The following is a 72,089-nucleotide window of genomic DNA, read 5'->3' as shown; positions in this document are numbered from 1 at the left end:
ATCATCATCTGACAATTCGGGACTCGGATATTCTAAAGATGGCATTCAGGACCTGTTATGGTCACTATGAATTTCCCATGATGTCTTTTGGGTTGACTAACTCCCCAGCAGCATTTATGCACTTGATGAATAGTGTATTCCAGTCGTATCTTGATTTGTTTGTCGTAGTATTTATTGATGATATCTTGGTGTACTCACTTAGCCAGGAGGAACATACACAGCACTTGAGTATTGTGTTACAGAGACTGAGGGAGGAGAAACTTTATGCCAAATTCTCTAAGTGTGGGTTCTGCCTTAGTTCATTGGCGTTCTTGGGACACATAGTCTGGTGAGGGAATTAAGGTGGATCCGAAGAAGATGAGGCAGTTTAGAGTTGGCCCAAGCCATCTTCAACTACTAAGATTTGGAGTTTTCTCGGTTTGGCTAGTTATTATGGTCGCTTTGTGGAGGGCTTCTCGTCTATTAGCGTGCCTATAACTAAATTGACCCAGAAAGGTGCTCCATTCAGGTGGTCGGATGAGTGTGAAGAGAGCTTTCAGATGCTTAAGACTGCCTTGACCACAACTCCAGTTCTAGTTTTACCTTCAGCTTCTGGTTATTATACAGTGTATTGTGATGCTTTTCGGATTGGTATTGGGTGTTTCTTAATGCAGGAGGTTAGAGTTATTGCTTATGCTTCACGCCAGCTGAAGCCACATGAAAAGAACTACCTTGTTCATGATTTAGAATTGGCAGTCATTGTTCATGCATTGAAGATTTAGAGGCACTATCTCTATGGTATGTCTTGTGAGGTATTTACAGATCATCGAAGTCTTCAGCACTTATTCAAACAGAAGGCTCTAAATTTGAGGCAGCAGAGATGGTTGGTGCTGCTAAAGAATTATGATATTACTATTCTGTATCATCCCGGGAAGGCCAATGTGGTGGCCGATGCCTTGAGTAGAAAGGCGGTGAGTATGGGTAGCCTTGCATTCATTCCTGTTGGCGAAAGGCCTCTTGCAGTCGATGTTAAGACCTTGGCCAATCAGCTTGTGAGATAAGATATTTCGAAGCCCGGTCGGGTTCTAGCTTGTGTGGTTTCTCGGTCTTCCTTATATGACTGCATCAGAGAGCGCCATATGATAATCCCTATTTGTTTGTCCTGAAGGACACAGTTCAGCATGGTGATGCCAAAGATGTCACTATCGGAGATGATGGTATGTTGAGGATGCAGGGTCGTATTTGTGTGCCAAATGTAGATGGGCTGCGTGAATTGATTCTTGAAGAAGCCCACAGTTCGCAGTATTCCATTCATCCAGGTACCGCAAAGATGTATCAAGACTTGAGACATTACTATTGGTGGAGAAAAATGAAGAAAGATATAGTGGGGTTTGTAGCTCGGTGTTTAAATTGTCAGCAGGTGAAATACGAGCATCAGAGATCGGGCGAATTGCTTCAGAGACTTGAAATTCCAGAATGGAAGTGGGAGCGTATTACCATGGACTTCATAGTTAGACTCCCACGCACTTTGAGGAAGTTTGATGATGTTTGGGTGATTGTAGATCGGTTGACCAAGTCCGCATATTTTATTCCAATCGGTACTACTTATTCTTCAGAGCGGTTGGCTGAGATTTATATCCGTGAGATTGTTCGCCTTCACGGTGTGCCAGTGCCCATCACTTCAGATCGGAGCATGCAGTTTACATCACAGTTTTGGAGGACAGTACAGCGAGAGTTAGGCACACAAGTACAGTTGAGTACAACATTTCACCCTCCGACGGGAAAACAATCCGAGCGCACTATTTAGATATTAGAAGATATGCTAAATGCATGTGTTAAGGATTTTGGGGGTTCTTGGGACCAGTTTCTGCCATTGGTAGAGTTTTCCTATAATAACAGCTACCAATCGAGCATTCAGATGGCTCCGTATGAGGGTTTATATGGGAGACGATGTCTCCGGTGGGTTGGTTTGAGCTAGGTGAGGCTAGGCTATTGGGTACTGATTTAGTTCAGAATGCTTTGGAAAAGGTTAAATTGATTCAGGAATGACTTCACATGGCGCAGTCTAGACAGAATAGTTATCCCGACCGGAAGGTTCGCGATGTTGCTTACATGGTAGGAGAGAAGGTACTACTCCGAGTTTTGCCTATGAAGGGTGTTATGAGATTTGGGAAGAAGGGCAGGTTGAGTCCTAGGTATATTGGACCTTTTGAAATACTTAAGATGATTGGAGAGGTGGCTTATGAACTTGCATTGCCGCCTAATCTATCGGGTGTTCATCCAGTGTTTCATGTATCTATGCTCCGGAAGTATTTTGGAGATCCGTCTCATGTTTTAGATTTCTGTACAGTGCAGTTAGATGGTAATTTGACTTATGATGTGGAGCCAGTGGCTATTTTGGACCGGCAGGTTTGGAAGTTAAGATCAAAGAACTTAGCTTCAGTAAAAGTACAGTGGAGAGGTCAGCCGGTCGGAGAAGCTACTTGGCAGACTGAGCGGGAGATGCGGATAAAATATCCACGCCTATTTGAGACTCCAGGTATAATTCTAAACTCGTTCGAGGACGAACGTTTGTTTAAGAGGGGGAGAATGAAATGACACGACCGGTCGTTTTGAGTATTACAACCCTGTTTCCCCATTTACTGCTCAATTTATGCTTTATAGTTGTTATATGACTTGCCGGGGTAATTGGTTCGGGTCCGATGAGGTCTTGGAATGAATTAGAACACGTAGTTTCAAGGTTTAAAACTTAAGTTGAAAATATTGGCTGGATGTCGACCTATTTGTAAACGACCCCGGAATAAAGTTTTGATGATTCCAATAGCTCTGTGTGGTGATTTTGGACTTAGGAGTGTATCCGAAAAATTATTTGGAAGTCCGTAGTTAAATTAGACTTGAAATGGCGAAAATAGAAAGTTAAATTTGAAAGTTTAACCGGGGAGTTGACTTTTGATATCGGGATCGGAATCTAGTTCTGAAAATTTGAATAAGTCCGTTATGTCATTTATGACTTGTGTGCAACATTTGAGGTTAATCAGACTTGATTTCATAGGTTTCGACGTCGAATGTAGATGTTGGAACTTCATAGTTTTGTTAGGCTTGAATTGGGGTATGATTCGTATTTTTAGCGTTGCTTGATGTGATTTTAGGTTTCGACTAAGTTCGTATGATTTTTTGGGACTTATTGGTATATTTGGTAAAGGTCCCGGGGGCTTCGGGTGAGTTTCGGATGGTTAACGGATTAAATTTTGGACTTTGAACTTTGCTGGAGTTTTTCTGATGCACTGTCTGGTTTTCTTCTACGCGATCGCGTGAGAAGGTTCATGATCGCGTAGGCTTAGCTGGGCAGTGGAGAAATTTTCTCTTCGCGATCACGTGAAGAGGGTTGTGATCGCGTAGTTCTGGGATTTTGTGATTCGCAAACGCGTGGCTAAGGTCGCGTTCGCGTAGAGGAAATGGAGCAGAAGTGGAGGTCATGCGTTTATGCTTCGTGATCGCGCGGACGAGTCCGCGATCACGTAGGTCTGTGAAGTTGAGCTTCGCGATCATGTGGATAGGTCCGCGATTGCGTAAGGTTAAAACTGGTCAAGGGAAAACTGTGCTTTGCGATCGCGTGATATTTTCCGCGATTGCATGGAGCAAATGACTAGGCAGAGAGTTTAAGTTCTGAAAATGGGACTTGGTCCCATTTTCTATTTTTAACGATTTGGAGCTCGGAGAGAGGAGATGTTCGGGAGATTTTCAAGGAAAACAACGAGGTAAGTGTTCTTGACTCAATATTGGTCAAATTACCCGAATCCATGGTTGTTTTTAACATTTAATTGGTGATTTAAATTGGAAAATTGTGAAAACCCTTTTGGTTTAATTTGAAGATTTGAGGGTCGAGATGATGTCGGAATTTGGTAAAATTGGTATGGTTGGACTCGTGGTTGAATGAGCATTCATATTTTATAACTTTTGTCGGGTTCCGAGACGTGAGCCCCACAGGCAATTTTTGAGTTAAATTTTGAATTTTATTGGAATATTAGTATTTTCATATGGAATTAATTCCAATAATTTCTATTGAATGAAATGAATTAATTGTGACCAGATTCGAGGTGTTCGGAGGCCGATTCGCGAGGCAAGGGTATAGCGGAGTAAAGAATTACACAGTTTGAGATAAGTAACATTTTTAAACTTGGTTCTCTCGAATTTTGTATTCTATCAATTGTTGGAGGTGACGCACATGCTAGGTGATGAGCGTATGGGCGTACACCATATAAATAGTGACTTAAATAAATTCTGTGGAGTTGTAAAATTAAAAAATCATGTCATTATTTGCATGTCCTCCACGTGCTAGAGAAATTGAGCTGAGACTCGTATTAAAGATCATGTTTAGTCTACGTGCTGATACTTTGGGGCCCATAAGGTCATGTTGCTGTTGAATTATTCATTTGAATTGTAATTTTGTACTCAGTCACATCTATCATTTGTATATCATATCTCAGTCTCTGTTGTCATTCATTGATACATCATATCATCATGTCGGGTTGATTTTCATGTCATTGAGAGCCCGAGAAGCTGGAGATTTTAAGTGATATTTATGGGATCGGGCTGCACGCCACAGCATGACTTATTTATTTATGCATGGATCTGGCTATTATAGCGCTTGGGCTGAAAGAGCCCCTACGGAGTCTGCACCCCCCACAGTGAGCGCAGTTGATTTACATTGAGAGACTGATCTTCCCTGGGCATGGATCTTTCCCGAAGCATTTATATTGAAAGATGGATCTTCCCTGGGCATGGATCTTGTCCGAATCATTTATATTTGGGGATGGATCTTCCCCTGGGCTGGATTGGCCTTATAAAGTACTGAGTGACTGACTGTCGGTTGATATATTGTCAGTTGATGGATATATATATATAGGATGGATCTTCCCTGGGCTGGATTGGCCATATACAGTACTGAGTGATTGAGTATTCTGAGAGTGTGAATACACGAGGTTTTCATTGTGGTACATCACATACAACATATACTTTGGCATGTAGATATAGAGATGTCATATTTCTCATATCATGCAGATTTTATCTATTTTTCCTGTACGGAGTTTAACTGTTGAACTGGAAAGCATGCCTATATTTCTGTACTGTTATTTCTGCACTAGAATGTACATGTTAATCTTATCACTACTTTCATCTTAGAGGTTAGTCTTGTTACTTATTGAGTTGGTTGTACTCATACTATACTCTGCACCTCGTGTGCAGATCTAAGCACTTTCCGATACGGCGGTTGCCAGATTTGAGGATTTATCTGTTGGAGACTATCAAGGTAGCTGCTTGGGGTCTGCAGACCTTGGCTCTCTTTCCTTTCAGTTATTGTACTATTCTGTTCTTATCAGTCAGACTTTGTTATTATTTAGATGCTCATGTACTCAGTGATACCGGGTTTTGGGAGTTTTTTGTTTCTGAAATTGTGAGGTTTTATATTGAATTCAAATATTATATTTTCAAACTTAAGAGATTATTGTGATTTATTGAGGTTATTGGTGTCACGACCCGAAATTCCCACCTTCGGACCGTGATAGCGCCTAACATTTCACTTGCTAGGCAAGCTAACGTTAGAATAATATTATCTATTTTTAAAACAATTTTTATATTATTAATAATCAAGGAAACAAAGGCGGAAGCAAAGTTTGAAACATAGTGAAATAATCCATAAAAATAACGGTGTCAAAATACCATCCTAGAATTGGTGTCACAAGTGCACGAGCTTCTAGAATCAATACAAATAAAGGTCTCAATAAAATAAAGTTGTCTAAAAATAAACACACAGCTAAAATAAAATAGATGGGGATTTCAGAACTGCGGACGCCATGCAGTTATACCTCAAGTCTCCTCTGGTAACTGAAATCCGAGCAAGTCTATGGTACGCCGCTGGGACCAACTCCAAAATCTGCACAAGAAGTGCAGAATGTAGTATCAGTACAACCGACCCCATGTACTGGTAAGTGTTGAGCCTAACCTCGACGAAGTAGTGACGAGGCTAAGGCGGTTCACTTATATTAACCTGTACGCAATATTAATGACAACAACAAATAATAGAAATAAAACAGGTAACTCATTTATAATAATTGAAGCCAACTCAGCAGTCATAATCCATTATCATTTCAATCAATTCTGTTGCAGCGTGCAACCCGCTCTCACAATATATTCACATTCATTTCTGTTGCAGCGTGCAACCAGCTCTCACAATATATTCCTTTTAACCAAGTCTGTCATATATTTATTTCAATCAAGTATATATATATAGACTTTTAAATAAGTATGTTGCGGCGTGTAATCCGATCCCCTAATATTGACTTTAGATAAGTCTATTGTGGCGTGCAATCTGATCCCCCAATATTGACTTTTAAATAAGTCTATTGCGGCGTGTAATCCGATCCCCCAATATATATATATATATATATATATATATATATATATATATATATATATATATATATATATATACTTTTATTTCCGTTGCGGCGTGCAACCCGTTCCCCCAATATAATTTTAAATAACTCATAAATGTAATAAAATTTACTCCAATAAACACCACGTCCAATGAGAAATTATTAAGCAGCAAGGCACACAATAATTATAATTTATTTATGAACCAAACAATGACAAATAACAATTTATTATGAAAATCATAGAGAAAATAGACAGTTTAATATTTAATATGCTAAATGTCAAGTAGCAATTAATGCACATAATTCAAATAAGCATGTAGCAATTATTACAGAAATTTAAGAATTAATATTTGGCAAAGAATAGGAGAGAAACAATTATTATAATAATTAAGTTATGATTTTAAACAATTTATGATTTTTCAAGTAAGCAGGCAAACAATTAATTTGACGACGTATAGACATTCGTCACCTCGCCTATACGTCGTTCACATGCAATTCATATAACAAATCATTTAAGGGATCTATTCCCTCAAGTCAAGGTTAACCACGACACTTACCTCGCTTTGCAAATTCCAACCGATTACTCAACTACAACCTTTCCTTTTAAATTTGTCTCCAAAGGCTTCAAATCTATTCACAAACAATTTGATATATTCAATACTAATCATAGGAATTAATTCCATATGAATTTATAAATTTTTCGGATAAATAATACGAAATTTATTAAAATATTCGATAGTGGGACCCACGTCTCAAATCCCGGAAAAACTCATGAAATCCGAACACCCGTTCCGATACGAGTTCAACCAAACAAAAATTATCCAATTTCGATATCAAATGGACCTTCAAATCTAAATTTCTCGTTTTTGGAATATTTTAGAAAAATCTGATTTTTCTTCCATAAATTCACGGATTCATGATATAAACGAGTATGGAATCATGAAATATAATCAATATAGGATAAGGAACACTTACCCTAATGTTTTCCGTGAAAATCGCCCAAATATTCGCCTTAACCGAGCTCTAAACAACCAAAATGTGAAAATAATTTAGGACTCTTCGATATATACACTGCCCAGGCATTTCCGCTCCTGCGGTGCCTGGGCTCGCACATGCGAGCTCGCATCTGCGAAATGGGGCTGCCAGGCGAGGCCTTGCACTTGTGGAGGAAAAATGCGCACCTGTGCTGCCTTCGCTTCTGCGGACGCGCGGGTGCGTGCAGGTTTTCGCACCTGCGGACTTTTGCCCAGCTACACCTGGGTGCATCTGCGATCGAAGGCTCGCTTCTTCGAGCTCGCACCTATGGAAAAAAATCTGCAGGTGCGATTACAACAGAAGGCAAAAATTAAAATTTTGCTTAAGTCCAATTTTTTTATCCGATTTTAATCCGTATCACTCTCGGGGTACTTGGGACCCCGTACAAATATATCAACAAGTCCAATAACATAATACGGACTTACTCAGGGTCTCGTATCACGTCAAACAATGCTGGAATTATAATTCACACCCCGATTCGAACTTTGAGTTTTAACTTTTCAATTTGCAAATCTCGTGCCAAAACATATTAAATGAATCCGGAATGACTTCAAATTTGGCACACAAGTCATAAATAACATAACGGAGCTGTTCAAATTTCCAGAATCGGATTCTAGCTCCGATATCAAAAAGTCAACCCCGTGGTCAAACTTGAAAATCTTTAGCCTTTAAATTACTAGTTTCCGTTAAATGGTCATAACTTGAGCTAGGGACCTCAAAATTAAATTCCGAGCATACGCCCAAGTCCCAAATCACAATATAGAGCTACCGGAACTTCCAAAACACTGATCCGGGTCCGTTTGCTCAAAATATTAACCAAAGTCAACTCAGTTAAGTTTTAAAGCTCTATTTCACATTTTAATCCAATTTTCACATAAAAACTTTCCTAAAAATTTTACGGACTGCACACGCAAGTCGAGGAATGATAAATGGTGCTTTTCGAGGTCTTAGAACACAGAATTACTTATTAAATTTAAAGATGACATTTTGGGTCATCACATTCTCCACCTCTAAAAAAAATGTTCGTCCTCGAACGGAGTTAGAAAAAAGTACCTGAGCTAGTGAATAAGTGTGGATATTTACTCCGCATGTCCGACTCGGACTCCAAGGTAGATGCCCTTACTGGCTGCCCTCTCCATTGCACCTGAACTGAAGGATAACTCTTTGACCTCAACTATCGGACCTGCCGGGCTAGAATAGCCACCGGCTCCTCTTCGTAAGTCAAATCTTTGTCCAATTGAACTGAGCTGAAATCTAACACATTGGACGGATCACCATGATATTTCTGGAACATAGACACATGGAACACCAGATGAACCGCTGATAAACTAGGTGGTAATGCAAGCCTGTAGGCTATTTCACCCACCCTTTCAAGAATTTCAAAGGGTCCGATATACCTAGGGCTCAACTTGCCCTTCTTTCCGAACCTCATTACACCTTTCATAGGTGAAACCCGGATCAATATTCTTTCTCCAACCATGAATGTAATATCACAAACTTTACGGTCGGCATAACTCTTTTGCCTAGTCTGAGCTGTGCGAAGTCAATCCTGAATAATCTTAACCTTATCCAAGGCATCCTGTACCAAATCGGTACCCAACAACCGAGCCTCTCCCGGTTCAAACCAACCAACTGGCGATCGGCATTGCCTTCTGTATAATTCCTCATATGGAGCCATTTGAATGCTCGACTGGTAGCTATTATTATAAGCAAACTCCGCCAGTGGCAAGAAATGATCCCAAGAACCTCCAAAGTCTATAACACAAGCGTGGAGCATATCTTCCAATATCTGAATAGTGCGCTCTGACTGTCCGTCTGTCTGTGGATGAAATGTTGTACTCAACTCCACCCGCGTACCTAACTCACGCTGTACAGCCCTCCAAAAATGTGAGGTAAACTGTGTACCTCAATCTGAAATATTAGACACGGGCACACCGTAAAGGCGGACAATCTCACGAATGTAAATTTCAGCTAACCTCTCTAAAGAATAGGTAAATGCCACTGGGGTGATATGTGCTGACTTGGTCAACCTGTCCACAATGACCCAAACTGCGTCAAATTTTCTCTGAGTCCGTGGGAGCCCAACAACAAAATCCATAGTGATACGCTCCCACTTCCACTCAGGAATTTCTAACTTCTGAAGCAAATCACCAGGTCTCTGATGCTCGTACTTAACTTGCTGACAATTCAGACATCGAACTACATATGCAACTATATCCTTTTTCATTCTCCTCTACCAATAATGTTGCCGCAAATCTTGATACATTTTGGCGGTACCTGGATGAATAGAATACCTGGAACTGTATGCTTCTTCAAGAATTAATTCACGAAGCCCATCCACATTAGGCATACAAATACGACCCTACATTCGCAGAACCCCATCTTCCCCCACAGCAACCTGTTTGGCATCACCGTGTCGCACCATGTCCTTAAGGACAAGTAAATGAGGATCATCACACTGCCTCTCTCTAATTCGCTCATATAAAGAAGACCGAGCGACTGTACAAGCTAGAACCCGACTGGGTTCTGAAACATCTAACCTCACGAACTGATTAGCCAAAGTCTGAACATCTGCAGCTAATGGCCTCTCACCAACCGGAATATACGCAAGACTGCCCATACTCACATCCATTCTGCTCAAAGCATCGGCCACCACATTGGCCTTTCCGGGGTGATACAAAATGGTGATATCATAATCTTTCAACAACTCCAACCATCTTCTCTGCCTCAAATTAAGATCTTTTTATTTGAACAGATACTGAAAGCTACGATAATCAGTAAATACCTCACACGAGACACCGTAGAGGTAATGCCTCCAAATCTTTAGCGCATGAACAATGGCTGCCAATTCTAAGTCATGAACAGGATAATTCTTCTCGTGAACTTTCAATTGTCGCGACGCATAAGCAATTACCTTGCCATCTTGCATTAATACTACACCAAGCCAATGTGAGATGTGTCACAATATACCGTATACGATCCTGAACCTGTGGGTAATACCAACACTGGCTTCGTAGTCAAAACGGTCTTGAGCTTCTGAAAGCTCAACTCACACTCGTCTGACCATCTAAATGGGACACCTTTCTGGGTTAATCTGGTCAATGGGCTTGCTATAGATGAAAACACTTCCACGAACCGACGATAATAACCTGCTAAACCTAGGAAACTCCGGATCTCTGTAACTGAAGTAGGTCTAGGCCAATTCTGAACAGCCTCAATCTTCTTAGGATCCACCTTTATGCCTTCTACCGATACAACATGCCCCAAAATGGCAACTGAGTCTAACTAAAACTCACATTTTGAAAACTTGGCATATAACTGATTATTCTTCAAGGGGTGAAGCACACTTCGAAGATGCTGCTCATGTTCCTCTCGACTGCTGGAGTGAATCAAGGTATCATCAATGAATACAACCACAAAAGAATCCAAATAAGGCTTGAACACCCGATTCATCAAATCTATAAATGCTGCTGGGGCATTTGTTAACCCAAATGACATCACTAGGAATTCGTAATGCCCATACCGAGTTCGAAAAGCTATTTTAGGGACATCAGATGCCCTAATCTTCAACTGATGGTAACCAGACCTCAAATCGATCTTCGAAAATACCTTGGTACCCTGAAACTGATCAAATAAGTCATCAATTCTTGGCAGCGGATATTTGTTTTTGATAGTGGCTTTGTTCAACTGCCAATAATCTATACACATCTGCATAGAGCCATCTTTCTTCTTTACAAATAATACTGGTGCACCCCAAGGCGAGACACTGGGTCTAATGAATCCCTGATCAAGCAAGTCTTGTAACTGCTCTTTCAGTTCTTTCAACTCCGGCAGGGCCATACGATATGGTGGAATAGAAATGGGCTGAGTGCCCGGAGCCAAATCAATACAAAAGTCAATATCTCCGTCGGGTGGCATCCCCGGCAAATCAACAGGAAATACTTCTGAAAATTCACGAACAACTGGTACTGAGTCCATAGAAGGAGTATCCGCATTGAGATCACGAATATAAGCCAAATAGGCTAGACACCCTTTCTCTACCATACGCCGAGCTTTCATATAAGAAATAACCCTGCTGGCAGAATGACCAGGAGTTCCTTTCCACTCTAACCGAGGTAACCCCTGCATGGCTAGAGTCACTATCTTGGCATGACAATCCAATATAGCATGATAAGGTGACAGCCAATCCATACCCAAGATGACATCAAAATCTACTATATCAAGAAGTAGAAGATCCACACTAGTCTCAAGATTACCAATAGTAATCACACACGAATGATAGATATGATATACTATAACAGAGTCTCCCACCGGTGTAGATACACACACAAAATCACTCAGAGAATCACAAGGCACAACCAAATATGAAGCAAATTAGGAGGACACATAGAAATAAGTAGATCCTGGATCAAATAGAACTGAAGCATCTCTATGGAAAACTGGAATAATACCTGTGATCACAGCATCAGATGACTCGGCCTCAGGACTAGCTGCAAAAGCATAAAATTGGGGCTGGGCCCCACCACTCTGAACTGCGTCTCTGGGACGACCTCTAACTGGCTGGCCTCCACCTCTAACGGTCTGACCTCCACATCTAATGGCCTGACCTCCACCTCTAGCTGCCTGACCTCTACCTCTAGCTGGCTGAGCGGGCGGTGAAGCAACCGGTGCTGGTATGATGGCACGAGAATCTTGTCGAGATCTATTACTCGCCAATCTGGGGCAATACCTCCTGATGTGACCAATGTTTCCGCACTCATAACACCCATCCTGATGCTGTGGCTGCTGAAGCTGACCCAAATGGGCCGGATAACCGCTGTAATAACTTTGGAGTGGTGGCGCACTGATAGGAGCTGAATGTGTACTGAATACTGGCTGTCCAGAGTAAGGCATAATAGGACCGTGACTCCCTGAAGCACCGGGAGATACATGAAGTGCTGAATGAAACGATCTGGGAGGATGACCCCTACCAAAATTACCCCTGCCTCCAGACGAGGCACCACTGAAACCACCGAACTTCTGAGGCCTCTTATTAGACCTCTGCCCTCTCTCCTGTGCAAGAACTATCTCGATCCTCCTGGCAACATTAGCAGCCGCCTGAAAAGAAATCTCACTTTCGGTTTCCTTGGCCATATGAAGTCTGATAGGGCGAGTGAGTCCCTCAATAAACCTCCTCACTCTCTCTCCCTCCGTAGGTAGTAAAAGGAGAGCATGACGGGCCAAATTCACAAAACGGGACTCATACTGAGTAACAGTCATACTGCCCTGCTGTAGACGCTCAAATTGCTTGCGGAATTCCTCTCTCAGTGTGATAGGGAGGAACTTCTCAAGAAATAGCTGAGAGAACTTCTCCCATGTAAGTGCAGGTGATCCGACTGGTCGGGTCAATGTATAATCTCTCCACCACCTCTTGGCGGAACCCGTCATCTGAAATACAGCAAAATCGACCCTATTGGTCTCAACTATACCCATGTTCCGCAGCACCTCATGGCAGCGTTCAAGATAATTCTGTGGGTCTTCAGAAGGTGTACCACTGAAGTGAACTGGAAAGAGCTTGGTAAACTTATCCAGTCTCAATAAGGCCTCAAAAGACATGGCGGGCCTATGACCGATCTGTGCCGCAATAATTGGCTGAACTACCCCAACTGACGGGGCTGCTGGAGCCTGATTCTGGGGAGCCATCTGCTCCGGAGCGGGAGTAGTGGGAGTTTGTGCTCCTCCCCCAGCCTGTGAGACGGCTGGTGCCACTGGAAATGTATCATTCTGGACCACGCCCTCCATAAGACTTACCAAACGGACTAGAGCGTCCTGAAGTACTGGAGTGGCTATGAATCCTTCCGGGACCTGAACTGGTCCAACTGGTACATTCTGAACTGGAACCTCCTCCTGAAGGTCCACCTGAGGTTCTTCAACAGGTGCAGCTACTCGAGCTCTCGACTGAGCTCTACCTCGGCCTCTTCCTCGACCTCTAGCACGACCTCGGCCTCGACCTCTACCCCTGTCCATAGTTGCCACCGTGGGTTCTGGTCCCTGACCATCGGTAGAGGTATTACGTGTTCTCACCATTTGCAGGATCGGTACGAAGACGTTTGTACTTGTCTCTCAGAGGCTATGAAGTTTAGGAACAATATCACTTCTTTCTTATTCTGTCATGCGATTTTATTCTACTTTTGCACCTGCGGACTTTTGCCCAGCCACGCCCGGGCGCATCTGCGATCGAAGGCTCGCTTCTGTGAGCTCGCACCTGTGGTCAAAAATCCGCAGGTGCGATTACAACAGAAGGCAAAAATTAAGATTTTGCTTAATTCCAATTCTTGATCCGATTTCAATCCGTATCACTCTCGGGATACTCGGGACCCCGTACGAATATACCAACAAGTCTAATAACATAATACGGACTTACTCGGGGTTTCGTATCACGTCAAACAATGCTGGAATTACAATTCATACCCCGATTCGAACTTTGAGTTTTAAACTTTTTAATTTACAAATCTCGTGCCAACATATATTAAATGAATCCGGAATGACTTCAAATTTGGCACACAAGTCATAAATGACATAACAGAGCTGTTCAAATTTCCAGAATCGGATTCCGACTCCGATATCAAAAAGTCAACCCCCATGGTCAAACTTGGAAATTCTTAGCCTTTAAATTACTAGTTTCCGTTAAATGGTCATAACTTGAGCTAGAGACCTCCAAATTAAATTTCGGGCATACGCCCAAGTCCCAAATCACGATACAGAGCTACCGGAACTGCCAAAATACTTATCCGGATCCGTTTGCTCAAAATATTGACCAAAGTCAACTCAGTTGAGTTTTAAAGCTGTATTTGATATTTTAATCCATTTTTCACATAAAAACTTTTCGAAAAATTTTACGGACTGCGCACGCAAGTCGAGGAATGATAAATGGTGTTTTTCGAGGTGTTAGAACACAGAATTACGTATTAAATTTATAGATGACATTTTGGGTCATCACAATCGGCTTGCCTAGTATTGAGATAGGTGTCATTACGATATGTTAGGATTTTGGGTCGTGATAAACTGTTGCTTACTAGCTAAGATCTTAAGAGGAAAAGTCTGGTGATTTCGGACAAATATGTATGAAAATGGAGCACAAGTAGAGAAAAAAAGAAGGAAAAAAATATTATCTTTCGTTTGATCCTTACTAAGAGTTTTGCCGTTTCAACATACCATGGACCAATAAAAATATCATGTGACTTTTCAATTTCTTTCATCAATCTATCGATCTATATTTTTATAAAAGTGGAAAGGCCTAAACTAAAAAGTCAAAAGATTTTTTTACCCTTCTAACTAACCTAAACATCCTACTTAAATATATAAAAATAATAATTTGTATTAATTAAAAAAAACAGAAAACGGGAAAGAAGAAAAAACTGTGTTGTGCCTTTTCCTAAACGTTGTGTCCATTCTAAATTTGTACTTCTCCACTAATTAACTTCTTTTAATTTATGTTTCAATCATCGGAGCCACACCCATTAGAAGGGTCTCAGAAACAGCCAAATTAAAGAAGAAAACAAGCCATTTTTCTTATTGCCTCCTATTCTTCTATCACATGGGGATTCCACTGAATCGTCTATTTGAGGCGATATCTCCTCTTCATCTTATTAGTACCATTTTTTTGTACTTCTGAAACTAATGGATTTTTGGCCACTTTTACTAAATTGGTTGAAAATTTGTGTGTATTTTACTTAGTTTTATCATGTGCGTGTTAGTCTAAGAAAACTTACACTAACTTGAATATATTCTTTGGTCAATACAATAATTTGATCATATCTGTTCAGGCTAGTGGTTATGTCAATCCATCTTTGCCAACAAGCCAAGTGAAAGAAATGATCACAAGGTGTCACCTGAACATGAGTAAGCCAAAACTAACTATGCCTGTCATTTTATTTTGTAACTAAAATCACATTCTAATAGGAATCCTAAATTAAGCGAAACTTTCTTTGTGAATATATATAGTACCACACAATATTTTGTAATTGAGTAAATCAGTAATAGCAGTCATGCAAATAAAATAGTCATTTGCATGATTTGCATCCTGATCAAACCACATAATAATTTAGCTTACATTAGGTATGTAATGGTAAAATTCAATTATTTTTTCTACTTTCAGCAAATAATATTTTCCAGAGATTTAACTGACAAAGCAGTAGCAAACCAGACATGGAATAAACCACCGAAATCCAAGATAGTACTGCAAAAGAAGAATTGATGTCTACTATGTCATAAAAATACACAAGCATATGCACCAATATAATTTGTATCAGACTCTAAACGCATGAAATTGTAAGGGCAGTCAAACACATATAGTGGAATGGCTAGGCGAGTTATGCTCATCCCCAAGATGTTGAGTCACAATGATATTAATTACAATTCAGGTATTTGAAAAGGAGTGTAAAAGAAGAAGAAGAAGAAGAAGAAGAAGAAGAATAGGGCGCAGAAAGGAGAGGGAGATGAAAAGTACTAGATGCAAATGCTTCGACGTTGTTTTAGCACTCTATCTTCATTATTTTCCCGAATAAATCTTTATCTTCTACCGAGTCAAAGTTGTACAAATACAAAACCAACAACAACAATTACTGAAAAAGGAATTCCAAAGAAGTGGCCGAAATAGCAAAAACTACTACTAAAGAAACGTCTCTTTCTCCCTCGATCCAATCATCTTCACATCGATAGACAAGCCACAATATGTTTGTGTTGATTATTCACAAAAAATTGTACTTTATTCTTTCATATAAAATTATTTACTCAAAATTTTATTTTAGTATGTTATTATGTTACAAAATCATGTATTATCTGACTCGGCATAAATATGCAATGCACATGGTTAGATATATGTGTGTATATATATATATATATATATATATATATATATATATATATATATATATATATAGTGGACGGCAAGACAGTGAATGCATATACACTTTGATCAGGTTTTATTTTCTTCCCTTCGCTTAGAAAGTAATATCCTCTAATTCTTTCAGTTAATCTTTCTATTTATCTTTTATTTTCTTTGCTTTCTTCCTTTTTTTTTCCTCTTGAGGGGATGGCGATGGGCCACGGGGGCAGTGGTAGTGGTAATTGGATTGTGAAATAAATAAATCGTCTAAAGTGCCATGGGAAGTGATAAGAGATGCCAAATTCCATCTTAAGATTCCAATAAACTTGGACAATCAGCCAAAAACTTCAATCATTAGGCAATCAGTTAGTTAAAAAAATTATTAAGCAATCAGGTACCTGCAACATGTATCACTGAAGCACGTCAATAACTTGTTTTGGTAATAACTAAACAAAGGGTGAAAATTGTTCACACCTAACTTTGCATTAAAAATTAAACTCTCCTCTCAACTTGTAAATCTGAAGAACAAGTTTATTGAATCGTGTATTGGAATGTTAAAATTTGAAAAACAAGTTTATGTTTCAGAATTTATATTTCGAAATTTGAAGTTGAATTCAATAGACTGAACTACTTAAGATTCGAATTTCTGAAGTTACATTTGAAAGATAGAAGAAATTCAAATTTGATTTCTGAAGTTGTATTGAAGAGATTAAACTACTTCAGATTCGAATTTCTTAAGTTGCATTTGAAAGATAGAAGAACTTCAGATTTGATTTCTGAAGTTGCATCGAAAAGATTGAACCACTTCATATATGAAAGGGTACACTTTGCAAAATTTTATGCAATGTGGATATAGCTTCAATGGTGGTCCCAAAAGTGAGTATATATGAAAATGCCCCTCTCAACTTTGGACAATAGACATTTATTCCTCATTGACTTTCTAAAATACCTATTTTATCCTCAACATTTATCTATCTTTCTATTTTCATTTTTAAATTCTGTTGTTATCAATTTACCCATATAATAACTAAATTTTATTTTTAAAATGAAAAAAAAGATTATCAAGAATATAATTTATTGACGTGCACTCTTGTATTTTTTATTTTATTTTTTGGATTCCAGCCTTGGCACTTTCAAGGCAGTTCACCGCCTAGCTACTTTGGATAGCTCTTTCTCATGCGCCTTCCTTGCCCGACGCGCCATTCCCAGTGTGGTTTCTGAGAGTTGGCTGCTACATTTCATTCCATTTCTTGTTTACATTTACTTCCCTTCACTTTCGGTGACCATGGGTGGCTGGACCATAAGGCCATCGCTTGGACCCCCAACTTTTTGGGATCCCGTTTTTTTCTTAAATATGTATTATTAAAAAAATATGTGTAAAATTAAATTTAAAAAAAAAATTTAGAGCGAAAGTACAATAACTTTAATGTGAGAATCTTTATATTAATAGAGAATGGAATAATTTTTAATGAATTATCTCCATACATGAGTAGGGTAGCTATTGTTTTTTGGTCTCATTTATATCCTAACAACTAATACGGGCCCACATTATTATTTATATATTTACCTTTTTCATTCTCCCTTTTACTATTCTTATTCTCAAGTATTATATCAAGCATTACAACAAGCAAGATATCATATTTTCAAAATATCAAGCATTACAACAAGCAATCATTATATTGAAGCAATACAATACTTTTCGATATTATTATATCAACTTACCTTGATCTATAGTTTCTCACCCTTTGATTTTTGCTATTATCTATATTTTCTTGTACTTCGATTATCTTATTTATCTGTGAGAGTTACTGCTCCTTTTTAGACTGCTTTATCATGATTTATTCGCTTTCGTTACTTTCATTTTCTTACTGTATTTAATTGATTGTCTTTATCTAACCTTTTTTTTCCCATGCTTTCTCTTGAGCCGAGGGTCTTTCGGAAACAGGCTCTCTACCTCCCAAGGTAGAGGTAAGGTTTGCATAAAATCTACCTCTCCGGACCTCACTTTGTGAGTTTTCACTGGGTATGTTGTTGTATATCAACTTATCAAATTCTTGAACTGGTTTTATTATTCTACCTTTATTTTATACTTTTTCATTGAAAATTTATCGTTGATATTCTTACTTAGGGCATCTCTCTGGAATTTGGCCTTAGGCCCCCAATCTTGTTGAGACGGCCCAAAAGTCTTTTACTACTCCAAACACTTATCCAATTGTGTTAAAAATATTTTAAAGTGTTCCCATACTTTGTCATCCTTTTGTGGGCCAGCGCCTAGTTCACGGCAAGGTAGTTACACTCTTAATTGCTCATAATTAAGGGGAAAAACAGGAGTACCTATAAAAGTTAAAATATTTACCATGTTCTACCCATAAAAGAATTCTACCCATTAAATAATTAGAATCCCCTACCCATTTAATAAACAAATGAGTATCTCAAAATAACTATCCCACGCTAATGCCCTCAGCTATAAAACGCAAAAGCCGCTCAAAATTTCAGAAAATTAGCGCACAAAAATTGAGATTTCCACTAGCATCTGTTGAAGATTTGAAGATCGCCACCCTAATTTAAAGATTGGAAGTGTGAAAAAATAGAGTAAAGATGCTGATTTCTCTTTAAAATTCGAGTTTTTCTCCTTAAATTTTGTAGAAGTTGCTGATTTGACTTTGGAAGATGCTAAAACTTTTGATGCTCAAATTCACATCTTATTTTTCCGATTTTGATTTCGCAGATTACATAAGTTTAGCGCTCAAACTTCTGAATTTTTAGCTGAAAGCTTTGTTCTCAGTTTGGATATCTGGAGATCTGAAGGTTTGAATCATAGCAGCTGATTTGATTTCGAAAAATCTTCTGTTGAAATTCAGTATTTGTCGTTGAAAAGTGGTGACCTAGAAGTGGATTACCCTTCCTAGTTTTCAGGTGGTGCACTCATCTTGATCTTCTCCTAAGGTGTTAGCCTCTTCAAGGATAACCCACTCTAATACCAATTGATGTTTTTAACATCAATACCACATAGGGGGGGGGGAGTGATTAGGGGAGGGGGAGTGATTTGTGTGATACCCAATTTTTTGCCTAAACTGATTATAGAAGGACCAGGTTCTTCTATGTGTTCCTTAACCTACTATTGCTAAAATAGTAAATGCGAAAAGTGAAGAACACAAGTACTTTACGTGGAAAAAATGTGGCTCAAAAGGTGAAAAAATCACGACCTACATTTCAGTAGGATTTTTCCAAACTCTTCACTAAATCACTAAGCCAAAAACTGCATTTACAAAACACTTTTGTAAACCTAGGATTAACTCTAATCCCGTTGTGGCAACCAGCCTCTAACTGTTGCGACAACTTCAAGTTAACTCTAATTTGAATACTCTGAGTACCTATTACAATTGCCTCTAGATAAAGCTGAAAGGTACAGTATGAAAATACCTACTACAATTTAACTAGAATAAAAGACATACACTTGGAGCTGATTCTTCTATCTGGTTCATATAACTTCAGGTTTGCACACTTGAATCACACACGACTTGCTTGCAAAATGCCTTGCTATTTTTCTCTCAATTCACGTTTAACTTCTGCTTTTGTGCCTTCTTGTTGAATGAGAACATCCTACAATTTATAGAGTTAGTAGAGTAGAAAATAACTAGAGTTCTAATGCTACTCTTCCTTGGTGGAAGAGTTCTAATTGATCTCAACCTCTATCTCCTCCCTTATCTTAGATAGTGTTCTCTTTGATTAAGGAGTCCTTCTCCTTATCAATTATGCAACCTTTTTTGATCAGGAGATATTAATTAGACCAAGTAAAGCTTATCTCCTTCACGTATATCCCACATGCTCGAATCTGCCCGTGTCTATGCACACAAGGGATGGACCTAGTTCATGTCTGAGCTTCCTTTGTCAATCTTCAAAACTAACCTTCACTTAGACCAACACGTGGGTTTGATGTTAGATAATGCTAGCGATAACATATGTAAAAGTACATAGTATAACCCTACATCACTTGATTAAGGCTTGTGAAGTCTAAGTGTTCAAAATGCTTCCTTTCTTTACATAAGTGCTTGTTAACTTTTAAGTATTCTTTGATTCATCACTATGAAAGCTTTATATCCATGTCTAACTGTTAATTGTACCTCTATGTATGAAACAACCTTATTAGGATGAACTTCTGTGAACATCAGTGATCACTCTACATATGTTTTGTTATGATCAAGCTATCTCTCATGAATTAGATTGTAGTTATGTCTCCTATAGTTAAATGTTAACTATTTTACAAGTTGAATACAACTCCATCATGCTTAGATATTAATCTTAGTCTCTACATTTGAGTTAAACTTGTTTGATATGACATCTTCCCTGTCCTTGGCCCTTAATAACATTGTTAAACTAATCTTACAATGACTGAAATTTATCCTGTTTTTGTAAAACTATGACATTACTTGAAATATCTATATGTAGAGTTGAATGAAGGTTCTGTGTGTATCTATGCATATTTCTCATGATTTCATGCTTTTGTATACTGTCTTGAAACTACACTCAGTTCTTAATTTCCCTGTTAATCTGAATTGAATCTGGTCTTGGAGAAACCCTTTGTTGCTACTGCTTAAACACAAAAACTTGCCTATTTTATTATACTCCTATAAAGAAGTTAGTTTTACCTTCAGTTCCAAAATGAAGTGAGACTGATAGTTTGTGATCCTATTAAGCAGTCTTAGGGAATTCCATTTTTTTAATCTGCAAACTTGTAGTCATGTTATAAGTTCTGATTATCCTCTAGTATCTCTAATAATACCTATAGAGATTCCTGATTATGACTGTTTTGGCTGAATCTTTGCTGATGTTTTCAAAAGGTTTCAAATAGTATTGTTAACCTATATGTGCAAGACTTAAGTTAAACTAACCTATGATTAGTCCATTAGGGCAAAAGCATATGTACCCTAAGTTGTAGCTGCTCTAAACTATGTGCTATTTGTCTATCTTTGAGATGTTTGATTATAATTGTTTGGTTCTTTTGCAATAACAATATAATGTTGCTGCCTCTGTATGCATGTTTGGAAACTTGAGCTTCAGGTCTGTTTAATATGTTAATCATTCGCTTAGAACTGGAGGTATCGTTATAAGAAATAAAACTGTTTCAGTATTCCTTATACCATTCTGTCAAAAAAGGGTATGCTTCTATCGTAGGGAATGTTACAGTAGTTGTTTTACATTGAAAAAGCCTCATTGGCACTCAAACCTATAAGGAAGAATGAGTCGTTAGTTGTTAGAGGTATTTGGGAGTAGAGTTTGACTCTAGGTTGGGCTGCTCTCCCCGGCACAAGCATTTCCCTAGGCCTCGAGACCCTTGGGAACTTTGAAGTGCCGGGGGAATTCAAAGGGGGCATCGACCTTGAGTGGAGTTCTCTCCTTAGCCCTTAATTCATATACACTTGTTATTCTCTTTGGGTTTAGTGTTTAATGACACCGAAAGGCGTTCAATGTGGATCATTTGCTATACATAACCACCACATTAGTATAACCTTCTTGGTGTTTAAATCTGTTAGTTATCTTTCCCTTATTCTTTGCTTACAAATTTCATGTATGAGCATGTATATAGTGTTGTCTTTCTAATGAATTTCTCTCTTCTTTTTTTGAACATGTACAGTGGCTTGGGCCTGCTGAGTTCTTAAGGAACTCAGGCCCAAATCCAGCTTTGCTTTATCCTGGGAGTCCAGAGTCAGCTGTCATCCCTATTACTGTTGTGCCTGCCTCTTTGAGGTCCAAACACCAGAGTCCTTTCTTTCCCTTTACTCATTTATTTACTACTTTTGCTATTCTATAGCTCTACTATGTCGTTGTCCTTTATTGTGTTCCTGTTATTTTATTTCACATATATACAACAATTATATATTGGATTTAATGTTTTACTTTATGTCTTAAATCATGTAAAATAACTTAGGCAAGCTTTAAAGAGCCTAGGATTAAAAGAAGCATTAGTTAATAAGTAACCCTCCATCCTCTAATCATGAGCTGTTATTATTAATTCATTATGCGTTGCTAACTCTTTTTAAAGATTTTGAAACCCAAAGGCCTAACAAAAGGCGGTAATCCATCTTTCAACAAAAAAAATCAAAACTGAATCACGAGCTTAATTTTCTAAAAGGAAATCAACTCCTTTCTAAGATCAAGGTGTTGCCACCCAAAACAAGGATTTTTTAAACTATTCCTTCAAGCCCAATATTTAAAAAAACGAGGTATATCTTAGGCTTATTTTCATAACATCTTCACCTCATTAGAGTAGTATGAACTTCCATGCTTTAGGAAACAAAGTGCTTTTAACTTAGCTTCTCTTTTACATATTTTCATACAAACACCACATCTTTTAAAGCTCTTTTCAAGCATATATGTACTAACACTATTTTCTAAGGTTCTTCTATAAACCCATACCTCTTTAAACTAGACTCTTCCTTTATATGTATTATACCTTAATATATAGTAAGCTACACTCTTTAAACACTAGTTAAGCATTGTACAAATAATTAGTCCTAAATCTAGTCGAAGTCCTATGGAGCTACCTCAGGTAGATTTTAAGGGGTGCCTAACACCTTACCCTTAGAAGAACAAGAACCCTTACCCATAATCTCACCGGATAGCAGACTAATGAAGAATATGACCTATAGTAATTAAATAGGTACCCTAGTATACCTTTAAATATTAGATGGTGACTCTCTTTCATCAATGATGTTGGGCATATTTCGATATGTGTTGATGTTACTTTACCCATGTTTTAACCGCTTTTTGATGCTATTTGATCTTTAAAATGCCCAACATGGTTTAATTATTAGTTTTATGACTAATTGAGTTGTGTGTGATGAATTAGGGTGTTTGGAGTACAAAAATATAAAGAAAAGGTGCTCTAGGTAGAGGAAGAGGGGTTGGATTTCGTGCACCCTTAGCAGTGAAGTCGGCCCATAGCATCCGCCATAGCATCCGCACCTAGGCAAAGCTGAGAAGGAGGAACAAAGGGTGGATGCGACGCATCCACCCTAGCATGCGAAGCTGAGAAGTGGAGGACGAGGTGGATGCGACGCATCCACCCCAGCATCAATCCCTGTAGCCAAGTCGGATTAGGAATAGGAGAACTTTGGCCCACGACTTTTGTACGCAATATATAAGCTAAAAACGCCTCTTTTAGGGCATCTAACATATTGGGAAGAGGGAAAAAGCCACGACAAATCTGTGGAGGCCGGAATTCATCAAGTTTTATCTTTCTCCTACCAAACTTAGTAATCTTTATGTTTCTTTGTATGATTTGTTGTTTGGCTACCATGTCTATATGGAGCTAAACTTCACGTTCTAGGGTTGTGGTTCTTTCATGACTATTGTTATTCGGATATTGATTTTGACTTCTTGATTTATCATATTAGTTTATTTATTCAATCTTGCGCTTATTTATTTGATTGCTTCATCACCAATTGAATATTATCTACGAATCTAGAATTGAACTCGAAAGTGGGAATTCTATATTGCATACAGGATTGAGTAGGGCAAGTTCTTGAACTCGGGCATCGGGAAACAGATTCGTGGTTAGGATAGACATATACCTAATTGCCTTGCTTGGTTGATTTACAGGAATTATAAATGCGTTCTTGTTGATTCTAACTCCATAGACATATAGGCGTTAGGTTAGCTTGAATAGGCGAGTAAGAACTCGACAGATTTTTATGAGCAATATTAACCCTGTCAACCAATAAGCTAGATAAATTAGTCGGCCAATTCAATTTAAGAATACAATAGGATTGTTAGATAGCCCATAACCCTAGATCGTTTTCATTACATTGATATCATAAAAATTCTTGTTTAGATAATTATGATAGTCTAATTTAGTTAATAGTTAATCATAAGTCCTCGTGGGTTTGACATCCGACTTTTAGTCTCTTTATTACTTGACGACCGCGTATACTTGCGTGAGTGTGTTTGGTCGCAACAAGTTTTTGGCGCCGTTGCCGAGGACTTAGAAATTAGCTATTTTTCTAGATTAGACATTTTTTTTTATCCATTCATTTTTTTTAGTGTAGTTAGTATTTGTTATTTATTTTAACATGGCATCTTGGAATGAAAATTATTCGAATGATGGTTATTCTTATTTTGATGATCCTTGTCCATATTGTGGAAGACCCCACTGGTGAAAAAATTATCAGAATATTTCCGGGATCGATTTGTGCGCACAATCTCAATCCTTTGAGTGGAATATTTGTAATATGTGTGGTGGTCAAGATGGCCATTGGGATGGTTGTCCTAATCCTGTTCATCCTTCTCTGAGCCCTTATTATGATCTTTCTAATAATATTTCTGAGTTTGATAGGGGCAATGAAGTGCAGGATATGGAGCCTGATGCATATATTAGGGATATTCTGAGGCAAGTAGCAGAGCAACAGGATGAACTCAAAAAAGATATGAAAAGAATGAGGGCAGCAATCACAAGAATGAAGGCCAATATGGAAGAATTGAATGAAGAGAGCGAGTACCAGCAAACAGATAATTTTGAAAAAGTGGAGATTTTGAGCCATATGTCGCTGGTGGAACAATCCGAAAGATTAGAAATATATGAGGCTCAACGTGAGGAAATTACAAATGAGATGAGATACTTTATAGAAGGAAGAGCCAAATTGGGACAAGAGATCGATAAATTTGGTACTACTATTCACGACTTAGAGGCTCAATTGAATACAAAGGTTGATGCGTCTAACGCCCAACAAAACAGTAATGAGTTGTGTAAAGCTGAAAATGAGCTTATACGCCAAATTAAGGAGCTAAAAGTGGAGAGCCAATCACTCGAGAATATTTTTGTTGATGATGCCCATGTTGAGAAAAGTACACTAGAGCCATGTGAGGAAGTAGATAATGTTATATTTGAAGATTCTTGTGTATGTAAATATGAGGATGTAAAGAGTAATACAATTCTAGAGTTAGGACGTATTGGTCCTCATTCCAATCATTTTTCCACATTGTGTTTAGATAGTAAGATAGTAATCAAGACATCTGAGCCTATGGGGGAGTCAAAGAGTGAGGATGAGAGTGCTTGTATTCTTGAATTTGTCATGCCAAAAAGCAAAAAATACATTCCTCATCTAAAGGCCGAGAAGTGTAGAGTGAAAAATTTATTACTTGGCCTGGTTATCATTGTAGCCCCACCACTGGAGCATAGCCGCAAACTGGATGCCATGTTAGGGGCTCAATTCATAAGTTCGAGGTGGAGGCAAAAAGTGATTCACGTCGTGCCGCTACGTTAAATCAGGCGCTTGTTGGGAGGCAACCCAGCGTTACTGCTTTCTTTTATTTTTGTTTACTTTTTATTTTATTTTATTTTTATTATTTTGTAGTATTTATTTTTGTTTTGTAGGATTATGAGCATAGGAAGCAAAACCATTAGAAGAGTGCAAAAGCGAGCTAGATGGTGAGGACTAAGTGTGGGGTGCCCACACAAAGGACGATGTCTGGGAAAAGTCTGAGTACCTCGTGAGCCGCTATTGCTTCGGCCTTTAACTTATCAGGGAGTCTCGTTTACCCTCTTATTATTTATAGTGTGCATTGAGGACATTGTAAAATTTTAAGTGTGGGGTGAGGAGATCATTTGGATGAGTTTCTGTGCTATTTTAGCTTAGTTGTAGTACTCATTCTTAAGTGTAGTAGCTTTTGTGAAAAAAAAAAATGAAAAAAGTAGAAAAATTGGACTTTTCCCGATGATTGATCTCCTAGACAATTTTCTTGAGGGATTAAAGTCTAAACAAAAATCCAAAATGTGTCTTTTAGCTTTCTTTAGGTAGTAATAATCCCCTGTGATTTTTCTTTGTGCCTCGGTTCTTTTCCATGGGATGTAGTTTGAACCAGGTAGCTTTTTTCTTTCCGAGTAGATTAGGAATTTAGGGAATAAAAGGAGCAAGAATGATGAACCTAGGCGCCCTTGACTTGTTTGATAGTAACATATTTATGCTTTGGCATGTGTAGTATCTTCTGTATGATTTGAATTTATTGATGATGCCTTGTTAAATTGGATAACATGTTTTGTGGCGCCTATGTCTCGTTTACATGACTTATGTTCACCTTGTGTTTAATACTTAATATCTCGTGGCTCCGTGAATACTTGCATTGCTTGAGAGTCGGAATGTGATCGTCTTTAGTGAGTCATGTGCCATGTGTGGTGAGGTTTTTGTGTTGTCCATGTATTGTACTTGTGTCTAGAACTTGCCCGGTATGTGAGTTGAAGCGAAATTTTAGGTGATGCTCGGTTTGAAAAATAATTTTAGGCTTTCTTTGATCTCTTTGAGCTTATTTATTATCACAAATAAAATCTATCCCTAGTTAACCCTTTTGAGCCTGTAGACCTTTTATTTGGTACCCACATTACAAGCCTATACCCTTTTTATTTTTAATTGACATTGTTTTGATCCTTTTACCTCTTAAAGCACTTTAATTGTTAGATGAGCGCTAAAAGAAGTAAGAAGGGACTAAGTGTGGGGTAACTTTTGAGTGGAACCAATGAAAGAAAGAAGGGTGCACTTATTTTGTAAAATAATATACCACTAGCGGAAATTGAAAGAAAAAAAAAGAAGAGAAAAATCTGGAAAAAAAGAAAGAAAAATATAGATGAATAAATTGTTGTCTTGTTCTTGCTAGTGGGTATGAATTAAAGTAGTGCTTAAAGAAAGAGGAAATATTGTTGGGGTGATATTATTTGTGAAATTGAAGTGGTGTTGAAGAATTTGCGCTTAAGTTATTTGATGATGTGTTAAAGTGCTTAGGAGGTTGAGTCACTATTCCTAAAATATATCCTACCTTTCCCTTAGCCCACATTACAACCATGAAAAAGTCCTAATTAATTTTAGATCGAGCGAGCTTACATTAATAGAGATTTACATTAAGGGCAAGCATATGGTACCAATTGCATGCATGTGACTTCTCTGTGAGAGTGAGCGATTTTCTTTGATATATGTGAGTCATTAAAATATTTGATCATGAGATTCGAATGTGTGGATTGAACTCGCTTTCTTGTTCTTGTTGTGAGGGCACATGGTTTCACGAGGGATATGTAACGTTATTAGACTTCTCTATGATGTTGGGTGTTCAAGCCATGAGTGCATTGTGACATTGAGTCGGTTTTTGAGGCTAGGATTGTTGTGAGCATGTTGTCTTTGTTTGAATATTTTTAAAAGAATGACACAAGTAAAGGTAAGTGCATATGATGCATATTCTAGAGCCTAGTTGTGGCAAATGACCATGGTCATAGGTGTAGTATGCTTTGAATGATAAGAGCTTAATTTTGTTTCGTCTACTATAGTGATGGTTTGTTCGAGGACGAACAAAGGTTTAAGTGTGGGGTGGTGATGTTGGGCATATTTCGATATGTGTTGATGTTACTTTACCCATGTTTTAACCGCTTTTTGATGCTATTTGATCTTTAAAATGCCCAACATGGTTTAATTATTAGTTTTATGACTAATTGAGTTGTGTGTGATGAATTAGGGTGTTTGGAGTACAAAAATATAAAGAAAAGGTGCTCTAGGTAGAGGAAGAGGGGTTGGATTTCGTGCACCCTTAGCAGTGAAGTCGGCCCATAGCATCCGCCATAGCATCCGCACCTAGGCAAAGCTGAGAAGGAGGAACAAAGGGTGGATGCGACGCATCCACCCTAGCATGCGAAGCTGAGAAGTGGAGGACGAGGTGGATGCGACGCATCCACCCCAGCATCAATCCCTGTAGCCAAGTCGGATTAGGAATAGGAGAACTTTGGCCCACGACTTTTGTACGCAATATATAAGCTAAAAACGCCTCTTTTAGGGCATCTAACATATTGGGAAGAGGGAAAAAGCCACGACAAAGCTGTGGAGGCCGGAATTCATCAAGTTTCATCTTTCTCCTACCAAACTTAGTAATCTTTATGTTTCTTTGTATGATTTGTTGTTTGGCTACCATGTCTATATGGAGCTAAACTTCACGTTCTAGGGTTGTGGTTCTTTCATGACTTTGTTATTCGGATATTGATTTTGACTTCTTGATTTATCATATTAGTTTATTTATTCAATCTTGCGCTTATTTATTTGATTGCTTGATCACCAATTGAATATTATCTACGAATCTAGAATTGAACTCGAAAGTGGGAATTCTATATTGCATACAGGATTGAGTAGGGCAAGTTCTTGAACTCGGGCATCGGGAAACAGATTCGTGGTTAGGATAGACATATACCTAATTGCCTTGCTTGGTTGATTTACAGGAATTATAAATGCGTTCTTATTGATTCTAACTCCATAGACATATAGGCGTTAGGTTAGCTTGAATAGGCGAGTAAGAACTTGACAGATTTTTATGAGCAATATTAACCCTGTCAACCAATAAGCTAGATAAATTAGTCGGCCAATTCAATTTAAGAATACAATAGGATTGTTAGATAGCCCATAACCCTAGATCGTTTTCATTACATTGATATCATAAAAATTCTTGTTTAGATAATTATGATAGTCTAATTTAGTTAATAGTTAATCATAAGTCCTCGTGGGTTCGACATCTGACTTTTAGTCTCTTTATTACTTGACGACCGCGTATACTTGCGTGAGTGTGTTTGGTCGCAACAATCAACAAGGGGTGTAACCATAAGTTGAATCTTGTTTTGACTAGTACAAAATAGGATGCAACAACCCCAATTCTAACCGTTGTAACCTCTGCCTCCACCCCTATTCCGGCTGTTGCAACCTCTACTCCTCCCTTATTTTTTCTCGTTGACGAGGATGACGAACTCTCGCCCAATGACGGGGACCTTCGACCTCACAAAAGGAGATCTGTGGATGTGGGTGGCGGAGTTCCTTCGGACGTCGACGTAGTAGAAGAAAAATTCACATTGCGTGAGACTGAGATAATATATGTTGGTGATGATATTGTGTCGAGCCTTGAAGCCCCGTATACGGTAGAGTCAATGAGGGCATGCCCTTGCATTCCGAGGGAGGTAATGGTAGCATTTGACAACGGCTCCATGCCCATGGGACGGGGAGAGGCTTCGTCCTCCAGGATGGCAATAGATGTCTCATTGACCAGCGGGGACAAAGGAAAAGACATCACCGATGAGGGTGATGACTCAAGTTCCGACATGGACCGACGAGGGGCTCAGCCAGATTGAGGTGAGGATGGAGGGAGGCACGAGGACCATCATGATCCCAATGGATCGTGACTTGCGGAAAAACACCGAGGAGGTGGTCCCCTCTCTCGGTGCTCTCTATTTTGATGCCGAGGGTGTGACCCTCAGGGAGATAAATGACAGTACTCTATCGGAGAATATTGATGGCCTTACTCTCAGGGTAAGTATAATAATTGTTTGTTCTTTACTCTTTGCCTTAACTCGTTCCTAGGTTTTGACTCTTGTCTTTTCTTTGATTTACAGACGGTTATTTTGGAGATTGACAATGCCCGAAGGGAGAAGAGGCGAAAAGAAATTTATGTAAAGTTAAAAGGCAAGTACCACGAGTATCGTAGAAAGTACCGGGACCTTCAGAAGCAACTTCGTGAGGGGGTGGAGATGAGCTAAAGATAAAGGATGAAGAGCTAATGTCGCCCGTAGGGAGATTCAACATCCTCAAGGAGGCGTTGAAAAGAACAGAGGAGGAGCTTGAGCTAAACAAGGGCGTGGAGGCCCAGTGTAGTGACCTTCAGGCTCAACTGGTTGAACTGTGCGGCCAGTTAAATGGGTGTCACCTCGAGATTGATACTCTAAGGGGAGAGATCGCAAAGAAATAGCAGGTGCTCGAGAAGGCAGATTCTTCCCAATTGGATGCTCGGAGAAAGATCGACATTCTTGAGCTGGCGAATAAGACTCTCCGCTCTGAGTAGGAAAATGATCTATCGACGGAAAGCGCTAAGAAGGACCGTCTTGAGGAGAGGATCAGGGAGCTGGACAAGGAGAACTCTAAGCTTCATGATCGAGTTGTTGATCTCAAGGCCGAGAAGGTTCAACTACTCACGTGGCCTAATTCATCAAATGCTTTCGAGTATCCTAACATTTCTTGGGAGCTGTACGAGGAGTGGATCCATGCTAAAGCCCAGTTGGACGTGCTCCATGACTTATATACGGCGCTATTTTGGGAACGACTCTTGAGTATGCTTGAGTCAAGGCCTGTGAGGCTCGGGTTGCTTGTGATTATAATCATGCTACACCACATCCTGGTGAGTAGGATGAGGAGGAGGGCATAGATCGGCTCGAGGATGATGCCTGGTATGATTCTGCTTACCCTCAGGGAAAAGATGGAGAGGATGCTGGGGGCCGATATGGTTATGGTGTCGACGATCGGGGTGGTGACGTAGTTGAAGGCCGAGATGGCGAGGGTGTTGAAGGCCGTGATGGCGATGGCCAATAGTTTTCGTTTAACTTTTTGTGTATTTTTTGTTGGCGTCTTCGAGTGCCTATTATAAAAACCTCTTTATCTAAGTATGAATATCAAAGTTGATCCTTGTACCTTTTTTATTCCTGCAATTTGTTTCTGTACATGTATATTTTTGCTTATGTTTGCATTTTTGCTTTTTGTCCTTTTTATTGTTGTCGCCTTCTAGATGACCGTAGCCTTTGAGCTGAATAGTCGTGGGACATATCGGCCCTTTGTTTATATAGGTTAAGTATGTCTCTTAGTTAAGATGTGGCCAAGGGCCGATAGGTGTTGTTCGAACATGGTCGAACTTAGCCTTTCATTAAGTCGTGGCCGAGGGCCAATAGGTATTTATTCGAGCTTGGTCGAGCTTAACCTTATGTTAAGTCATGGCTGAGGGCTGATAGGTGTTTGTTCGAGCCTTGTCAAACTTAACCTTTCGTTAAGTCACGACCGAGAGCCAGTAGGTGTTGTTCGAGCTTGGTCGAACTTAAACTTTCATCAGGTCACGGTCGAGGGCTGGTAGGTGTTGTTCGAGCTTGGTCAAACTTAGCCTTTCATTAATTTGTGGTCGAGGACTGGTAGGTGTTGTTCGATCTTGGTCGAACTTATCATTTCGTTAAGTTGTAGCCAAGGGCCAGTAGGTATTGTTCGAGCTTAACCTTTCATTAGAGCAGTTTCAATAAGTGTGAATTTCTATTACTTTGATGTCGTTACTCTGATTACATTGTTTTTCCCTCGGACAATTTTTGGAGAAAGTTACAAATTTTGGGTGTTGGCTGGTGTTCCTGTCCTAGTCCCTTCATTGTTCGACTTGGAGAATCTTGAGGAGTCGGGCAATGAAAAAGAAATCAGTATGTTCTCGTACACTCCGACTCGAAGTGTTCCACCCGTCGGCTCGTTAAAACTCTCCTTGAGAAAACCCTATTGAGACAAAACTCAAGTGAGGGAAAAAAGAGTACGACTTGGGGGGGACTTCTTGTTTTCTAGAAGTTGAAGTATTTGAGGTGGCTGATATTCCAATTGTTTGGTAGTTATTTTCCTTCCATTGTCTCTAGTTGGATGAACTCTTATTTTCTTTGCCTATAATTTTGTATGGCCCGTCCCATTTGGTTCCCTATTTGCCTTCTCGTGGATTCCTATTTGCTTGGGTTTTGGCTTTGAGTACGTAGTCCCCGATCTTGAGCGGTCAGACCTTTGCCTTTTTGTTGTAGTAACGTTCTGGCTGTTGTTTTTGGACGACCATCCGTATGTATGCCATATCTCTTCGTTCATCGACTTCATCGAGCTCTTATCTCCTACTCTCATCGTTGCTAGTGCCGCTTTCATGGGAGTACCTCAGGTTGGGTTCTCCGACCTCGACTGGTATAACTGCTTATGTTCCGGCCACAGTCCCTTGGCTTCTTCAAGTTTCTTCTTCATGATGTTTAATATGGGCTTATTGGAGGATTCTACATGGTCATTTACTACTTGGTGATAAGGAGTTGAAAGTATCCTCTTAATGTGCCATTTCTCGAAGAATTCAGTAGTTTTCTTTCCCGTGAACTATGGCCCATTGTCGCAGCTTATCTCTTTGGGTAGACCAAATTGGCAGATGATGTTTTTCCATATGAAGGCGATTACCTCTTGTTCGCGCACTTGGGCGAATACTCTTTCTTTCACCCATTTAGAGAAATAGTCAATTAAAACTAAAATAAATCGTACATTACCTCGCCCTGGCGGGAGTGGATCCACGATGTCCATTCCCCACTTGATAAATAGCCATGGAGAGGTGACCGAATGAAGGTGTTCACGTGCTTGGTGGATTATTGGGGCGTATTTCTGACATTGCCTGCATTTATTCATGAATTCCGAGGCATCTTTCTTCATGGTGGGCCAGTAGTACTCGGCCCGTATGAGGCACCTGACGAGTGATCGATCACCGGAGTGAGCGTCAAAATGGCCTTCATAGACTTCCTCGAGAACGCATTGAGTTTGGTTTGGGCCTAAACAATTTGCCAAAAGACCGCCATACGTTCTCTTGTATAAGTCATTACGAAGGAGGTTGTATCTAGCCACTTGCATTCTTAGTTTTTTAGCTTCCTTTTTCGTCGTTTGGTAGGGTGCCATCTTGCAAGTACGTAATAATATGATTGCGCCATTCTTAAGTTAAACTTACAGATTTTACCTCGACTTAGTGTAGTGAGTAGTTGAGGAGATGGACTACGCTTTGGTCCCCGGCCGTGATGCTTTTGGTGGCAGTGGCCAATTTGGCGAGGCCATCTGCTTCGACATTCTAAGTTCGAGGGATCTCGTCGAGCTGGCATTCGTCAAAATTGGGCAGCAACTTACAAATCTTGGCTTGATATTTTTGCAACCTTTGTTCTTTGATTTGGAAAGTCCCTCTGACTTGGTTGACTGTGAACTGGGAATCACAGCGGAGTCTTAACCGCTTTGTCCCATATTTGAGTGCTAGCCTCAACCCTGCAATTATGCTCTCATTGTTAGTCATATCCGGGCATCTTATGGACTGGCGAATTACTTCGTCGGTGGGGTCCTCGAGTACGAGTCCCAGTCCGGATCCGGAGGCATTGGATTTTCCATCGGTGTACAGGACCCAAAGGTCTTGTGTTTTAAAAGAAGCTTGAACAGCTTTTTTCTCAGCCTCAGGAATTACTTTCACGCTAAAGTCTGCAATGAAGTCGGCGAGCACTTGCGACTTTATTATTGTTTGAGGCTGATATGTGATGTCGTGCTCACTTAGCTCGATGGTCCATTTGGATAGCCTCCCCGACAGCTCGGGTTGATGCAAAATGCTTCTTAGAGGGATAGTGGTAACGACTGAGATAGGGGCACTAGAAATAGGGTCTAAGCTTTCGTGAAGCTACGACCAATTGCATGGCCAATTTCTCGAGGTGTGGGTACCTCGTCTTGGCGTCGACAAGTGTTTTACTGATATAATAAATAGGAGATTGTGTACCTTTGTTTTATTGAATCAGGGCCTCACTTACTCCTACTTCGGAGACGGCGGGATAGACGAGGAGGTGTTCCCCGGGTACAAGCTTCGAGAGTAAAAGTGGCGATGACAAATATGCTTTCAGTTCTCGCAATGCTTGCATGCACTCGGGCATCCACTCGAGGTCGTTATTCTTTTTGAGTATGTCAAAAAATCTATGGCATATATCGGACGACCGCAAGATAAATCTCGATCGGGCGGCGATCTGACCAGTCCACCTTTTGACTTGCTTCTTAGTAGTAAATTGCTCAGGTGTCCCGTCGATAGCCTTGATTTGATCTGGGTTGACTTAATCTTTGGCGGCCACTTCACCTTCGTTCCAAGCTTCTCAAGGGTGTAGACCACCTCTGTAGGTGAAACACAAAAATTGTGAGCAGATAACAAAGGGGGCATACCTCTCTCGTTCATGTGAGTCTCCGTCCTCGGCCTAGACGGGCCATCATCATAGCAAAAGGAGGGAAGGGCGGGTGCCCTGACATAAGTCTGGTATTGTTCCCTGTTTGCCTACGAGATTGGATGATCCCTCCTCATGTTTTCTCTTCGTTCTTTCCTGGGCTCGGTTTGTACCAAGATGAGTCGTCGGGTTGGTCCATTGAGGTCGTCATCATCTGCTCGGACCTCTGCACAGTAGGCATTATGGATTTCATCCCAAGTGATTGTAGGATACTTCATCAATCGGCTCAATAGCTTTCTGGTCGCTCTTGAACCCTCCCTACTCAACCCATTCTGAAAAGGCTGGGACTGTCATCCCCTCAGACACATTTGGTAAGGTCATCCTTACCCTGTTGAATCGGGTGAGGAAATCCCTTTGTCTCTCTCATAGGGATTTCTTGATGGCAAAGATGTCGTTTACTCTTGTTTCGGCTTTGTTGGCCCCGACGTGATACGTTCTACCTTGTGGAGCTTTAATTATGTGAAAAAATCATTCTCGAATGATATAAGAAGGATTTGCATTTATGGTGGAAATTTTGTTTCCTATACTATTAAATATCTATTTTCGAATGCAAGAAGGTTTTAAAATCACATAATTTACGATTAATTAATTCAACATTTCCTTTTTTAGACTCACTTTTCCAATCAAAAAATATAACCAATATTTCCCTACATGAACTAAACTATGTACCAACACACAAAGACTATCAGCAAGAACATGTAAAATCTAAAGATATGCATAATCAAAATTCAAAGCAGCAAAAGGTCAAAACAAATAAAAACGGCCAGTACGTAGAAAATGTTTATCTCTTTAGAACAGAAGTATACAGATAATTATACATTGTCTCTCTGTCGCTTCAACTTTCTTCAGTTAATTAGCTGAAGAGGCTGCTGTTTCAAAGGATTGTTTCCTTACAAGAAGGCATGTGATTTTTGAGGGCTGAGCATGTGTATTATCAACTGTACACAACACGAAATCCGGTCGATGCAATGCTAAAGCGAACCTTTCTTTTCCTGCATCCAAACCAGAAGCATCTAACAGAACATGCCATGAATTTCTATGAGCTTCTGATATCCAATGCATCGAGTAACGTGTTTCTTCCACGTAAGCAGGATATGCAAATAGCCCTTTTGGACTATGCTTAGATTTTCTCCTAAAATATTGGCTAAGTTGTGATCCTTTAATCCTCAAATCCAGCCATGTTTCTGGTGCTGCAATCACTTTTGAATCTTTAAAACTAACAAATTCCCTTATACAATCATAATCTTCACCAAGAATTGTCATGTAGTAATTTCCCCTGAAGAAAGGGTAACATTCTCCAATCATCATCATTGCTTCTTTTAGTGTAACTTTAAAAATAACTAAGTACTCCTCTTCACTTACTCCACATTGTTGCAAAGCTCGATTTCGGACTTGAATTTCTGGGATTGAAATGAAATTCCCTTGGTAAGAAGTTTTCTTGGTGAGAATATCAAGCAATCTTGATGGTTCCAATAGGATTTTTCCCAACTCTGAATTACTACTTCCAAAAGAAGGCGACGACGACTCTCTCCTTAGGGATTTTCCTTTCCCATTAGCGGATGATTCATCGGTCAGACAAAGCGTATAAAGATCAACTTTGTCTCCTTCTGCCACAAGTCCATTGCAATATTCAGGGTACTTGGCCAAAACATACTGTTGAACATATTGCATTTCACTTGGTGTTATTGGCCCTGACCATCTTAAATCAAGGCCATGGAGTGTTGATATAGCTTCTGCCACCAAATGGGCTGGAATTACAGTATTTGCTTTCTGTTCTTTTGTCAACAAATCTTAATCAAAACATACTCTTTTAAGCTCATAACATGAAATAACTCATGACAGAAAATATTTTTCAAAAAAGAAAAGTTATTATTATGGTGTTGTTTTTTTCCAGAAAATACTTTTCAGGGAAAAGTCTTCCACCAAAAGGGGGAAAATGATGACCTCCCTCACATTTTGGCGGAAGTCATTTTCCTTCAAAATTATTTAAAATTTTAACTTTATATTATTGCTTTAACCAAACTCCTAGACATTATTATCAATCATCAATACTCAACAATTTTATCAAAACACCGTTCATTTTGCTAATATTATTATAAATTTTAATAAATGTTTTTTCGGTACTTATTTTCATAATCTCCAACCAACCATCAGAAAACACTTTGTGAGAACTAAATGTGAAAGAAGATAGGAAACCAGAGGAACAATAAGTTTTTAGCAATGTTTGCATTGAATTTTGCAACTAATTAGTTTCATGTCCTTTCAATTTCATCAACCATACCAACCCAATTATCATAAAAATAAGACTAAATTTTATGGATAATCATTCAACTTTGAGTTTATTACGCAAAAGTCACTTTTCTTCTTTTTGTTACGTAATAATCATTCAACTTTGTGTTCATTACCCAAAAGTCATTTTTCTTTCTTTTGTTTCACAAAAATTATTTTACTTTACTCTATTTATCACAAAAAATACCTTGGCCAGATTTTATAATACTTTTACTTGAAAAGTCTATTATGTCCTTGACATTAATCCTCTCATTTATGTAATACCTTCTAAATTATATACTATATAATATATTTTTACCTAGGTATTTTACTTATAATTAAAATAACTTTAAATTATTTTATTTATTATTTTTATAATATATTCATACATTTAATTATTTTTCATGGAACTCAATTTGTTTAATCATATTCAAACATGAACATATTTTAAATATAAAAATGATAAAAAAATATTTATTTTTTAATATTTATTTAAAATAATTAAAATATATTTGTTTAACAAATGATATTTTTATAGTCAATAAAAATTTTAAAAAAAGTTTCAAATATATTTGTATTTAATATTAAGTTATTTAATGCTTTATCTGTTAATATTATTTATTTAAAATTATTAATCTGATGTGTTATTTTGTTATATATGGGTATTTTATTTATTAAATTAATGGATATGGCTTGGCTGATAAATCAATGAGCTTTGGTTTTTTTATTTTTATTAAACATATTTCGTTAATCATGATTAAGAACGTGGACTTGAAATTTGTTCACGGTAATGTTAATGACAATTTTAATAATGCTACTTATATATCTTGAAAATTAATATTAAGAAAAAATTAAATGTACGAATATATTACATAAATGAGAGGATTTATAATGTCAAGGGCATAATAGAATTTTCAGGTGAAAGGTTTGTAAAATTTTATCAAAGTGATTATTGTGATAACTAGAGCATAGTAAAATAATTTTTGTGTAACAAAGGAGAAAAAATGACTTTTGGGTAATGAACACACAGTTGAATGACTTTTACATAATAAAAGAAAGAAAAGTACTTTTAGGTAATGAACAAAAAGTTGAATGACCGTCCATAAAATTTACTCTAAAAATAACATATAGATAGAGAGAAATTGAACTTGCCTTAACCACCATGCTATTTGGTCTGCTATTAATTGGTGATCTTGGTATAGGGGGTAACAAAGATTCTATAACCTCACCATCCTAAACAAGAAGAATTAAGAGGAAAAAAGCAAAATCAATCAATGAAGTTGAAGCTTTATTAATTGAAACTCATTAGACTGAAATCTTGGATTAATTAGTACAAGATCTTCATCACTCAGAAGATATAGAAGAGGTCATGCATACCTTGGAATCTTCGTTTAGGCTTAGCTGTTCTTCAACGTCTTTTCCCATATAGTGTCTGCACTTTGATTAAACTGAACAAGCAACTGTTTTAAGGCCAGGAACTGAAATCTGGAGATTTTGACAAAAATAAATGTGCAGAAGAATTGCTAATTGATTTGCACAATGATATGGCAAATAATTAAACGTTAAATATATATTTAACATTAAAAGGGGACACAAAGACGCCGACAATAATAAAAGTCAATTACTGATTCACTCTCTCTTTAGGTAACTAAGGTAATCTCATGCCCAAGGAGGCATCTTTAGAATAAAGTATAAACTAGAAAAGAAAAATATTTGAAGCTTGTGATTTTGCATATGATATTTCAATAAGAAGTTTATAATCAAATTATTTTAGTTATGTAAAAATATTCTATATTAATTTTTAGAATATATTAATAAAAAAATAATATCACATAAAATAAAACAAAATTACTATCTTTTTTTTTTCCTTTGTGCCCGATAGGACAATAAGTGATTAGTAGGTTACAATTGGAACCTTCAAGTTATGAGTCAGAATCTTAGTGATTTCTGATCCTGTTGACATTTTCTACTCTCTTTTAATCCATGGGAAAGTAAATGAGTATTTCCTTTTGTTTTCATTTTACCAAATTAAAGAATGCTCAGAGACAAACTTATCAAGATGTTGAAATGATCCTTTAGTAAGGTATTTAATTTGCATATAGTGACAACATAAAATTTTAATATGGTACGTAAATGTTTTTAAACATTTTATAAAAGGTTATCCTCACATATTTTGGATTATTAATTTTACTTAATATAGATAATTATATGTAATTATCTTTAGGTAATCTGATAGTGAATTTTTTTTCACTAGTAATATATAGAAGTTAAACTCAAAAACATATTTTCTAATAATTTTCAGTTTTCATAGCGTTTAAGAATGAGTGATACACTTACTAATAATGCTTCAAACACATAAACTACGATGAATCATTTGTTGGTATTCAATAATTAATCAAATTTGAAAACGGTCATAGAGCTTGATGTTTTTTGTTTCTTATAAGTATCAATCAAGCGGACACATAAACTAATCACAAGTTGATTAAAAGCAACACGGAATGCAACAACTCAATAAATTAATTTGTTACTAATAAAACATATATAGAGGTATCAATTGATCAAAAAAGTTATTGTTAGAGATAGCGACCGTTTAAGCATTTAAGATCGTCGGCTAGGTTTGAGGATTGTTTGGTCCTATTATGTGAGATCAGCTTGAATAGTTCATAACTAATTCACCAACAAATATTAAATAAACAATGGGAATATCATGTTGGTCTCATCTCCAACGTTACTTAATATTTGAAAGTAAAGAAAATTAATTTTTGGCAGCATACTATCTAGAATTTTCATATTTGACCCAAAATTCAACAGGACGAGGCATCTTTCATATGCTCCTATGGGTATTTTCATCGGAGAAAAAACCAATTGGCCAAGTATTCGACAAATAAAAAATCCACATGAGGATATTTTAAACTCTTTTCTTTTTTTCTTGTTCCTCCTTAAGTAAAAAGTTGGATTACCAAAATATCCTTCTTAAAATCGTAATTACCTTATTTATAGAAAATAAAAAATGTAAGAGTAATATTTTTTTTTAAAAAAAATAATAATTTATTTGAAATGTCATTTCTATAAAGTTGTGACTTTTTAATAAGTAACTAAATATCTTTTTTAAGTATATTCAACTGTGTAACGACTCGGCCGGTCGTTTTGAGTATTACAACCTTGTTTTCTCATTTACTGCTCAATTTATACTTTACAGTGTTATATGACTTGCCGGGGTAATTGGATCGGGTCCGGTGAAGTCTTGGAATGAATTGGAACATTTAGTTCCAAAGTTTAAATCTTAAGTTGAAAAGGTTGGCTGGATGTCGACATATGTGTAAACGACCCCGAAATAAAGTTTTGATGATTTCAATAGCTCCGTGTGGTGATTTTGGACTTAGGAGTGTGTCCGAAAAATTATTTGAAATCCCGTAGTTAAATTAGGCTTGAAATGGCGAAAATAGAAAGTTAAGTTTGGAAGTTTGACCAGGGAGTTGACTTTCGTCGGAATCCAGTTTTGAAAATTTGAATAGGTCTGTTATGTCATTTATGACTTGTGTGCAAAATTTGAGGTCAATCGGACTTGATTTTATAGGTTTCGGCATTGAATGTAGAAGTTGGAATTTCTTAGTTTCATTACGTTTGAATTGGAGTATGATTCGTGTTTTTAGCATTGTTTGATGTGATTTGAGGTTTCGACTAAGTTCGTATGATATTTTGGGACATATTGGTATATTTGGTTGAGGTCCCGGGGGCCTGGAGTGAGTTTCGGATGGTTAACGGATTGAATTTTGGACTTTGAACTTTGCTGGAATTTTTCCGATGCACTGTCTCGTTTCCTTCTACGCGATCGCGTGAGAAGGTTCGCGATCGCGTAAGCTTAGCTGGACGGTGGAGAAATTTGCTCTTCGCGATCGCATGAAGAGGGCTGCGATCGCGTAGTTCTGGGATTTCCTGATTCGCGAATGCGTGGCTAAGGTCGCGTTCGCATAGAGGAAATGGAGCAGAAGTGGAGGTCACGCGTTTGTGCTTCGCGATCGCGTGGACGAGTCCACGATCGCGTAGGTCTGTGAAGTTGAGCTTCGCGATCGCGTGGACATGTCCGCGATCGCGTAAGGTTAAAATTTGTCAAGGAAAACTGTGCTTCGCGATCACGTGAGATTTACCGCGATCGCGTAGAGCAAATGACTGGGCAGAGAGTTTAAGTTCTAAAAATGGGACATTTTTAACGATTTGGAGCTCGGGGAAAGGCGATTTTTGGGAGATTTTCAAGAAAACCCTCTTAGTTTAATTTGAAGATTTGAGGGTCAAGATTGTGTCAAAATTTGATAAAATTAGTATGGTTGGACTCGTGGTTGAATGTGCGTTCATATTTTGTACCTTTTGTCGAGTTCCGATACGTGGGCCCCACGGGCGATTTTTGAGTTAAATTTTGGATTTTATTGGAAAATTAGTATTTTCATATGGAATTAATTCCAATAATTTGTATTGACTTAAACGAATTACTTGTGACCAGATTCGAGGCGTTTGGAGGCCGATTTGTGAGGCAAGGGTATAGCGGAGTAAAGAATTACATGGTTTGAGGTAAGTAACATTTTTAAACATAGTTCTGAGGGTATGAATCCCCGAATTTTGTGTTCTATCAATTATTGGAGGTGACGCACTTGCTAGGTGACGAGTGTATGGGCGTACACCATAGAAATGGTGACTTAAATAAATTCTGTGGAGTTGTAAAATTAAAGAATCAAGTCATTATTCGCATATCCTCTACGTGCTAGAGAAATTGAGCTGAGACTCGTATTAAAGATCATGGTTAGGCTACGTGCCGATACTTTGGGACCCATAGGGTCATGTTGCTGTTGAATTATTCATTTAAATTGTAATTTTGTACTCAGTCACATCTATCATTTGCATATCATATCTCACTCTCTGTTATCATTCATTGATACATCATATCATCATGTCGGGTTGATTTTCATGTCATTGAGAGCCCGAGAGACTGGAAAGTTTAAGTGATATTTATGGGATCGGGCTACACGCCGCATCATGCCTTATTTATTTATGCCTGGATCTGGCTATTATAGCGCTTGGGCTGAAGGAGCCCCTCCGAAGTCTGCACCTCCCATAGTGAGCGCGGTTGATTTACATTGAGGGACTGATCTTCCATGGGCATGGATCTTGCCCGAAGCATTTATATTGAGGAATAGGTCTTCCCTCTACATGGATCTTTTCCGAATTATTTATATTTGGAGATAGATCTTCCCCTGGGCTGGATTGAACTTATACAGTACTGAGTGACTGACTGTTAGTTGATGTATATATATATATATATATGGGATGGATCTTCCCTTGGCTGGATTGACCATATACAGTACTGAGTGATTGAGTATTCTGAGAGTATAAGTATACGAGGTTTCCATTGTGAAACATCACATACAACGTATACTTTGGCATGTAGATATAGAGATGTCATATTTCTCATATCATGCAGATTTTATCTATTTTTCCTGTACGGAGTTTAATTGTTGAACTGGAAAACATGCCTACATTTCTGTACTGTTATTTATATACTAGACTGTACCTATTGATCTCGTCACTACTTTCAGCCCAGAGGTTAGTCTTGTTACTTATTGAGTTGGTTGTACTTATACTATACTCTACACCTCGTGTACAGATCCAGGTATTTTCGGATACGACGGTTTCCAGATTTAAGGATTTATCTGTTGGAGATTATCAAGGTAGCTGCTTGGCATCCGCAGACCTTGACTCTCTTTCCTTTTAGTTATTGTACTGTTCTATATTTTCAGACAGTGTTCTTATCAGTCAGACTTTGTTATTATTTAGGTGCTCATGTACTCAGTGACACCGGATTTTGAGAGTGTTTTGTTTCTGAAATTGTGAGGTTTTCTATTGAATTCAAATATTATATTTTCAAACTTAAGAGATTATTGTGATTTATTGAGGTTATCGGCTTGCCTAGTATTGAGATAGGCGCCATCACAACAGGTTAGTATTTTGGGTCGTGACAAGTTGGTATTAGAGCCTAGGTTACATAGGTCTCACGAGTCATGAGCAGGTTTAGTAGAATCTTGCGGATCGGTACGGAGACGTCTGTACTTATCTTCGAGAGGCTGCCGAACCCTTAGGAAAATATTTTACTTTCTTGTATTCTATCGTGCGAATTTGTTGATTCCGGAAAATAAATTTCTGTTATCCTATTCTCTCACAGATGGTGAGGACACGTACTACCGGATCAGACGGTCATCCACAGTGCCACCAGTTAGGGCCGCGAGAGGCCGGATCCGTGGTAGAGGTCGAGGTGTAGCTCATACAGCAGTTGGAGCAGCGCCTATAGCACCACCAATTACTCCAGCTCAGGAGCAGATTCCAGATATAGTTGAGCCGACAGGACCAGCTCAGGCACCAGCTGTGCCTATTGTGATTCCAGGCCTTTAGGAGGCTTTAGCACATATATTGACTGTTTGCACTAGCCTTGCTCAGGTGGTTTCGGCTCGGGCCGCACCTGCCACTTCTCAGGGCGGGGGAGGTACTCATACCCCTGTTGCCCGTAATCCAGAGCAGGTAGTACAGGGACTTCAGATACCGGGGCACTACCAGTCTAGCCGGTTGCAGCTGCTCAGGCTCCAGTAGATTTGGGAGGCTTCGACATCCATCATTTAGCGGTGCTGAGTCAGAGGATGCTCAGGATTTCTTGGAAAGATGCCATCGGATTCTTCGTACAGCGGGTATTCTGGAGACCAGTGAGGTCTCATTTACTACTTTTCAGTTGATCGGTGCAACCTTCAGATAGTTGGAGACTTATGAGAGGAGCAAACCAGTTAGTGCAGCACCACTATCATGGCATGAGTTCTCCGTATTATTTCTGGAGAATTGTGTGCCATAGACCCGCAGAGAGGAACTGCGCAGGAAGTTCGAATATTTACGTCATGAGGACTTATCCGTGACTCAGTGTGGGATACAGTTTTCAGAATTGGCTCGTCATGCAGTTTGGTTGGTTCCCACTGAGAGGGAAAAGGTCAAGAGGTTCATAAATGGCCTCAACTATCAGTTCCGTTTTGTTATGACTCTCGGGAATGTAGAAGGTGCTGAATTCGACGAGGTGGTTGATAGTGCTCGACAGCTAGAGATGGTCCATACTCAGGAGCGTGAGGAGAGGGAGGCTAAGAGGTCTCGTGGTCCGGATAATTCCAGCGGTGTTTCTTCTGGAGGACAGCCCTATCACAGCAGGGGTCGTCCCTATAGGCCCGCTCAGATGGTTCGTCCAGCTCATCGTGGCGCATCAGCTATCCATGGTTCATATAATTCTCGACAGAGTCAGTCTTCTCTTAGTGCACTTCCAGCTTAGAGTTTATCTCGTGCACCATCAGTTCAGGGTTCATCTGTACCAGGTCCTTCGGGTAGTTATTCTGGTTCTCGAGGTCCGCCTCAGAACTTGCCAACATTTTTAGAGAGAGGTTGCTTTGAGTGTGGAGATTTGGTTCACATAAAGAGATATTGCCCCCGCCTTACGGGAGGTTCAGCTCAGCAGAGGAGTCAGGCTATGACTTCAGCAATAGTTGCTTCACCACCCGCCCAGCCAGCTCGGGGTGGGGGCCAGTCAGCAAGAGGTCGCCCAAGAGGGGGAGGCCGATCAGGTGGCGGTCAAGCCCGATTCTATGCTTTTCCTGCCAGGCCTGATGTCGTTGCTTCTGGTGATCACAGGTATTGTCCCAGTGTGCAATAGGGAAGTTTATATATTATTTGACCCTGGTTCCACATATTCGTATGTTTCATCATATTTTGTACGTTATCTGGATATGCCCCCTGAGTCCTTAGTTTTACCAATTTGTGTATCTATGCCGGTGGGCGATACTATTATAGTTGATCGTGTGTATCGGTCATGTGTGGTAACTATTGTGGGACTAGAGACTAGAGTTGATCTCTTATTGCTTAGTATGGTTGATTTATATGTAATCTTGGATATGGATTGGTTGTCTTCATGTCATGTTATTCTGGACTGTCACACAAAAACGGTGACGTTGGCGATACCAGGATTGCCAAATCGAGTTGCGAGGTTCTCCAGATTATGTTCCCAGCAGGGTAATTTCTTACTTGAAGGCTCAACGTATGGTTGGGAAGGGATGTTTGTCATATTTGGCCTTTGTGAGAGATGTTGATGCATACACTCCTAGTATTGATTCTGTACCGGTAGTGCGGGATTTTCTAGATGTATTTCTTGTAGACCTGCCAGGTATGCCATCCGACAGGGATATTGATTTCGGTATTGACTTAGTGCCGAGCACTCAGCCCATTTCCATTTCTCTGTATCGTATAGCACCATCTGAATTGAAAGAATTGAAAGAGCAACTTCAGGAACTTCTTGGTAAAGGGTTTATTAGGACTAGTGTGTCGCCTTGGGGTGCACCGGTTCTGTTTGTGAAAATGAAAATTTGATACTATGCGGATGTGCATCAACTACAGACAGTTGAACAAAGTTACAATCAAGAACAAGTATCCTTTACCGCGTATTGATGACTTATTTGACCAGCTTTAGGGAGCAAGGGTGTTTCTCCAAAATTGATTTGAGGTCTGGGTATCATCATCTGACGATTCGGGACTCAGATATACTAAAGATGGCATTCAAGACCCGTTATGGTCACTATGAATTTCTCGTGATGTCTTTTGGGTTAACTAACTCCCCGGCAGCATTTATGCACTTGATGAATAGTGTATTCCAGTCGTATCTTGATTTGTTTGTCGTAGTATTTATTGATGATATCTTGGTGTACTCACTTAGCCAGGAGGAACATACACAGCACTTGAGTATTGTGTTACAGAGACTGAGGGAGGAGAAACTTTATGCCAAATTCTCTAAGTGTGGGTTCTGGCTTAGTTCGGTGGCGTACTTGGGACACATAGTCTGGTGAGGGAATTAAGGTGGATCCGAAGAAGATGAGGCAGTTTAGAGTTGGCCCAAGCCATCTTCAGCTACTGAGATTTGGAGTTTTCTCGGTTTGGCTAGTTATTATCATTGCTTTGTTGAGGGCTTCTCGTCTATTGGCGTGCCTATAACTAAATTGACCCAGAAAGGTACTCCATTCAGGTGGTCGGATGAGTGTGAAGAGAGCTTTCAGATGCTTAAGACTGCCTTGATCACAACTCTAGTTCTAGTTTTACCTTCAGCTTCTGGTTCTTATACAGTGTATTGTGATGCTTCTCGGATTGGTATTGGGTGTGTCTTAATGCAGGAGGTTAGAGTTATTGCTTACGCTTCACACCAGCTGAAGCCACATGAAAAGAACTACCTTGTTCATGATTTAGAATTGGCAGTCATTGTTCATGCATTGAAGATTTGGAGGCACTATCTCTATGGTATGTCTTGTGAGGTATTTACAGATCATCGAAATCTTCAGCACTTATTCAAACAGAAGGCTCTAAATTTGAGGCAGCGGAGATGGTTGGTGCTGCTAAAGAATTATGATATTACTATTCTGTATCATCCCGGGAAGGCCAATGTGGTGGCCGATGCCTTGAGTAGAAAGGCGGTGAGTATGGGTAGCCTTGCATTCATTCCTGTTGGCGAAAGGCCTCTTGTAGTCGATGTTCAGACCTTGGCCAATCATCTTGTGAAATAAGATATTTCGGAGCCCGGTCGGGTTCTAGCTTGTGTGGTTTCTCGGTCTTCCTTATATGACTGCATCAGAGAGCGCCATATGATAATCCCTATTTGTTTGTCCTGAAGGACACAGTTCAGCATGGTGATGCCAAAGATGTCACTATCGGAGATGATGGTATGTTGAGGATGCAGGGTCGTATTTGTGTGCCAAATATAGATGGGCTGCGTGAATTGATTCTTGAAGAAGCCCACAGTTCGCAGTATTCCATTCATCCGGGTACCGCAAAGATGTATCAAGACTTGAGACATCACTATTGGTGGAGAAAAATGAAGAAAGATATAGTGGGGTTTGTAGCTCGGTGTTTAAATTGTCAGCAGGTGAAGTACGAGCATCAGAGATCGGGCGGATTGCTTCAGAGACTTGAAATTCCAGAATGGAAGTGGGAGCGTATTACCATGGACTTCGTAGTTAGACTCCCACGCACTTTGAGGAAGTTTGATGATGTTTGGGTGATTATAGATCGGTTGACCAAGTCCGCACATTTTATTCCAATCGGTACTACTTATTCTTCAGAGCGGTTAGCTGAGATTTATATCCGTGAGATTGTTCGCCTTCACGTTGTGCCAGTGCCCATCATTTCAGATCGGAGCATGCAGTTTACATCACAGTTTTGGAGGACAGTACAACGAGAGTTAGGCACACAAGTACAGTTGAGTATAACATTTCACCCTCCGACGGAAAAACAATCCGAGCGCACTATTCAGATATTAGAAGATATGCTAGGTGCATGTGTTATGGATTTTGGGGGTTCTTGGGACCAGTTTCTGCCATTGGCAGAGTTTGCCTATAATAATAGCTACCAATCGAGCATTCAGATGGCTCCGTATGAGGGTTTATATGGGAGACGATGTCTCCGGTGGGTTGGTTTGAGCTAGGTGAGGCTAGGCTATTGGGTACTGATTTAGTTCAGAATGCTTTGGAAAAGGTTAAATTGATTCAGGAATGACTTCACATGGCGCAGTCTAGACAGAATAGTTATCCCGGCCTGAAGGTTCGCGATGTTGCTTACATGGTATGAGAGAAGGTACTACTCCGAGTTTTGCCTATGAAGGGTGTTACAAGATTTGGGAAGAAGGGAAGGTTGAGTCCTAGGTATATTGGACCTTTTGAAATACTTAAGATGATTGGAGAGGTGGCTTATGAACTTGCATTGCCGCCTAATCTATCGGGTGTTCATCCAGTGTTTCATGTATCTATGCTCCGGAAGTATTTTGGAGATCCGTCTCATGTTTTGGATTTCTGTACAGTGCAGTTAGATGGTAATTTGACTTATGATGTGGAGCCGATGGCTATTTTGGACCGGCAGGTTCGGAAGTTAAGATCAAAGAACATAGCTTCAGTAAAAGTACAGTGGAGAGGCCAGCCGATCGGAGAAGCTACTTGGCAGACTGAGCGGGAGATGCGAATAAAATATCCACACTTATTTGAGACTCTAGGTATAATTCTAAACTCGTTCGAGGATGAACGTTTGTTTAAGAGGGGGAGAATGTAACGACATGACCGGTCGTTTTGAGTATTACAACCCCGTTTTCCCATTTACTGCTCAATTTATACTTTATAGTTGTTATATGACTTGCCGGGGTAATTGGTTCGGGTACGATGAGGTCTTGGAATGAATTAGAACACGTAGTTTCAAGGTTTAAAACTTAAGTTTAAAATATTGGCTGGATGTCGACCTATTTGTAAATGACCCCGGAATAAAGTTTTGATGATTCCAATAGCTCTGTGTGGTGATTTTGGACTTAGGAGTGTGTCCGAAAAATTATTTGGAAGTCTGTAGTTAAATTAGGCTTGAAATGGCGAAAATAGAAAGTTAAATTTGGAAGTTTAACCGGGGAGTTGACTTTTGATATCGGGATTGGAATCTAGTTCTGAAAATTTCAATAATTCAGTTATGTCATTTATGACTTGTGTGCAAAATTTGAGGTTAATCAGACTTGATTTCATAGGTTTCGGCATCGAATGTAGATGTTGGAACTTTATAGTTTTGTTGGGCTTGAATTGGGGTATGATTCGTATTTTTAGCGTTGCTTGATGTGGTTTTAGGTTTCGACTAAGTTCGTATGATTTTTTGGGACTTATTGGTATATTTGGTAAAGGTCCCGGGGGCCTCGGGTGAGTTTCGGATGGTTAACGGATTGAATTTTGGACTTTGAACTTTGCTGGAGTTTTTCTGATGCACTGTCTGGTTTTCTTCTACGCGATCGCGTGAGAAGGTTCATGATCGCGTAGGCTTAGCTGGGCAGTGGAGAAATTTTCTCTTCGCGATCGCGTGAAGAGGGTTGTGATCGCGTAGTTCTGGGATTTTGTGATTCGCAAACGCGTGGCTAAGGTCGCGTTCGCGTAGAGGAAATGGAGCAGAAGTGGAGGTCAAGCATTTGTGCTTCGCAATCGCGCGGATGAGTCCGCGATCACATAGGTCTGTGAAGTTGAGCTTCGCGATCATGTGGACAGGCCCGCGATTGTGTAAGGTTAAAACTGGTCAAGGGAAAACTGTGCTTCGCGATCGCGTGATATTTTCCGCGATCGCATGGAGCAAATGACTAGGCAGAGAGTTTAAGTTCTGAAAATGGGACTTCGTCCCATTTTCTATTTTTAACGATTTGGAGCTCGGGGAGAGGAGATGTTCGGGAGATTTTCAAGGAAAACAACGGGGTAAGTGTTCTTGACTCAATATTGGTCAAATTACCCGAATCCATGGTTGTTTTTAACATTTAATTGGTGATTTAAATTGAAAAATTGTGAAAACCCTCTTGGTTTAATTTGAAGATTTGAGGGTCGAGATGATGTCGGAATTTGGTAAAATTGGTATGGTTGGACTCGTGGTTGAATGAGCGTTCATATTTTGTAACTTTTGTCAGGTTCCGAGACGTGAGCCCCACAGGCAATTTTTGAGTTAAATTTTGAATTTTATTGGAATATTAGTATTTTCATATGGAATTAATTCCAATAATTTCTATTGAATGAAATGAATTAATTGTGACCAGATTCGAGGCATTCGGAGGCCGATTCGCGAGGCAAGGGTATAGCGGAGTAAAGAATTACACGGTTTGAGATAAGTAACATTTTTAAACTTGGTTCTGAGGGTATGAATCCTCGAATTTTGTATTCTATCAATTGTTGGAGGTGACGCACATGCTAGGTGATGAGCGTATGAGCGTACACCATATAAATAGTGACTTAACTAAATTCTGAGGAGTTGTTAAATTAAAAAATCATGTCATTATTCGCATGTCCTCCACGTGCTAGAGAAATTGAGCTGAGACTCGTATTAAAGATCATGTTTAGTCTACATGCTGATACTTTGGGACCCATAAGGTCATGTTGCTGTTGAATTATTCATTTGAATTGTAATTTTGTACTCAGTCACATCTATCATTCGCATATCATATCTCAGTCTCTGTTATCATTCATTGATACATCATATCATCACGTCGGGTTGATTTTCATGTCATTGAGAGCCCGAGAAGCTGGAGATTTTAAGTGATATTTATGGGATCGGGCTGCACGCCGCAGCATGACTTATTTATTTATTTATGCCTGGATCTGGCTATTATAGCACTTGGGCTGAAGGAGCCCCTACGAAGTCTGCACCCCCCACAGTGAGCGCGGTTGATTTACATTGAGAGACTGATCTTCCCTGGGCATGGATCTTTCCCAAAGCATTTATATTGAAAGATGGATCTTCCCTGGGCATGGATCTTGTCCGAATCATTTATATTTGGGGATGGATCTTCCCCTGGGCTGGATTGGCCTTATAAAGTACTGAGTGACTGACTGTCGGTTCGATACATATATATTTGGGATGGATCTTCCCTGGGTTGGATTGGCCATATACAGTACTGAGTGATTGAGTATTCTGAGAGTGTGAGTACACGAGGTTTCCATTGTGGTATATCAGATACAACATATACTTTGGCATGTAGATATATAGATGTCATATTTCTCATATCATGCAGATTTTATCTATTTTTCCTGTACGGAGTTTAACTGTTGAACTAGAAAGCATGCCTACATTTCTGTACTGTTATTTCTGTACTAGAATGTACATGTTGATCTCATCACTACTTTCATCCTAGAGGTTAGTCTTGTTACTTATTGAGTTGGTTGTACTCATACTATACTATGCACCTCATGTGCAGATCTAAGTACTTTCGGATACGGCGGTTGCCAGATTTGAGGATTTATCTGTTGGAGACTATCAAGGTAGCTGCTTGGGGTCTGCAGACCTTGGCTCTCTTTCCTTTCAGTTATTGTACTATTCTGTTCTTATCAGTCAGACTTTGTTATTATTTAGATGCTCATGTACTCAGTGACACCGGGTTTTGGGAGATTTTTGTTTCTAAAATTGTGAGGTTTTATATTGAATTCAAATATTATATTTTCAAACTTAAGAGATTATTGTGATTTATTGAGGTTATCGGTGTCACGACCCGAAATTCCCACCTTCGGACCGTGATGGCGCCTAACATTTCACTTGCTAGGCAAGCCAACGTTAGAATAATATTATCTATTTTTAAAACAATTTTTATATTATTAATAATCAAGGAAACAAAGGCGGAAGCAAAGTTTGAAACATAGTGAAATAATTCATAAAAATAACGGTGTCTAAATACCATCCCAGAATTGGTGTCACAAGTGCACGAGCTTCTAGAATAAATACAAATAAAGGTCTGAATAATATAAAGTTGTCTGAAAATAAACACACAGCTAAAGTAAAATAGATGGGGACTTCAGAACTGCGGACGCCATGCAGTTATACCTCAAGTCTCCTCTGGTAGCTGAAATCCGAGCAAGTCTATGGTACGCCGCTGGGACCAACTCCAAAATCTGCACAAGAAGTGCAGAGTGTAGTATCAGTACAATCGACCCCATGTACTGGTAAGTGCTGAGCCTAACCTCGACGAAGTAGTGATGAGGCTAAGGCGGTTCACTTATATTAACTTGTACGCAATATTAGTAACAACAACAATAATAGAAATAAATCAGGTAACTCATTTATAATGATTGAAGCCAACTCAGCAGTCATAATCCATTATCATTTCAATCAATTCTGTTGCAGCGTGCAACCCGCTCTCACAATATATTCACATTCATTTCTGTTGCAGCGTGCAACCAGCTCTCACAATATATTCCTTTTAACCAAGTCTGTCATATATTTATTTCAATCAAGTATATATATAGACTTTTAAATAAGTCTATTGCGGTGTGCAATCCGATCCCCCAATATTGACTTTAGATAAGTCTATTGCGGCGTGCAATCTGATCCCCCAATATTGACTTTTAAATAAGTCTATTGCGGCGTGCAATCCGATCCCCCAATATATATATATATATATATATATATATATATATATATATATATATATATATATATATATATATATATATATATATATACTTTTATTTCCGTTGCGGCGTGCAACCCGTTCCCCCAATATAATTTTAAACAACTCATAAATGTAATAAAATTTACTCCAATAAATATCACGTCCAATGAGAAATTATTAAGCAGCAAGGCACACAATAATTATAATTTATTTATGAACCAAACAATGACAAATAACAATTTATTATGAAAATCATAGAGAAAATAGACAGTTTAATATTTAATATGCTAAATGTCAAGTAGCAATTAATGCACATAATTCAAATAAGCATGTAGCAATTATTACAAGAATTTAAGAATTAATATTTGGCAAAGAATAGGAGAGAAACAATTATTATAATAATTAAGTTATGATTTTAAACAATTTATGATTTTTCAAGTAAGCAGACAAACAATTAATTTGACGACGTATAGACATTCGTCACCTCGCCTATACGTCGTTCACATGCAATTCATATAACAAATCATTTAAGGGATCTATTCCCTCAAGTCAAGGTTAACCACGACACTTACCTCGCTTTGCAAATTCCAACCGATTACTCAACCACAACCTTTCCTTTTAAATTTATCTCTGAAGGCTTCAAATCTATTCACAAACAATTCGATATATTCAATACTAATCATAGGAATTAATTCCATATGAATTTACAAATTTTCCGGATAAATAATCCAAAATTTATTAAAATATTCGACAGTGGGACCCACGTCTCAAATCCCAGAAAAACTCACGAAATCCGAACACCCGTTCCGATACGAGTTCAACCAAACAAAAATTGTCCAATTTCGATATCAAATGGACCTTCAAATCTAAATTTCTCGTTTTTGGAATATTTTAGAAAAATCTGATTTTTCTTCCATAAATTCACAGATTCATGATATAAACGAGTATGGAATCATGAAATATAATCAATATAGGATAAGGAACACTTACCCCAATGTTTCCCGTGAAAATCGCCCAAATATTCGCCTTAACCGAGCTCAAAACAACCAAAATGTGAAAATAATTTAGGACTCTTCGATATATACACTACCCAGGCATTTCCGCACCTGCGGTGCCTGGGCTCGCACATGCGAGCTCGCATCTGCGAAATAGGGCTGCCAGGCGAGGCCTTGCACCTGCGGAGGAAAAATGCGCACATGTGCTGCCTTCGCTTCTGCGGACGCGCGGGTGCGTGCAGGTTTTCGCACCTGCGGACTTTTGCCCAGCTACGCCCGGATGCATCTGCGATGGAAGGCTCGCTTCTGCGAGCTCGCACCTACGGTCAAAAATCTGCCGGTGCGATTATAACAGAAGGCAAAAATTAAAATTTTGCTTAAGTATAATTTTTTATCCGATTTTAATCTGTATCACTATCGGGATACTCGGGACCCCGTACAAATATATCAACAAGTCCAATAACATAATACGGACTTACTCAGGGTCTCGTATTGCGTCAAACAATGCTGGAATTATAATTCACACCCCGATTCGAACTTTGAGTTTTAACTTTTCAATTTGCAAATCTCGTGCCAAAACATATTAAATGAATCCGGAATGACTTCAAATTTGGCACACAAGTCATAAATGACATAACGGAGCTGTTCAAATTTCCAAAATCGGATTCCAGCTCCGATATCAAAAAATCAACCCCGTGGTCAAACTTGGAAATCTTTAGCCTTTAAATTACTAGTTTCCGTTAAATGGTCATAACTTGAGCTATGGGCCTCCAAATTAAATTCCGAGCATACGCCCAAGTCCCAAATCACAATACGGAGCTACCGAAACTTCCAAAACACTGATCTGGGTCCGTTTGCTCAAAATATTGACCAAAGTCAACTCAGTTGAGTTTTAAAGCTCTATTTCACATTTTAATCCGATTTTCACATAAAAACTTTCCGGAAAATTTTACGGACTGCGCACGCAAGTCGAGGAATGATAAATGGTGCTTTTCGAGGTCTTAAAATACAGAATTACTTATTAAATTTAAAGATGACATTTTGGGTCATCATATTCTCCACCTCTAAAACAAACCTTCGTCCTCGAACGGAGTTAGAAAAACGTACCTGAGCTAGTGAATAAGTGTGGATATTTACTCCGCATGTCCGACTCAGACTCCCAGGTAGATGCCCCTACTGGCTGACCTCTCCATTGCACCCGAACTGAAGGATAACTCTTTGACCTCAACTTTCGGACCTGCCGGGCTAGAATAGCCACCAGCTCCTCTTCGTAAGTCAAATCTTTGTCCAATTGAACTGAGCTGAAATCTAACACATTGGACGGATCACCATGATATTTTCGGAGCATAGACACATGGAACACCAGATGAACCGCTGATAAACTAGGTGGTAATGCAAGCCTGTAGGCTATTTCACCCACCCTTTCAAAAATTTCAAAGGGTCCGATATACCTAAGGCTCAACTTGCCCTTCTTTCCAAACCTCATTACACCTTTCATAGGTGAAACCCGGATCAATATTCTTTCTCCAACCATGAATGTAATATCACAAACTTTACGGTCGACATAACTCTTTTGCCTAGACTGAGCTGTGCGAAGTCAATCCTGAATAATCTTAACCTTATCCAAGGCATCCTGTACCAAATCGGTACCCAACAACCGAGCCTCTCCCGGTTCAAACCAACCAACTGGCGATCGGCATTGCCTTCTGTATAATTCCTCATATGGAGCCATTTGAATGCTCGACTGGTAGCTATTATTATAAGCAAACTCCGCCAGTGGCAAGAAATGATCCCAAGAACCTCCAAAGTCTATAACACAAGCGTGGAGCATATCTTCCAATATCTGAATAGTGCGCTCTGACTGTCCGTCTGTCTGTGGATGAAATGTTGTAGTCAACTCCACCCGCGTGCCTAACTCACGCTGTACAGCCCTCCAGAAATGTAAGGTAAACTGCGTACCTCGATCTGAGATCTAAAATATTAGACACGGGCACACCGTGAAGGCGGACAATCTCACGAATGTAAATTTTAGCTAACCTTTCTAAAGAATAGGTAAATGCCACTGGAGTGAAATGTGCTGAATTGGTCAACCTGTCCACAATGACCCAAACTGCATCAAATTTTCTCTGAGTCCGTGGGAGCCAAACAACAAAATCCATAGTGATACGCTCCCACTTCCACTCAGGAACTTCTAACTTCTGAAGCAAATCACCAGGTCTCTGATGCTCGTACTTAACTTGCTGACAATTCAGACATCGAACTACATATGCAACTATATCCTTTTTCATTCTCCTCCACCAATAATGTTGCCGCAAATCTTGATACATTTTGGCGGTACCTGGATGAATAAAATACCTGGAACTGTGTGCTTCTTCAAGAATTAATTTACGAAGCCCATCCACATTAGGCACACAAATACGACCCTGCATTCGCAGAACCCCATCTTCCCCCACAGCAACCTGTTTGGCATCACCGTGCCGCACCATGTCCTTAAGGACAAGTAAATGAGGATCATCACACTGCCTCTCTCTAATGCGCTCATATAAAGAAGACCGAGCGACTGTGCAAGCTAGAACCCGACTGGGTTCTGAAACATCTAACCTCACGAACTGATTAGCCAAAGTCTGAACATCTGCAGCTAATGGCCTCTCACCAACCGGAATATACGCAAGACTGCCCATACTCACAGCCTTTCTGCTCAAAGCATCGGCCACCACATTGGCCTTTCCGGGATGATACAAAATGGTGATATCATAATCTTTCAATAACTCCAACCATCTTCTCTGCCTCAAATTAAGATCTTTTTATTTGAACAGATACTGAAGGCTACGATAATCAGTAAATACCTCACACGAGACACCGTAGAGGTAATGCCTCCAACTCTTCAGCGCATGAACAATGGCTGCCAATTCTAAGTCATGAACAGGATAATTCTTCTCGTGAACTTTCAACTGCCGCGACGCATATGCAATTACCTTGCCATCTCGCATTAATACTACACCAAGCCCAATGTGAGATACGTCACAATATACCATATACGATCCTGAACCTGTGGGTAATACCAACACTGGCGTCATAGTCATAGCGGTCTTGAGCTTCTGAAAGCTCAACTCACACTCGTCTGACCATCTGAATGGGACACCTTTCTGGGTTAATCTGGTCAATGGGCATGCTATAGATGAAAACTCTTCCACGAACCGACGATAATAACCTGCTAAACCTAGGAAACTCCGGATCTCTGTAACTTAAGTAGGCCTAGGCCAATTCTGAACAGCCTCAATCTTCTTAGGATCCACCTTTATGCCTTCTGCCGATACAACATGCCCCAAAATGGCAACTGAGTCTAACCAAAACTCACATTTTGAAAACTTGGCATATAACTGATTATTCTTCAAGGTGTAAAGCACACTTCGAAGATGCTGCTCATGTTCCTCTCGAATGCTGGAGTGAATCAAGATATCATCAATGAATACAACCACAAAAGAATCCAAATAAGGCTTGAACACCCGATTCATCAAATCCATAAATGCTGCTGGGGCATTTGTTAACCCAAATGACATCACTAGGAATTCGTAATGCCCATACCGAGTTCGAAAAGCTATTTTAGGGACATCAGATGCCCTAATCTTCAACTGATGGTAACCAGACCTCAAATCGATCTTCGAAAATACCTTGGCACCCCGAAGCTGATCAAATAAGTCATCAATTCTTGGCAGCGGATATTTGTTTTTGATAGTGGCTTTGTTCAACTGCCAATAATCTATACACATCCGCATAGAGCCATCTTTCTTCTTTACAAATAATACTGGTGCACCCCAAGACGAGACACTGGGTCTAATGAAACCCTGATCAAGCAAGTCTTGTAACTGCTCTTTCAGTTCTTTCAACTCCGGCGGGGCCATACGGTATGGTGGAATAGAAATGGGCTGAGTGCCCGGAGCCAAATCAATACAGAAGTCAATATCTCCGTCGGGTGGCATCCCCGGCAAATCAACAGGAAATACTTCTGGAAATTCACGAACAACTGGTACTGAGTCCATAGAAGGAGCATCCGCATTGAGATCGTGAATATAAGCCAAATAGGCTAGACACCCTTTCTCTACCATACGCCGAGCTTTCATATAAGAAATAACCCTGTTAGTAGAATGACCAGGAGTTCCTTTCCACTCTAACCGAGGTAACCCCTGCATGGCTAGAGTCACTGTCTTGGCATGACAATCCAATATAGCATGATAAGGTGACAGCCAATCCATACCCAAGATGACATCAAAATCTACCATATCAAGAAGTAGAAGATCCACACTAGTCTCAAGATTACCAATAGTAATCACACACGAACGATAGACATGATCTACTATAACAGAGTCTCCCACCGGTGTAGATACATACACAAAAGCACTCAGAGAATCACAAGGCACAACCAAATATGAAGCAAAATAGGAGGACACATAGAAATAAGTAGATCCTGGATCAAATAGAACTGAAGCATCTCTATGGAAAACTGGAATAATACCTGCGATCACAGCATCAGATAACTCGGCCTCAGGACTAGCTGGAAAAGCATAAAATCGGGGCTGGGCCCTACCACTCTGAACTGCATCTCTGGGACGGCCTCTAACTGGCTGGCCTCCACCTCTAACGGTCTGACCTCCACCTCTAATGGCCTGACCTCTACCTCTAGCTGCCTGACCTCTACCTCTAGCTGGCTGAGCAGGCAGTGAAGCAACCGGTGCTGGTATGATGGCACGAGAATCTTGTCGAGATCTGTTACTCGCCAATCTGGGGCAATACCTCCTGATGTGACTAATGTTTTCACACTCATAACACCCATCCTGATGCTGTGGCTGCTGAAGCTGACCCAAATGGGCCGGATAACCGCTGTAGTAACTCTGGAGTGGTGATGCACTAATAGGAGCTGAATGTGCAGTGAATACTGGCTGTCCAGAGTAAGGCATAGTAGGACCGTGACTCCCTGAAGCACCGGGAGATACATGAAGTGCTGAATGAAACGGTCTGGGAGGATGACCCCTACCAAAATTACCCCTGCCTCCAGACGAGGCATCACTGAAACCACCAAACTTACGAGGCCTCTTATTAGACCTCTGCCCTCTCTCCTGTGTAAGAACTATCTCGATCCTTCTGGTAACATTAGCAGCCGCCTGAAAAGAAATCTCACTTCCGGTTTCCTTGGTCATATGAAGTCTGATAGGGTGAGTGAGTCCCTCAATAAACCTCCTCACTCTTTCTCCCTCCGTAGGTAGTAAAAGGAGAGCATGACGGGTTAAATCCACAAAACGGGACTCATACTGAGTAACAGTCATACTGCCCTGCTGTAGACGCTCAAATTGCTTGCGGAATTCCTCTCTCAGTGAGATAGGGAGGAACTTCTCCAGAAATAGCTGAGAGAACTTCTCCCAAGTAAGTGCAGGTGATCCGACCGATCGGGTCAATGTATAATCTCTCCACCACCTCTTGGCGGAACCCGTCATCTGAAATACAGCAAAATCGACCCCATTGGTCTCAACTATACCCATGTTCCGCAGTACCTCATGGCAGCGTTCAAGATAATCCTGTGGGTCTTCAGAAGGTATACCACTGAAGTGAACTGGAAAGAGCTTGGTAAACTTATCCAGTCTCAATAAGGCCTCAAAAGATATGGCGGGCCTATGACCGATCTGTGCCGCAATAATTGGCTGAACTACCCCAACTAACGGGGCTGCTGGAGCTTGATTCTGGGGAGCCATCTGCTCCGGAGCGGGAGTAGTGGGAGTTTGTGCTCCTCCCCCAGCCTGTGAGACGGCTGGTGCCACTGGAAATGTACCATTCTGGACCACGCCCTCCATAAGACTTACCAAACGGACTAGAGCGTCCTGAAGTACTGGAGTGGCTATGAATCCTTCCGGGACCTGAACTGGTCCAACTGGTACATTCTGAACTGGAACCTCCTCCTGAAGGTCCACCTGAGGTTCTTCAACAGGTGCAGCTACTCGAGCTCTTGACTGAGCTCTACCTCGGCCTCTTCCTCGACCTCTAGCACGACCTCGGCCTCGACCTCTACCCCTGGCCATAGTTGCCACCGTGGGTTCTGGTCCCTGACCATCGGTAGAGGTATTACGTGTTCTCACCATTTGCAGGATCGGTACGAAGACGTCTGTACTTGTCTCTCAGAGGCTATGAAGTTTAGGATTAATATCACTTCTTTCTTATTCTGGCATGCGATTTTATTCTATTTTTGCACCTGCGGACTTTTGTCCAGCCACGCCCGGGCGCATCTGCGATCGAAGGCTCGCTTCTGCGAGCTCGCACCTGTGGTCAAAAATTTACAGGTGCGATTACAACAGAAGGCAAAAATTCAGATTTTGCTTAAGTCCAATTCTTGATCCGATTTCAATCCGTATCACTCTCGGGGTACTCGGGATCCCGTACGAATATACCAACAAGTCCAATAATATAATACGGACTTACTCGAGATTTCGTATCATGTCAAACAATGCTGGAATTACAATTCACACCCCGATTCGAACTTTGAGTTTTAAACTTAATCTGGAGGGGACCACTTTCATGGGATGTATCCTTGGTCGTCCCACTATGGCGTTGTACGCGGTGGCCTGGTCCATGATATGGAATGTTATCTCCAGAGTTACGCTGCCGGCCAAAATGGGGAGTGTAATTTCCCTGGATGTTTATTCAACTGCACTGTTAAAACAAATTAGTGTGATGCAGTGCGGTACTATCTTATCTTCGAATCTCATTTGGGTAAACATTCGGGGATGGATAATGCACGTGCTGCTCCCATCATCTATCATAATACGTTGAACATCGGTATCTAAAATACGTAAAGTAATAGCGAGAGCGTCATTATGAGGAAAGGTCAAACTGTCGGCATCCGACTTGTCGAACATGATACTTTCTTTAAGTTCGTCGTACCGTTCGCGGGTGATAGATTGCTTGAGTTTGTGGGTAGTGGTGAACTTCACACTGTTCATAGAGGTGTCATCATTGCCGCCGATGGTCATGTTGATGGTACGAGCTGGTGAGGGTGGTTTTGGCGGTCCTTGGTGTTTGCGTCCTCTGGAGAAGTTGGTTCTTCCCATGTCGCTTAGTAGCCCTTTGAGGTGCCCTTGTCGCAATATGTTTAAGACTTCTTGCCTCAGGGTGATGTAATCTTCAGTTTTGTGTCCTCGTTCCTGGTAGAACCCAAAGAGGGCGTCAAACTTTCTGGTGTTTGGGACCGATCTTATCTTCGGTGGCCATTTCACTTTCGGTTTGAACGTCTGCAGAGCGTAGACTATCTCTGTAGGTGACACATAAAAATTGTGAGCAGATAATAGGGGAGGCATACCTCTGTCATTCCAATGAGTTCCCGTCCTTCGTCTGGACGGACCTTCTTCGTAGAGGAGGGAGGGCACAATGGCCGTCCTGATATATAGTTGATTATGTTCCCCGTTAGGTCGCGAAATTGGATGATCTCTTCTGGCGGACTTTAGCACAATAAGAATTGTTGAATTCGTCCCAAGTGGTTGGGGAATACTTCAACAACCGACTCAACAGTTTTCTAGTTACTCTTGAACCATCTCTACTCACCCCATTCTGAAAGGTTTCGACCATCATCCCTTATGATACGTTTGGCAGAGTCATCCTCACTCGGTTGAACCGGGCGAGGAAGTACCTTAGTCCCACTCCCAGGGACTTCTTAATAGAAAATATGTCGTCACTCTTGCCTCGGCGTTCTTGGCTCCGGCATAGGACATTACGAACTTATCGACCATTTCCTCGAAAGTTTATATGGAGCATGCTCGTAGCTGCGAATACCATGTTAATGACCCTCCTGTGAGGGTTTTGCCAAACTTTTATAGCAAAATGGAAGATACTTGTTCTTTGGCGAGATCCTTGCCTTTTAAGGCGGTGACGTAATGAGTCACGTGATCTTCAGGGTCGGTCGTGCCGTCATATATCCTAATGTAGGGCAGCATTTTGAAGGTCTTTGGTATGGCGTGTGGGGCAGTGTCATCACTGTACGGCTGCTCGACGAACCGTCTCGCATCCATCTTCAGCAACAACTTAACTCCCGGTATTTTATCGACCCTTTCTTGGTGTTCATTCATTTGATATTGGAGCGCCTTGTTTTCATTCTCCATTTCTTCCATCCTTTTTAGAATGGTTGTGAGGGAGTTGTCACCTGCACTATCAATGACATTGTGAGTAATACCTGTCGTTGAAGGAAAGGGTTGGTTGCATTGCTCGTCTGTTTGTTATATCGTACAAGTCCTTGCATTTTCTGTTGTCGTTCCCTGAGCGGGCTTGTCGAGGATGCTTGTTAGCGTGTACGTTAGCCACACTTTGAGTTTTTTCACATCTGGGGGCATCTCTTCCTCCATGGATGTGGAGGCTCCTTTACCACGGGATTTTGTTAAGTTGTAGTGAGGGGGCGGTGACCCATCTTGTCTAGGGAGCACTGGGCGTCATGCCCTCATCTGCCATTTCACAGCTTTCGTTGATGGCGTTTATGAGTTTGGTTGGGAGGTCCCTTGTTATTCTCGTCCTCTTTTCTCGGTTACCTGCCATGTTGGATTTTGTGTACACAAAGAAAGTAGGTCTTGTTTTTTTTTTTTTACGTTAGTGACCTGTGCTAGTTGTAGATCTAGAGGAAATTAAAACTATAACTAAGAAATCCCCATCGACAGCGCCAAATTGTTTGACCAAAAAATATGGATCTTGGATCAAATAATTAAATTTGTGTAATTAAGGGTCAATCTTAGTTAACAATAATATCCCTAGAAGAAGTTTTCAAAGATGCAATAAATGTTAGATGGTCCGGTCGGACAATGGCAATAATATATAATAACTTTTCTAGAAAGCAAGAGCAATAGCAAATCTCGTGCCAACACATATTAAATAAATCCGGAATGACTTCAAATTTGGCACACAAGTCATAAATGACATAACAGAGCTGTTCAAATTTCCAGAATCGGATTCTGACTCTGGTATCAAAAAGTCAACCCCCATGGTCAAACTTGGAAATCTTTAGCCTTTAAATTACTAGTTTCCGTTAAATGGTCATAACTTGAGCTAGGGACCTCCAAATTAAATTTCGGGCATACGCCCAAGTCCCAAATCACGATACGGAGCTACCGGAACTGCCAAAATACTGATCCGGATCCGTTTGCTCAAAATATTGACCAAAGTCAACTCAGTTGAGTTTTAAAGCTGTATTTGATATTTTAATCTATTTTTCACATAAAAACTTTTCGAAAAATTTTACGGATTGCGCACCCAAGTCGAGGAATGATAAATGGTACTTTTCGAGGTCTTAGAACACATAATTACGTATTAAATTTATAGATGACATTTTGGGTCATCACAATCGGCTTGCCTAGTATTGAGATAGGTGTCATCACGATATGTTAGGATTTTGAGTCGTGATAAACTGTTGCTTACTAGCTAAGATCTTAAGAGGAAAAGTCTGGTGATTTCGGACAAATATGTATGAAAATGGAGCACAAGTAGAGAAAAAAAGAAGAAAAAAAATATTATCTTTCGTTTGATCCTTACTAAGAGTTTTGCCGTTTCAACATACCATGGACCAATAAAAATATCATGTGACTTTTCAATTTCTTTCATCAATCTATCGATCTATATTATTATAAAAGTGGAAAGGCCTAAACTAAAAAGTCAAAAGATTTTTTTACCCTTCTAACTAACCTAAACATCCTACTTAAATATATAAAAATAATAATTTGTATTAATTAAAAAAAAGAAAACGGGAAAGAAGAAAAAACTGTGTTGTGCCTTTTCCTAAACGTTGTGTCCATTCTAATTTGTACTTCTCCACTAATTAACTTCTTTTAATTTATGTTTCAATCATTGGAGCCACACCCATTAGAAGGGTCTCAGAAACAGCCAAATTAAAGAAGAAAACAAGCCATTTTTCTTATTGCCTCCTATTCTTCTATCACATGGGGATTCCACTGAATCGTCTATTTGAGGCGATATCTCCTCTTCATCTTATTAGTACCATTTTTTTGTACTTCTGAAACTAATGGATTTTTGGCCACTTTTACTAAATTGGTTGAAAATTTGTGTGTATTTTACTTAGTTTTATCATGTGCGTGTTAGTCTAAGAAAACTTACACTAACTTGAATATATTCTTTGGTCAATACAATAATTTGATCATATCTGTTCAGGCTAGTGGTTATGTCAATCCATCTTTGCAAACAAGCCAAGTGAAAGAAATGATCACAAGGTGTCACCTGAACATGAGTAAGCCAAAACTAACTGTGCCTGTCATTTTATTTTGTAACTAAAATCACATTCTAATAGGAATCCTAAATTAAGAGAAACTTTCTTTGTGAATATATATAGTACCACACAATATTTTGTAATTGAGTAAATCAGTAATAGCAGTCATGCAAATAAAATAGTCATTTGCATGATTTGCATCCTGATCAAACCACATAATAATTTAGCTTACATTAGGTATGTAATGGTAAAATTCAATTATTGTTTCTACTTTCAGCAAATAATATTTTCGAGAGATTTAACTGACAAAGCAGTAGCAAACCAGACATGGAATAAACCACCGAAATCCAAGATAGTACTGCAAAAGAAGAATTGATGTCTACTATGTCATAAAAATACACAAGCATATGCACCAATATAATTTGTATCAGACTCTAAACGCATGAAATTGTAAGGGCAGTCAAACACATATAGTGGAATGGCTAGGCGAGTTATGCTCATCCCCAAGATGTTGAGTCACAATGATATTAATTACAATTCAGGTATTTGAAAAGGAGTGTAAAAGAAGAAGAAGAAGAAGAAGAAGAAGAATAGGGCGCAGAAAGGAGAGGGAGATGAAAAGTACTAGATGCAAATGCTTCGACGTTGTTTTAGCACTCTATCTTCATTATTTTCCCGAATAAATCTTTATCTTCTACCGAGTCAAAGTTGTACAAATACAAAACCAACAACAACAATTACTGAAAAAGGAATTCCAAAGAAGTGGCCGAAATAGCAAAAACTACTACTAAAGAAACGTCTCTTTCTCCCTCGATCCAATCATCTTCACATCGATAGACAAGCCACAATATGTTTGTGTTGATTATTCACAAAAAATTGTACTTTATTCTTTCATATAAAATTATTTACTCAAAATTTTATTTTAGTATGTTATTATGTTACAAAATCATGTATTATCTGACTCGGCATAAATATGCAATGCACATGGTTAGATATGTATATATATATATATATATATATATATATATATATAGTGCTAACTCGAGACAGTGAATGCATATACACTTTGATCAGGTTTTATTTTCTTCCCTTCGCTTAGAAAGTAATATCCTCTAATTCTTTCAGTTAATCTTTCTATTTATCTTTTATTTTCTTTGCTTTAGGATGGCGATGGGCCACGGGGGCAGTGGTAGTGGTAGTGGTAATAGGGTTGTGAAATAAATAAATCGTCTAAAGTGCCAAGGGAAGTGATAAGAGATGCCAAATTCCATATTAAGATTCCAATAAACTTGGACAATCAGCCAAAACCTTCAATCATTAGGCAATCAGTTAGTTAAAAAAATTATTAAGCAATCAGGTACCTGCAACATGTATCACTGAAGCACGTCAATAACTTGTTTTGGTAATAACTAAACAAAGGGTGAAAATTGTTCACACCTCCAACTTTGCATTAAAAATTAAACTCTCCTCTCAACTTGTAAATCTGAAGAACAAGTTTATTGAATCGTGTATTGGAATGTTGAAATTTGAAGAACAAGTTTATGTTTCAGAATTTATATTTCGAAATTTGAAGTTGAATTCAATAGACTGAACTACTTAAGATTCGAATTTCTGAAGTTACATTTGAAATAAAGAACTTCAAATTTGATTTCTGAAGTTGTATTGAAGAGATTGAACTACTTCAGATTTGAATTTCTTAAGTTGCATTTGAAAGATAGAAGAACTTCAGATTTGATTTCTGAAGTTGCATTGAAGAGATTGAACCACTTCATATATGAGAAGGTACACTTTGCAAAATTTTATGCAATATGGATATAACTTCAATGGTGGTCCCAAAAGTGAGTTTACATGAAAATGCCCCTCTCAACTTTGGACAATAGACATTTATTCCTCATTGACTTTCTAAAATACCTATTTTATCCTCAACATTTATCTATCTTTCTATTTTCATTTTTAAATTCTGTTGTTATGAATTTACCCATATAATAACTAAATTTTATTTTTAAAATGAAAAAAAAAAGATTATCAAGAATATAATTTATTGACGTGCACTCTTGTAATGCGCCTTCCTTGCCCGACGCGCCATTCCCAGTGCCAATGTCTGAGAGTTGGCTGCTACATTTCATTCCATTTCTTGTTTACATTTACTTCCCTTCACTTTCGGTGACCATGGGTGGCTGGACCACAAGGCAAGTAAAGCAATCGCTTGGGCCCCCAACTTTTTGGGGATCCCGTTTTTTCCTTACATATGTATTATATATGTATTATTAAAAAAATATGTGTACAATTAAATTTTTTTAAAAAAATTTAGAGCGAAAGTACAATAACTTTAATGTGAGAATCTTTATATTAATAGAGAATGGAATAATTTTTAATGAATTATCTCCATACATGAGTAGGGTAGCTATTGTTTTTTGGTCTCATTTATATCCTAACAACTAATACGGGCCCACATTATTATTTATATATTTACCTTTTTCATTCTTTCTTTTACTATTCTTATTCTCAATATTGAAAAGTCTGTCAATCGGTGCGGCTTACAAGTTGTCTCCTTCAAAATATCAAGCATTACAACAAGCAATCATTATATTTAAGCAATGCAATGCTTTTCGATATTATTATATCAACTTACCTTGATCTATAGTTTCTTACCCTTTGATTTTTGCTATTATCTATATTTTCTTGTACTTCGATTATCTTATTTATCTGTGAGAGTTACTGCACCTTTTTAGACTGTTTTATCATGACTTATTCGCTTTCGTTACTTTCATTTTCTTACTGCATTTAATTGATTGTCTTTATCTTACCTTTTTTTTTCATGCTTTCTCTTGAGCCGAGGGTCTTTCGGAAACAACCTCTCTACCTCCCAAGGTAGAGGTAAGGTTTGCGTAAACTCTACCTCTCCAGACCCCACTTTGTGAGTTTTCACTAGGTATGTTGTTGTATATCAACTTATCAAATTCTTGAGCCGGTTTTATTATTCTATCTTTATTTTATACTTTTTTATTGAAAATTTATCGTTGATATTCTTACTTAGGGCATCTCTCTGGAATTTGGCCTTAGGCCCCCAATCTTGTTGAGACGGCCCAAAAGTCTTTTACTACTCCAAACACTTATCCAATTGTGTTAAAAATATTTTGAAGTGTTCCCATGACTTTGTCATCCTTTTGTGGGCCAGCGCCTAGTTCACGGCAAGTTAGTTACACTCTTAATTGCTCATAATTAAGGAAAAAAATAGGAGTACCTAAAAAAGTTAAAATATTTATCCTGCTCTACCCATAAAAGAATTCTACCCATTAAATAATTAGAATCCCCTACCCATTTAATAAATAAATGAGTATCCCAAAATAACTATCCCACGCTAATGCCCTACCTATAAAACGCAAAAGCTGCTCAAAATTTCAAAAAATTAGCGCACAAAAATTGAGATTTCCACCAGCATCTGCTGAAGATTTGAAAATCGCCACCCTAATTTGAAGATCGGAAGTGTGAAAAAATAGAGCAAAGATGCTGATTTCTCTTTAAAATTCGAGTTTTTCTCCTTAAATTTTGTAGAAGTTGCTGATTTGACTTTGGAAGATGCTAAAACTTTTGATGCTCAAATTCGCATCTTATTTTTCCGATTTTGATTTCGCAGATTACAGAAGTTTAGCGCTCAAACTTCTGAATTTTTAGCTGAAAGCTTTGTTCTCAGTTTGGATATATGGAGATCTGAAGGTTTGAATCATAACAGCTGATTTGATTTCGAAAATTCTGTTGAAATTCAGTATTTGACATCAACAATGTTAAAATTTGCATTGTCGAGATTCAATTTTGGACATAAAAGTAGTTATAACTTCAGAATCCTGGAAAATATACCAATTCTGCTGCAACATAGTGGAGAATGGGATGATAACCATAATTTCATAAACTTTCATGTCGATGCAATTCTAATAAAGACCTGTTGGAAATTTGAATAATTTCTTAGAGAAATTGCAAAGCAATTACAAAAGGACAGTAACACAATAGTTATTTAGTATGCTATTGCTCAAGGATATCCACCAATTATAATTTGCAGCGATATGAGTGTTAGTGTTTACATAGAATTGAAAAAATCAAGTGCAGGGATAACAACACTCCCACTATGTGTGTCGTTTGTTAAAAATACTATAGCTACAAGCACCTCCAGTTTCGATGTTGCTACAATTTCATCAGAAATTGCACAATTTGAAAGCATTGATATGATTAGTACTTTTGATGTACAAGAAGGAGATGACACCAGTATAGAACTTGATGATACAAATATCATAACTGATTAATTTCATCAAAAAGTTAAAAAAGGACAAATTTACAAAGACAAGAACCTGCTGGCCCTCGTTATGAAATAGTATGTCGTTAGAAAAAAAAAATGCCAATATCGGGTTAATAAATCATGCCCAAGAAGGTTCGTCTGCAGTTTTTCAAGTAAAAAACTATGTGATACCTATATAGTATATCAGGATGTATATCGATATACTATGTGAGTATAGAATTCTACTGGTTTGTGTGTGTGTTTTTTATAAGTAAAACATGATACCGATATAATATATCACTATGCTATATCAGTATACTATGTAAGTATAGAATTATATTGGTTTGTGTTTGTATTTTTTTATCAGTAAAAGATGATATAGATATAGTATATAAGTATGCTAAATCAGTATACTATGCGAGTATAGAATTATACTAGTTTGTTTGTGTTTTTTATCAGTAAAAGATGATATTGATATAGTATATAAGTATGTTATATCAGTATACTATGTGAGTATATAATTGTACTGGTTTGTGTGTTTGTTATTATCTGTAAAACATGATACCAATATAGTATATATGTATGCTAAATCGGTATACTATGTGAGTATAAAATTATGATGGTTTGTCTATATTTTTTATCAGTAAAATATGATATTGATATAGTATATAGGTATGTTATATGAGTATACTATGTCAGTATAGAATTGTACGGATTTTTGTGTGTATTTTTTATCAATAAAACATGATATATAAATGTATTTGTTTTATAAATAGGTATACCCTTGAATGCGTGGATGAAAGATGCACTTGGAGACTTAAAGCATCAAGCCTGCGAGCATAAAATCTTTTCAAAGTGACGAATTTTAATTTTGTCCACAGTTATTTAAATGATAAGAGATTTTGTTTACAAAAGCAAGCTGTCTCAGCTTTTGTTGCAGTTGTGGTACAAGATAAACTTGTTGACCCGAAAACCATATATACACCAACAGATATCCAGAGAGACATCCAAAAAGTATATGGTATGGACTTAAGCTACATGCAAGAATGGAGATCAAAATAAAAAGCAACGCAATTGTCGAGAGGACACCAAGTGAGTCATACAAGAAAATACCAACATATCTTTATATGTTAGAGTACGCTAACCCAGGATCACTAACACGACTACACACTGAAGTAGATGGGAGCTTCTTGTATGTATTCATAGCTATATATGCATCGATTAGAGGATGGATCTATTGTAGGCCAACAATTATAGTTGATGGAAGTTTTTTAAAGTCAACATATAGAGGGACCATACTCACGGCTTCCATGCAAGACGCAGAGGGTAAGAAAAAAAAGTTATTTCAGAATTAGTATTGAATAATTGATGTGATTTACTATTTTAAAAATACAATCCAATTACATTCAGTTAAAGCAGCAAAAAAGATTTTCAAATATCATATGATACCAATATGGTATACAAGTATACCAACAGAGTATATAATTATTTTACTACATACCTGCACCTACCTATGACTATACTACTATATGAAATGATAAATTAACATTGTGTGCTGTAACTAATATTTTTTCCTTTGATTTTACAGGACAAATTCTACCCCTCGCATATGCAATTGTTGATTCGGAAAACGATGCATCGTGGGAGTGGTTCTTCGTGCAGTTCAGAGAAACCTATGGACAAAGAGAGGGAATGTGCATTATATCAGACAGGCATGATAGTATATGGAGAGCAACTTCGATTGTCTATCCAGAAGTCCCTCATTGTGCATGTATGCTCCATCTGTAGAACAACCTAAAGACGAACTTCAGGAAGAGCCAAAAATAAATCAAAGAAGTATACTTTGCGTTAGCAAGAGCATACACTGTTGAAGAATTCAACATGCATATGGCAGAGTTAGAAGCTATTGATAGTAGAGTGAAAATATACCTGATGAATATTGGATATGATAAATGGTCCCGGGAGCATTCCAAGGCAAATAGAACCATGACCATGACATTGAATATTGCAGAATCAGTAAATGCAGCAAACAAGCACGCAAGAGACCTCCCAGTTGTGAATTTGCTTGATTTTATGACAACATTGATTCAGAAATGGAATTACACCAATCGAAAATATGTCGTAAAATTATTTATGAAGATCGGTGTAAAGTATGAAAAAATATTGACAGATAATACTATCTTATCACAGACGATAACGGTATGCATTTTTAGAATCATAAAAACACTGCATCTACTGTAGTTTTACTTCTACACCTTAGAGATTTCACTAAAAAACTGCTTATTGTTATTTAAAAACTACTATTACTTCATACAGCTAATGACTTTTCTTAATTAAAATTATATTAGGTGTTGCGATCAACTCAATTCTTACATTTAGTAATTGATGGTCAAACAAGAAATGTGGTGCGCCTACATAAAAAAAACTATACTTGTGGAAGGTTTCAACTAGACGATATTCCATGTTCACATGCAATGGAAGTTATACAAAAATTCCATATGGACTCATACAAGTATTGCTAGGATTACTACAACATAGACTACTTGCTGAAAACATATGAGATACCAGTAAATCCTTTGCCTGATGAAACAACGTGGCAAATTCCAGAACATGTCTCTTCGCAGGTGGTACTGCCACCAAAAGAAAAAATCAAACCAAAATATGTGCAAAAATACAAGTGGGGTACCAAAAAAATACAACATCTGTACATACTTCCTCAACAAAATGGGCACACTTTGCAACTCATGTCATATTGAAGTATAACAAAAAGGTACTCAAATACAATATGATACCCGAATGGTATATTTCTATACTTTAATGGTATATAGTTGTATTATACTAAAATGGCTAAACCAAAATATGTGCAGAGAAATACAAGTGGTGCACCAAAAAATACAACATTTGTACATACTTTCTCAACAAAATTAGCACACTTTGCAACTCGTGTCAGTATTTACATCTAGTTGCTGCAGAAAAAAAGGGTACTCAAATACAACATGATACCCAAATGGTATATCTGTATACCTGATTGGTATATAGTTCTACTGCACTAATATACCTGAACCAAAATCTTTGCAGAATACAACTAGTGCAGCAATGCAAAATCTGCACAGAATTTCTTAGATTCAACTACAACTAAAAACTACTCTCAATACAAATTCAAAACCAGTTCACTTTCTAAAAATATTTCTTCTCATTCAAATCAATGCTCGCCCTATTCTTCAACCAAATAGCAATATAGTTCCTCTTTTTTGAACGTCGTAACTCCCTTAAAAATATACCTCCAAAAACAACTTATGCTGGTGTATTACATCGAACTAACAATACTCCTCCTACTACAAATGGCAGTAGGAGTAGGAACTAACAGTGCTGCCGTAACAGCTATGTTCTACACTAATGGCTTGACTTCATGTACTGATAAAATTTTATCTCCGAAAGGCACTCCTAATAAACGAACAACTTTATTGAAGAAGCCTAAGTAAAGACTAATATAACAAACTGAAGATAGATTCCAACATTAAAACAGTTATAGCAACATATTGTACTATTACAATTGTATTCCTAGAACACACTTTTAAAAGCTAGCATTTTTACAATGTAATAATGCAAAATACCATACTTCACCAAAAACTATTAAAATCCTACTAAGTTTTCATGCTACGATTAAATAAAAGCAAAAAGATACCTATACTACTTCTTGCGCTTCTTTCCACGAGTCTTTTTTCTTGCTACTGGAGCCTCAGATTCACTTGATTCGCCATGCAACTGCTTGTTCCTCCCATAGTGCCACAACAGTATACCAAACCTAGCTCGAAGACCATCCACATCAAAATTGACAACATGGATTGGAAGACCTTCAATAATGTACTCAACAAAACATGCAACATATATTCCATAATATCTGAAATAAAACAAATGAATAGAATATAAAAATCGATTAGTAGTGAAAAATGTTAATATGAATGAGGAAAACAAAGTAAAAAAAAAAGTAACTATTCTTACGAATTTTGTTGTGTTGGCAGATTTGTAATCAGTTCAATCTCAAATGGATCAGTCAAGTCCTTTCCCATGTGCAGACCATTTTGTACTACACTGTCACTTTTTTGGTTATAAAATTCAATGCTAACTAGAAACAGGGGGGGTCAACACAGCATATACCTCTGCCGCCTTTTGAATAGCTTTTTTGTGCTTTCGACTACGTAGCGAGTCATATACATAAGAACATCTGTTATGGAATGATACACACCCCAATGTCCAATGCCACTTTTCTATCAAATTAATTGGAAAGAGGACATGATCAACCTGGTGCCATGGAGTGTTGCAATGCAGCCTAAATCTTTTCATGTACTCCATTATATTATCTGATCTATCAATCAAAATGATCTTGTTTCCCACCTTTTACAAATTCTGTGTAAACCCTTTGAATGATATTATTAAAAAGAGTATCTGTAGTTGTGACTTTGATTGGAATATTAATTCCATATTTCGCCTTCTTCCTAAGATAGTAGAATATAATATCCAAGTGCTGCAAAAATGAGTGGAGAAAACAGGACTAACACTAACAATATGCATGAACTAATACAACAACAAAAATAAAAAGCAGTACACATACCGAACTAGACAACGGCCTGCCAGAATAGTTTAATGTATGGAAAAACGTCTTATCATCAATTTGTTCAACTTCAAAGTCAAAACAAGGGTCCAACTTTTGATCACCAGATAAATACACTTCCCTATTTCGTATAAAAGAAGATATGGATAAGAAATATATCTACAAAAATTAAGAAAACATGAAAACAAAAGTACATGGAAACGAATACGCACTCTTCCAATTGCATGTTTGCTTCAACAAAGTTTGAGAATGCAGTCGTAAGCTTATAATCAACAACCACTGAAATGTCATTTACAAATGGAAATCTTCCTTTGATATTCTTCGAGGATCCCCCAACTACACTAACACCAGATTACCAGTTATTCCTATACGACGACTGTTTTACAGCTGCAGGGCGTCTTCTTCGTGTGAAAACTGCAGGAGTTGTTTCAACATCTGTTTGTGTTTGGACAACAGTTCTTGATACCGACTGATCAGGTTTAGACTTATTTACATCACGAGTTGTCAGTTCATTTCCAGATTGATTTACATTATGTCTCCCTCCTTGTGATATGGCAGCAATTAGATTAAGTTG

At 38.8% G+C, this 72,089-nt stretch overlaps 1 protein-coding gene and 1 long non-coding RNA gene across 2 annotated transcripts; both read right to left on the bottom strand.

Moving 5' to 3' along the window:
• Positions 1-19,494: 19,494 nt before the first annotated feature.
• On the bottom strand, positions 19,495-38,199 carry LOC107803101 (uncharacterized). Its single transcript, XR_012699274.1, has 3 exons — positions 37,787-38,199; positions 37,562-37,642; positions 19,495-19,917 (listed from the first exon to the last, which is right to left on the bottom strand). It is a non-coding gene; the product is annotated as an uncharacterized LOC107803101 (long non-coding RNA).
• Positions 34,894-36,789, bottom strand: LOC107803102 (uncharacterized). The gene has a single exon (XM_016626719.2). The coding sequence runs from the start codon at positions 35,810-35,812 to the stop codon at positions 34,991-34,993; it is 822 nt and encodes a 273-aa protein (XP_016482205.2). The 5' UTR covers positions 35,813-36,789; the 3' UTR covers positions 34,894-34,990.
• Positions 38,200-72,089: the final 33,890 nt, after the last annotated feature.

Source organism: Nicotiana tabacum, chromosome 15, assembly GCF_000715075.1.
Source record: "Nicotiana tabacum cultivar K326 chromosome 15, ASM71507v2, whole genome shotgun sequence".
NCBI classification, from domain to species: domain Eukaryota; kingdom Viridiplantae; phylum Streptophyta; class Magnoliopsida; order Solanales; family Solanaceae; genus Nicotiana; species Nicotiana tabacum.
This window is presented reverse-complemented; position numbering and strand designations above follow the sequence as displayed.

Excerpts from the sequence above, each read along its gene's own strand:
- LOC107803102 (XM_016626719.2), bottom strand. The coding sequence starts at position 35,812 with ATGCAATATGTTCAACAGTATGTTTTGGCCAAGTACCCTGAATATTGC.